We start from the raw sequence: 72089 nt of genomic DNA on the forward strand, positions 1-72089 counted from the left end.
GGTGGGGGTGGTTGGTGGGAGGCAGTCACAAAGAAGAGAGGCTGGGGTACTATCCAGATGCTGACACCGTGCTTTTATTCCAAAGCTTGGCCATGTAAAGAGTAGCATTCTTAAAGAATCCAAGAACAAAAAAAGACAAAGGAGCCTGAAAGGGAGGAAGAGGACCGGCTTCTTGCGGGCAGAGAAGCAACAGCCACAGCCTGGGCCACAGGGGCGGCATCTCGGCAGGAGCAGGTCCTCTATGTCAAGTGCAAGAATACAAAGCTCAGGTCTTTTGGATCTTGAAAAAGAAACTGTGCTTCCTGCCTCAAGCTTCTGTTCCCTGTTTAAGAGGGAGCGTAAAGGAGGGTGAGGTTGGCAACTCAGAGGAAAGTCAGTTCAGTGACCTCTCTTTGGCTCCTCTGGGCTCATTAGAAGCCAGCTGCTCACTAGCTGCTCATTTTGAGCGTAGAAGTGAGGGTGAAGGCACTGTTAGTCTCCGGCTCCTGCGGGCCTGATGCTTACATACTTCACTGGATTCCTTTCCGGAGACCCCAGGGTTTAAGTTTGTTGCTTTTGGGGTGCTGCAGTGAAGTGAGGGTCACAGTCTGGAGGGGAGCTTGGTGATGTGGTAAACTGAGCAAATATTCTAGGGAAAGGACAGTGTCTTCATCAGATGGGGCGATGGTAACAAAATACCATGAACAGGGAGCTTATGAATGACAGAAATGTATGTCTCCCAGTTCTGGAGACTGGAAGTCTGAGATCTGGCCACCAGCACGGTTGGCGTCTGCTGAGGGCCCCTCTTCGGACAGCAGACTTCATACTTGTAGCCTAGCGAGGCCGAGAGCGGAGAGGGGAAGCGAGCTCTCCCCTGACTCTGAAGGACACTAACCCCATCACCAGGGCCCCACCCTTGCGACACCATCTAATCCTACTTAGATCCCAAAGGGCCACCTCCTGACACCATCGCATGGGGGAGGGGGTTAAGGTCACAACCGATGAATTGTGGTAGAAAACGTTCAGTCCATAATAGACAGCAAGGGAATTATATGTTCAAAGCCTCTGCTGATTCAACCAAACGAAAACGCTCCTGCTTCTCATTGGGTAGAACTTAGAGCTACAGGTTTTTGGGGGGTTTTTTGGAAAAAATTTTAAAATTTTATTTATTTATTTGAGAGAGTGAATGCATGTATGAGCGCATGAGAGAGAGAGAAAACGCACAAGTGGGGTGAGGGGCAGAGGGAGAAGCAGACTCCCCCTGGGCAGGATGGCCCACGCGGGGATTTGATCCCAGGACTCTGGGAACATGACCTGAGCCAAACGCAGATGCTTAACCAACGGAGCCACCCAGGCGCCCTGGGCTACAGGTTTTGAGTAGGAAAGGAGCTCTTGTGGGAAGATGGAGCCAGGCATTGGCCCAGAGGGGGCTCAAGAGGCCCTGCTGCACCCTCAGGACTGTGCCCCCTGCCCAAACCTGGATGTGTCCCCTGACTGCACCACCTGCCGTGGCCTGCCCTCCTTCGGGACCCCAGGAGGAGTTCAGGGTTCTTCCCCCCAGGGGCCCCTCCCAGGAGGAAGCACAGGATATGCTAAGTGACAAGAGCACCGCAAGGCCCTGCCCACTGTACTTGTCTCCATCAGGCCTTATCAGCAGCCACTGGTGGAAAATTATGACTGAGGCTTTCTTATCTCTTTCCATCAGATCATAACTAACTGTAAGAGCCTCTAGTGTAGATAATTAATGCAGAGCTCACCCTCCTTGCTCGGACTGTTCATCCGTGTCTCCACATCTGCTGAGCCTCCCACCCGGCACAGCACACAGTGCTGAGGTCCCCGCGCTCCGGTCCTCCGAGATGTTGTGTTTGCTCCGTGTGGGCACCTGCTGTGTGCTTTGCCCGCACCACCTCATGTATTCATCACAACGTCTCGATGGTTTTCATTTTTTATAGGAGAGAAAAACGGATGTTCTCAGTGGCTAAGTGACCTGCTCAAGTCACACAGCTTGAAGTTTCAGAATCTGGATTTGAACCCAGATCTTGGACTCAAAAGCTTGGTCCCTACCCATTCAAGGGGAGGCCAGACATGTCAACAGATCACCTGGGGGGTGCTGCTCAAGAGGCAGACGTGAGCAGGGGCGGTGGCTGGCTTGCCCGGAGAGACTGGAGACACTGGAAACACTGGCCGATGTTTCATTCTTCAGGTGTGGGAGACGTATTCCCTGCCCCAAAGGCCCATTCAGGGTCTGGACTAGCTCCTCTCTGCTTCGTCCTCACCTCTGCGAACTAATCCCCTTTAGTTGGCCTGTTAATTGTAATCAGCAATAACTACATAATCCCTGGCCTATGTCTGGCTTGCCAGATAAAACACAGGATGCCCAGTGAAATTTGAATTTCAGATAAATGAATCATTTTCTTGTTTAAGTACACCCCCCCCAATGTTGCATGAGATAACAATTATGCTGAAGAATTATTCAGTGCTTATCTGAAATTCAGATTTCACCGGGTGGCCTGTATTTTTATTTGCTAAATCTGGTGACTCTAAAAGCCAGCCAGAGGCCTCTTGTCTCGTCCTGTCAGCAGCCTCGGTAACCCTTGGCTTTTCCGTGTAGCCTCCTGATAGCAGGCTGGCGGGGCTCCTGGTCCCCACCCAAGCACTCCTCATTGCTGCTGTCCGGGGCCTGGCTTGTCACCGGGGGCCACTGCTGTGGCCGAGAGAGACGTTCTCAGTGTATTTTCTGACTTTGCTTCTTCTGAGAGCACCCCGCTGGCTGCACAGGCTGAGCCTGAAGGTAGAAACCGGCAGAAGTTCATCTCAAAGGAAATGGCCCAAGAAGGCAAAATGTTCAAACCACAGAAATTTGTAGCCTAGACTCAGAGCATGGATTGTTACAAACATCCTTCACTTTGCACACTGGGAAGAAGCAGATGTTTTTGGTTACTTGATTCTCTCCTCGGTTAGAGTTCTTGGTCTCTCTCCTCTCCTCTGTTCAGATCCTTACTAAGGACCTACCATGGGCACCACATTATCAGGCAGAGACAAGTAAAACTTTGCCCTCAGGGATCTCATGGCCCTGCAAGAAGCCACCCATCTAAATACCTGTAACAAACGTGATAGAAAATGATACGGTCTGAGGGAAGTGCAGAGAGAATGCTGTGGGACTTCAGAAGAAGGAGAGGGCGTTTTGGGGGAGGTGAGGGGTTCAGTCCGGGCAACCTCATGGAGGAGGTGTCATCTGAGAAAAGGATATTTATCAAAGCAAATACTGTTTAAACATCTTTCAATTTGCTAAACATCAAATTGTTGAACACTGATTAATAGCAGTTCATCAATCTGTCAAATCATCAGCTCACTAAAACCTTGCTTCTTTTAACTATTTGTAGAATCTATAGCAATTTGGTTTTTTTCACCAAGCCTTCCAAATAATGAGTTTATTCTTTTTTTTTTTTTTTTTTAAATTTCTGGTGATGTTCGTGTCTCAAATGTCAGAAATATTGTAAGGTTGATTTTTCTTTTCCATCCAATTTTATTTTATTTATTTATTTTTAAAGATTTTATTTATTTATTCGACAGAGATAGAGACAGCCAGCGAGAGAGGGAACACAAGCAGGGGGAGTGGGAGAGGAAGAAGCAGGCTCATAGTGGAGGAGCCTGATGTGGGGCTCGATCCCATAAGGCCGGGATCACGCCCTGAGCCGAAGGCAGGCACCTAACCGCTGTGCCACCCAGGCGCCCACAGCTTTAACAAATCTTAACATTTTGCCATATTTGCTCCAGATAATTTTTTCCTGGAAACAAAAAGCTACAGATACAGTTGAAGCTCCTATAGGCTCTTGCCTGTGATTTGATTCCTTTCCCCTCCTTTCCCCTCCAGATTCTGAGAGTTCTCATTCCCATGTTTGTTTTTATACTTTCTACATATGCATGATTCCATAAAGAATGTTTATAGTTTTGCATATTTACAAGCTATACATGTATACTACGGCTTATGTCCTTTTATAGCATTATGCCCTGTGACTTATCCAAACGTGAATGTAGAACTGTTAATTCATTGTAAATTACTTTATAGTATTCCATTTTAAAAACATACTCCAATATATTTACTCTTCTGTTGATGACCATTTAGGTTATTTCCCACTTTTTATTATTACAAACAAAACAGGGATGTATTCTGTACAAATGCTATCATCTCTCTAGAATATATTACTAGAAATGGCACTCTTGGGTTATAGGTTATGTTCACCTTTGCTTCACCTTTGCTAGACATGGCCTAATTGCTTATCAAATGTTTGGACCAATCACTCTAATGAGCAATATTTCTGTTTATTAAGCCAGGCTCAAGAGAAAAACCCACAGATAATACCTGGCATGTTTCAACCTGCAGGTGGAAGGGGATGTACGTGGTACCCCAGGTTCTGACCACTTCATGGGCAGGTGCACCCAGGCCAGGCACAGCAGAACACACCCTGCACCGTGTGCAGGAGAAGGACTACAGACTTCCCGTTGCCACACATGTTTATAAAGGAGTATGGAGGAATCAGGATCGCCTGACCAAGCTGGCTTTGTGATTAAGGGGTCAGCCTTCCTGGCATGAGAAATGTGTTAGAAACAGCCCAATAATTCAGAGAATTTATAGACCAGAGACTTTGCAGCTGTCCCTGAAGAGTCAATTTATTGCTAGGCTGTCTGAGAGAGGCTCACCACGGTTATTCGGGTGAAAAGCTGGTTTATCTCTCTGCATTATACCTTGGCCCTGGGAGCGTATTAAATATAGGCTTTCTAACCCAGGGCGTGTATCAGTTGATAACATTGCGATGAGTTTGCATCATGGGCTGTGAAAGGTATTTTTATAAAAAGTATTTTGAAGCTTTTTGTGTTCTTTCTGTAGTACAAAGTGAGAGTGTTTAAACAATTTTAATGTATGTCTTTAATCTACCTAGAAATTATTTTTATTATGCAGAAAGTAGAAGTTTTGTTATTTAAAACAATGTGATTGATATGTAATGCTGCTTATTGAATGGTTTATGCTTTCCTCCATTGACTTGCAATGCCCTCTCTGTGCTTACCAATTTTCCATATATGCGTGGGTCCCTGTTCTATTTCTTTGGCCTATTTATCTACACATAGCCTAAACCATCCACTCTTAGTTATTCTTACTTTTTAATCAGTATTATGATCATTTTTAAAAGAGCAACTCCCTCAAACTTGTAATTTTTAAAAATTATTTTGATTATTCTTGGCCCTTTTGCTCACCCATATAAATGTTAGACCTAGCTTGCCAAGTTACCGAAAGTTGTGTTGTGATTTGTATTAAAAGTAGAAAATATAGAGATGTCTGGGTGGCTTAGTCGTTTAAGCGTCGGACTCTTGATCTCAGCTCAGGTCTTGATCTCAGGGTCAGTTCAAGCCCTGCACTGAGCTCCATGCTGAGCATGGAACCTACTTTAAATAAATAAATGAATATAGAAAATATAAATCAATATACATATTGAATTAATAGCTTTGGGAAGAACTGTTATCTTTATGATAAAGTTATTCTCATCCATGATCATGGTACATCTCACCATCTTTTATATCTTTCAATATTATCTTTGGGGGGGGCGCCTGGGTGGCGCAGTTGTTAAGCCACTGCCTTTGGCTCAGGGAGTGATCCTGGCGTTATGGGATCAAGCCCCACGTCAGGCTCCTCTGCAATGAGCCTGCTTCTTCCTCTCCCACTCCCACTGCTGTGTTCCCTCTCTCGCTGGCTGTCTATCTCTGTCAAATAAATAAATAAAATCTTTAAAAAAAAAGTTAAAAAAATTTTAATATTATCTTTGGGGATACAATAATTAGATTGGTTCCCACTTAGGTTTGGAAGAAATTGAGGGGGAAAAAAAGTACCTGGGAGGCCAGAATGTTACCTTTACTGCTGATAGAGACCAGGTTGGAGGATGTGGCTTTAGGTTAGGTAACCAAGTGCTTGGTAGATCAAGCCAACAAATATTAGTAGGCACTTAAAAGATATACGCAAATAATCTAATAGATAGAGCTATGTATAGGACACTGTCAGCAGTTTGCTCCCCAAGAAGAAAAACAGAACTGAGCCTGGCATGCCCAGATTATTCTTCCTAAATGTACTATTTAATGTCACTCTGTCCTCCAAGGAGCAGAATGAGTAAAGGGGCAGAGAGACAGAGTGCCCCACCAGTAGAGTTCCTTCCAAATGGACAAAAATCTTACAACTAGGAAGGAAGTATTCTTCCTTAGAGACACCTAAGGTGTCTGGTTTCTTTAAACTAAGAATGGAATTTGTTTCCCATTACATTTTTTCATTGGTTATTAACGGCATATAGGAATTCTACTGGTTTATATATGATAACCTCATTTTCAGCAACATTAGAACAATCTTATGGGATATGCACTGTTATTATTCCTCTTCTAGATGGGGAAACTGAGGCAATGAAGAATTTAAGTAGCTTGCTCAAGGTCACAAACCTAGAAAGTAGTAGAGACTAGCTCTGGTCTAGGCAGTCTGATTCCAGAATCGTCACACTAAATCCCCATACAAACTTCTTTCACACTAATGCATGGTATCCATTGTATGGATGACCCCTCCCTTATTCACCCAGTCCCTATTGATGGTCATTTCTCTTATTCCCTGTTTTTCCTTATTACAGATACATTGTAATAAATAACCTTGTACATGTGTCATTTTAAACACTCGTGGGATGAATTTTTGGCATAATAAGATGTCCTAGGTTCATCTCGCACCTTGCCTGCTCCAGACCTGGAGTCAATTGTTTTAGCAAGGAGCCCTGGTTTCTTTTAGTAGGGAATGGTATTTAGAAAATAAAATCTGGGCATTTGACAAATATCTTTTTGTGACACTCTCTTAATGCTTTAAATGTCTAGAAAATGTCTTCATTTTGTCCTCATTCTTTTTTTTTTTTAAGATTTTATTTATTTATTTGAGAGACAGCAAGTGAGAAAGAGAGAGCACAAGCAGGGGGAGGGGCAGAGGGAGAGAGTGAAGCAGATTCCCCACTGATCAGGGAGCCCAACATGGGGCTCGATCCCAGGACCCCAGGACCCCAGGACCCCGGGATCATGAACTAAGCTGAAGGCAGACATTCAACTGACTGAGCCACCCAGGTGCCCTACCCTCACTCTTGAATAAGTTTGACTAGTGAAACAAATTCTAAGTTAACAGTTCCTTTTCCTTAGCACTTGGAAAATATTACCGTATTATTTTCTGGCATGAATAGTTGGTAATAAGAAGTCTGCTGTCAGTCTTATCACTTCTCTGTAGTTAATCTTTTTTTCTCTGATAGCTATTAAAATATTTTCTTTATCCTTATTATTCTACAGTTTCACCTCAGTGTGCCCAGATGCAGATTTGTTTTTATTTATCTTCTTGGAAGTCAGCATGTGCTTTTAAATTTTTTTTTTCAATTTTTTTTAGCATGTGCTTTTAAAAAAAAAATTGAGTATCGTTGACACATCATATTCCATTAGTTTAGGTGTACAACATAGTGATCTGACGGGTTTGTACATTATGCTGGTCCTTCACAAGTGTAGCTACCATCTGTCCCCATATAACGCTCTTACAATATCATTGACTATAATCCTTATGCTGTGCCTTTTATTCCCATGACTTATTTATGCCACAACTGGAAGCCTGTATCTCCCACTCCCTGTCACCCATTTTGCCCAACCTCCCTCACAACTTCCTTCCGGCAACCAGCAGTTTGTTCTGTGTATTTATAGGTCTGATTGCTCAGAATGTACTTTTTAAATGAGGGCTTATGTTTTTCTTCAATTCTAGTAAATTTTCAACTATTTTTATAGTTTTGAGATATAATTCATATACCATAATATTCACCATTGTAAAACATACAATTCAGTGATTTTTAGTATAGTCACAAATCTGTGTAACCATCACCACTATCTAATTCCAGAACATTTCAACACAGCAAAAAGAAAGCCCATAGCTATTAGCAATCACTCTCCATTCCTTCCTTCCCCCATTACCTGGCAACCACTAACTCAATTTCTATCTCACTAGATTTGCCTATTCTGGACATTTCATATAAATGAAATCATATAATATGTGACCTTTGTGCCTGGTTTCTTTCAGTTAACATAATTGTTTTGAGGTTCATCCATGTTGTAGTACATGCCAATACTTCATTCCTTTTTTTTTATTTTTTTATTTTTTTAAAGACTTTATTTATTTATTCAACAGAGATAGAGACAGCCAGTGAGAGAGGGAACACAAGCAGGGGGAATGGGAGAGGAAGAAGCAGGCTCATAGCAGAAGAGCCTGATGTGGGGCTCGATCCCATAACGCCGGGATCACGCCCTGAGCCGAAGGCAGGCGCTTAACTGCTGTGCCACCCAGGTGACCCAATACTTCATTCCTTTTTGCATTGTATAATATTCCATTGAATGTACATACCACGTTTTGTTTATCCATTCATTTGTTGATGGACATTTGGGTTTCCACTTTTTGGCTATGATGAATAATACCGTTAAGAACATTTGTGTACAAAAAAAAAGAACATTTGTTTACATGTTTTTATGTGAAAATATGCACAAACCTATGCTTTCAGTTCCCTTGGGTGGAATTCTCTGGAGTAGAATTGCTGGGTCTTTTAGTAACTCTAAGTTTACAGACTCTTTTTTTTTTTTTTTTTAAAGTAGTCTCCATACCCAGCATGGAGCCCAACATGGGGCTTGAAATCAAGACCCGAGGTGAGATCAAGAGTCAGACTCTTACCTGGCTGAACCACACAGGCACTCCTGATAACTCTATGTTTAATATTTGAGGAATGGACAGACTATTTTCCATAGTGGCTGCACCATTTTACATTCCTACCAGCAGTGTATCATGGGCATTCAAATTTCTCACATCCTTGTAAATACTTGCTTTTTTTTTTTTTTTTTAATTTTAGCTATCCTAGTGGGTGTGAATGGTATCTCATGGTTTTAAATGATGTTGAACATCTTTTTATGTACTAATTGGCATTTGTACATGTGCTTTTGAGAAATGTTTATTCAAATCCTTTGTCCATTTTTAAATTGGAAAATTTGCTTTTTTATTGTTGAATTGTAGGAGTTCATTGCACACCCTAGAATTATGGTGTCCTTTTGAAGTTCAAAAATTTTTAATTTGATGAAGTCTAACTTATCTATTTCTTCTTTTATCAGTTGGACATTTGGTGTCATATCTAAGAAACAATTGCCTAATCCAAGATCACAAAGATTTACTCCTTTGTTTTCTTTTAAGGGTTTTATAATTTTAGCTATTATATTTAGGTCTATGATCATTTGGAGTTAATTTTTGTTTATGGTGTGAGGTAGGGGTCCAACTTCATTCTCCTGCATTCAGATATACATGTGAACTATAATTTTAAAAAACTCTTCTTCACCATTCCTTCCATTCTTTTCTTCTGAGACTTCTAAAGGAGATTAGAAACTTAATCTATTCTTCATGTTACTTTGCTGTTATCTGTTTTTTACTTTAAAAAAATTCATTACTACTCCTCTGTTACGTTTTAATTAATATATTTTCTCTTTGTGTTTCTGTCTGCTGAATTTTTAAAATCATTGAACAGTTATTATATTCCCAAGATCTCTAATCCAAATTTTTTCTGATTAAGAAATAAAACATTTAATTAATTTATTATTTTTGAATATGCAATATAGGCTTATTGTACAAAATTCAAAATATACAAAATATAATGAAGAGGTTATTGGGTTTTTAAAATATGTACCTGTTCTTGTTTCATTGTTGTCAGTTTTTGTTTCATAATTTTGTATCTGTATAATGCATGCTATTCATTGGGCTGTAAGTATGGGGGACAGGGAGGAGAGAAACATTGACACTGAAATGACAGGGGGAAGGAAAGAAGGAGAGTTTGAGAATCGGGAAGATTTCTGTTTGATAGAAGCACAGCCTGTGGAGGGACAACTGGGTGTCTCAGTTGGTTAAGCAGATGCTTAACCTTTGGCTCAGGTCATGAACCCAGGGTCCTGGGATCAAGCCCCTCATTGGGCTCCATGCTCAGTGGGGAGGCTGCTTCTCCCTCTCCCTCTACCTGCCGTTCCCCCTGCTTGTGCTCTCTGGCTCTCTCTGACAAATAAATAAATAAAATCTTTAAAAAAAAAAAAAAAGCACAGCCTGTGGAAGGAAGCCCAGTGGGATACTAAAAAGGTAGATCCATGTCAGTCTGTGGACTTTGGAATAAGAGGTGAGAAAAGCTTAGCTGAAGATTTTCAACATTATTCTCTTAGCTACGCATGTAGTCTCTGAAGACTTCTTCCCCACACAATAAGGACTGTGCTTTAGGAAGGTTAATATGTTCCAGATAGGCCAGAGGGAGAAGATGGGTAGTTTAGGCCTCATTAAAATCCTTCTATCTCAGGGGGGATCTCTCCTTGTTCTGCCTTGAACTCTTTCAACAGACCTATATGCTTATTATAAGCCAGGCATTTCAGATATTTTCCACATCAGTGTGTTTCTGTATTTTAAATAATGTGTTTTATTGCCTACTCCTTGGAGTATTTTAAATGCCCTGATGTGGAAAGGGGCCACCCTCCGAAGGCATCCCTCTTCCCCGTCCAGCAGGGTTCTCCCAGCAGGGGGCAGCGGTGGCACACTTCAGGTGCTAGGGGGAGGGGGAGGTGTTGTGAGGGGCCTTGCGGGGAGGAGCTTGTAGGAGGAAACCCATAGAGTGGAAAAAGTTAACTAGTTCCTCAGTTCCACTTCAGAGCCAAACACACACCCTGTGGTGGGTTAAGCCACAAACACCGTGTTTTCTGTAAAGCTGACAGTTTTTTTCTTCTGGAGGGAGGAGGATGCTCTCAATAGTTTTGAGGGCCTGACTTTTTGTTCTTCGCTTTTCCTAATTCTTTATCTTCTGCTTTTGCCCATGAAGGTTCTAGTTCCTCCAGCTTTCTTTCTCCTCTCCTGTTCTCTCATTTCCTCCATTTTCCCACTGTCGTGTTCATTAACCAATCTACGTAATCACCTTATTGACACCCAGTGACTCTGGGAGTAGAGATGCAGTGAGAGGGAGGGCAAAGCCCGCTGTTCTTCTAGCTCTTTGCCTCCCCCCAGAAGGATTACATTTCTCTTCAAGACTTTAATCACTTCTAATCAAAGGCCTCTGACTATCTCTCACACATCTTCACTCACTTGCTGGATCCTCTGCTGAGACAGGATGAGAATGTGGGCACCCACTTGCAGTCTGGCCTGTAGCTTGGTCTGCTCCTACATGCCGTCTGGGGAAGGCATCCTGGCGAACAGAACATGTGGAGTTGGGGACCAAAGCACATTGGTGAGGGATAGTTTTGCAGGGATTCCAAAAGAATGTGACCCTAGTACCTTCTCACTGCTTTCCCCCCAAATCCACTGTGCCAATGGCTTCTATGGTATCTCTAGCCGGCATGTTACAGTAGAGATTGTATGGGGAATAGAAAGCACATGGGAGTTTCTCACCTCGGGCCTGGTGGGACTTGGCCACAAACCACATGCTGATTTTCCTGCTCTGTGGTTTTGGCCAATCACTTACCTTCAAGCCTTAGTTCTCATCTGCACATGGAAGTTAACAGTGCCCTTCATAACCACCTCACAGAATTGAGATAGTCAGGTAAGATAATGATATAAGGTTTTATAATCAATAGAAATCTTTCAAAACATCATTTATCATGACTAGTTCTTTCTCAAGAGTTCTTTGGCTCCTGTTTCATGGACACAGAATGAGGTATTGGGACAAACTGGATTCTTGAAGGTTCCAGGGCTACTGAGAGGCAAGACAGGAAGAACAGAGTGGGACTATTTCTAGAGATTTGGCTTCTAACCTTCTGTGAGAGGAGGGGTTTCTTTTTCCCCTCCGTGGTCAAGAGAGACTAATAGGGAGATCTACCCCTAGAACACTGGTCAGGACAAGACCACCAGAAAGTCATTAGTCTCAGACCATTGCCCTGCCCCTCACCTAAGCCTGCATCTAAACTACACCAGATGGTTAAAAAAGAATGTGGTAGATAGTGTTTCTTAGGTGTTTTCAGGGAAATTCCATATCCTCCCCTGGTAACTCAGAACTAAGTATGTTTTACGGTGAGTCTGTATATTTTATTTTCGCCCTTTGGCTGCCGTTGAAGGTTTTGAATACTCTGAGGGAAGGAAAGTCACTATTCATCTTCATATCCCATCTAAGCCCAGTGCAAAATGGCTGTGGGGCCCACTTTGTTGATCTGATCTGTATCATTCTGTCCTCACCAGATGCAGAAAATATGCTGGTCCCCATTCTTTTTTTTTTAATTTTTTAAAAATTTTTTTATTTGAGAGAGAGTATATGTGAGAGAGAGAGCGGGTGCGCACAAGTGGGCGGGGAGGGCAGAGGGAGAGGGACAAGCAGACTTTCCGCTGAGCAGGGAACCCAACATGGGGCTCATCCCAGGACCCTGGGATCATGACCTGAGCCGAAGGCAGACATTTAACCGACTGAGCCACCCAGGTGGTCCCCATTTTTGAAATACAGTATTTGCAAAGTTCAAAACAAACCTTGCAATCATTTGGCTTGCAACTTCTTTTCTAACTCTCCCTCCTTTGGGGACTGAGTGGGATAGGAGTAGGAACTGCAGAGACTGAACTCCTGTTTCTGCTCAAGGACAGGCCCCATGATGGCTTAGTTTGGACCCTCCTCCCTTTCCTTATCAAATGAAATCAACCACTGAAGGAAATTGGCTTCTCCAGATTGTGAGAGACAGGAAGCAGCACTACGAGGCAGGGTCCAGGAGGGAAACCAGAGAAACAGCTCAAGGGCCAGCTCAGGCAGTGCCTGGCCTCTCCCCCACCCCTCTTTCCTACAGCTCGGTCTTGTTCTGACCACCTCCGGCCTCACACCCTTCTTCCCTGGGTCCTGGCATGTGAGGCTGAAAGGGACTGTAGAAGTCAAGGCCAGCGCTCTCAAGCCTTCCAGCCTGTGCTTGATACTTCCAGAGGTGGGAGTTTGGCTGCTTCCCCAAGAAATCAGCTTTTTATCCAGCAGAAATCTGCTTCTTGCAGTCCTTCCTGCCCTCTCTCCATGGGACAGCCTTTCAGAAGCCTTAGTCTCCAGGCTGACCACCCCCACCCCGGGAAGATCCTGGTAAGAGCATGAGTTTCTCAGAAACTCTCAAACCCAGAGGGAGTCAGGACAGGAACCTAAGGGGGAAGGAAAAGCTGAGAACAATGCCTTTAGTGAGCTCTTTCCTTGTCAAGGAGCCTGGGGTTTACCCTGAGGTTTACTACAACCTTGACATATTGCCTTTTCCTCCTCCAGTGTGCCTAGTGTCTGCTGGGGAGATTTTTCCCCCGTTCATCTCCCTTTATTAATTTTTGTTAACATATTTAAAAGCATATTTAAAGACATCATGGCATTTTTCTCCTGAACACTTCAGTATATATCTTTAAAACATAAGGATATTTTCCAGGAGCGCCTGGGTGGCTCCGTCATTTAAGCGTCTGCCTTTGGCTCAGGTCATGATCCCAGGGTCCTGGGATTGAGATCGGGCTCCCTGCTCAGTGGGGAGTCTGCTTCTCCCTCTCCCTCTCTCTCTGCCCCACCCCTGCATGCGCTTGTTCTCTTGCTCTGTCTCTCTCAAATAAATAAAATCTTCAGAAAAAAATAATATTTTCCAGCAGAGATGAAATAAAAATATAATATCTAGCAAGATTAATTACAATTATCTAATACTTAATCTATATTTAAAATCAGACCAATGCTTGGGCCTCTTCATCCTTGCCCTGCTTTTGGGAAGCTACACAGCCTCCTTGGCCAGTCATTGCCTTTTTCCTTAGCATATTATCCTTTCATTACCCAGACTGATGTCCCTGAGACTTTGGGCCCCTCAGCGGGGTGCTCCCAGTCACGTGGCCCAGGGGCCAAAGCCTCTGCCAAGCTGGGCACCATGCTATGTAGTTGTGGGTTACTGCAGAGGGGAAGAGTGGAGGCTAAACCCCCTGTTTTACTGGGGGGGCTGTGACTGGCTGGAGGGGCATTTCTTCCAACTCACACAAAGACATTGTGTAGCAGAAGCCCTGGACTGGAGCTGCTGGTGGTACTGCCAACATAGTGGTTAATCCTTCCCCTGATATTTCGTCGTGCAGTTTAGCTGTCAGAGAATCATGGTCTCATGGTTCAGGGTTTCTGAAGCTCTGAATACTTAGTCTAGTCCCAACATCAATAACACGTCCAAATCCCTTCTGAATAAAGCGTTGTATTTTGAGTTCCCCAACCTCACCCTCCTTTCATGCATTTAGATTCTTTTTTAAAACTTTTTTAAAATTCAATTTAGTTAACATATATACTGCATAATTAATTTCAGGGGTAGAATTTAGTGATTCACCAATTGCATATAACACCCAGTGCCCCTTATATCAAGTGCCTTCCTTAATGCCCATCACCCCATCCATCCCCCCTACCCTCCTCTCCTCCCGCAACTCTCTGTTCCCTAGAGTTAGGAGTCTCTTATGGTTTGCCTCCCTCTCTGTTTTTATCTTATTTTTCCTTTCCTTCCCCTACGTTCATCTGTTTTGTTTCTTAAATTCCACATATGAGTGAAATCATATGGTATTTGTCTTTCTCTGAGTTATTTCACTTAGCATAATACCCTCTAGTTCCATCCACATCGTTGCAAAAGGCAAGATTTCATTCTTTTTGATGGCTGAGTAATATTCCATTGTCTATATATACCACATCTTCTTTACCCATTCATTTGTCAATGGACATCTGGTCTCTTTCTATAGTTTGGCTATTGTGGACATTGCTGCTATAAACATTGGGGTGCGTGTGCCCCTTCGAATCACTATGTTTGTATCTTTTGGATAAATACTTGGTAGTGCAATTGCTGGGTCATAGGGTAGCTCTATTTTTAGCTTCTTGAGGAACCTCCATACCATTTTCCAGAGTGGCTGCACCAGCTTGCATTCCCACCAGCAGTGTAGGAGGGCTCCCTTTTCTCTGCGTCCTCGCCAACATCTTTCATTTCCTGAGCTGTTCATTTTAGCCATTCTGACTGGTGTGAGGTGGTATCTCATTGTCGTTTTGTGTTTCCCTGATGCTGAGTGATATTGAGCATTTTTTCATGTGTCTGTTGGCCATTTGTATGTCTTCTTTGGAGAAATGTTCATGTCTTCTCCCCATTTCTTGACTGGATTTTTTGTTTTTTGAGTGTTGAGTTTGAGAAGTTCTTTATAGATTTTGGATACTAGCCCTTTATCCAATACGTCATTTGTGAATATCTTCTCCTATTCTGTAGGTTGCCTTTTAGTTTTGCTGATTATTTTCTTTGCGGCGGGCATTTCGACTCTTACATTATGCCTGCAGCAATCCTCTCCACCCATTTCTTTGTCTCCTTCTCTCTGACTCACCACTTGCAATACTCTCATGAATTCACCAAAAAATATAAACTACCTTTAATCTTTTATCCGCATAAGGACTATCACTGACAGACACAATCAATAGAAAATAAAACTAACAATTGCTTATAATGAAACATAAAATTATTTTAACTAAACATTGAAAATAAAAATTTTAACAAAATTAAGGCCTGCAAAATTTGAGGTAGGAAATTTGGACTTTGTGGGGGCACCTGGCTGGCTCAGTCAGAAGAGCATACAGTTCTTGATCTTGGAGTTGTGAGTTTGAGCCCCATGGTGGGTGTAGAGGTTATTAAAAATTAACAAATAAACTTTAAAAAAAGAAAACGTATATCCATAATGGCCATTTAAACAACTCATAAGAGTTGTTAAGGCAGGGACGCCTGGGTGGCACAGCAGTTAGGCGTCTGCCTTCGGCCCAGGGCATGATCCCGGCATTGTGAGATCGAGCCCCACATCAGGCTCCTCCGCCATGAGCCTGCTTCTTCCTCTCCCACTCCCCCTGCTTGTGTTCCCTCTCTCGCTGGCTGTCTCTGTCTCTGTCGAATAAATAAATAAAATCTTTAAAAAAAAAAAAAAGAGTTGTTAAGGCAGCTTCAGTTGCAAGGAACAGAAAACTCAACTAAACTTAGCTAAAAAACGGGGAGTGGAGAGGGGATTTAATGGCTCCTATAACTGTAAAGCCCATAAATAGCTCCTCCGGATGTAGTTTGTCAGTTTAGTTCCCATGCAGGCCTTGCTGTCCTGGCCTCCTCTGTGTGCTGGCTTAGGCCTTAGCTGAGGTTTCCTCATGGCAACAAAATGGCTGCAATGCTTCTAAGCTTCACATATTCATACCACATTCGGCAAGGAAGAGAAGGGAACTGCTTCCTTAGAAGTCCGCACAAAATGCTTTTTCAAACATCCCTGGCCTGAATTAAGTCATGTCCTACCTCCTGCCAGAATGACATCCCACTGCTTCAGCCAGGGGTGGGGTTAGCTTCCTTCAAAGTTCCCAGATTGCCTGGTGGAGATATGGTTCCTGGACAAAAGTGGGGGTAGTCACCAGGAATAAGGAAATAGATGTGGTGGAGGGGGGCAAGGATGCAATCACCGTGTCACCTAAAATGATAGAAACTTCAGTAAAATTTGATGCAGATGTGACACAGATAAAGAAACCAAGCAATGAGACAAAATTTTAAAAAGTTTAAATGAAGAAGAATTGATCCTGGCGAAAAAATGTTTCAGTTGATTAAACATAAAAACAGATAAAATGGTCATAGAAAGATGATCAAAGCATTAAAGTGACTTAGTGTTTGTTCCAGAAAACACATTCCCGATGAAAATTAATCAATGTTGGCATAATTCATTTGAAGTGTTTGCATTGCAAACCTCCTCGGGGACAAGATGGCAAGGATCAGAACGCTGTGTAGTCCCCTACACTGACTCCTAATGACCCCTGACCCTTTGAGGTGCCCACGAACCATCTCATTAATAATCCATTTGGTTCTGGGAATCAGAACAAACACAATGGCTTGTGATGTGAGGAACTGAATTCTCTCACTGTTTTAACATTCTAACAAGTGCCTGCCTCCACAGGTCTGTCCCTTAGACAATGCTTCCAGGGTAACTCATTCGCAAATCTCCCCACACTCTGGAAGGTAATTTGTTCCAGTCAGATTCCTGGAATTCGTATAGAGACACTGGGGTTGTCTCTTGCCTCTTTTTCTCCCATCTTGAGCTGACTTTTCCTCTGGGTGTTTCTGTTCTAAGAACATTCCCGCTGACAGAAAAAACAGAAGCAAAACACAAATTGAGGAGTTCTGCTTTCTCTTTGTCACCCACCAACATGACAGCATTGACCACAAACAGTGTATCCCTTTTTTGCTTTGAATATGACTTTACGGAGCCCTTAATGGGCCTCTCTTCATGTGAGGCTTTCACTTTCTCAAAAGTATGTTGGGCATCTGTTCCACGTCTTGTGTTCACCGTTATGCACCTCTCTGTTCGTCCTAGGCTTCCTTTCTCGTACAGTCACACATATATATAACTATATGGCTTCTTTCAGCTCCTTTCCCCTTTTCACTGACTTGGCATCTTACGGGTAAAGTGAATGTTCTTAAGAAGTTACTAAATTCTTTTTTTTTAAAAAGATTTTATTTATTTATTCGACAGAGATAGAGACAGCAAGCGAGAGAGGGAACACAAGCAGGGGGAGTGGGAGAGGAAGAAGCAGGCTCATAGCAGAAGAGCCTGACGTGGGGCTCGATCCCATAAAGACGGGATCACGCCCTGAGCCGAAGGCTGACGCCTAACCGCTGTGCCACCCAGGCGCCCCAGAAGTTACTAAATTCTTGGGCGTCTTTCTAAAGTCTCAAGCTCTGTATTTTCTTTCAATTATTAGAATCAAGGGAACACATCTCCCTGCGTGCTGTCATTTTTCTCACCATCACAAACTTCAAGAAGACACAGTTGCTTTCTTGCAAGGTTCCTGTCGCTTCCACTCTGCCAACCAATTCCTCCTTTTGGCCAAATTTAGGCTCAGAGTGGCAGTTCCCCTTACTACTTCCTCCGCTCTCTGGAAGATGAAATTGTCAGCAAGCAATAATAATAGCGAAGGTCTCTCGAGCATTTGCTGTGTGAGAGGCACCCTTCCTATGGGGAAGCCGAGGCCCAAAGAAGGCAGGTGTCTGCTCGAGTTCATCCTCCCGACAGGTGCTGAAGCATGAGCATTAGAGCCAGAGTCTGACTCTGGACCCCAAGTTCTGTCTCTGGTTTAAAAAGCATGTCACACAGTCTGGTTTCAGCTGGACAGACATCTAGCTGACCTGAGAATGTCAAGATCCCCCCCAACCCCGCCCCAGCCGTATCTCCACACTTTGGGGCGGTTTTTGTGATGGGGAGAAGCTGGTGGTCTGATTTCTGGGTCTCTCCTCTCCTTCCACATTCAGCCTTCGATCCTTGTGACCTACAATCTGACACCCTTTCCACTCCTAACTTCCCAGGATGCCTTCAACCCTTCCTGGGACAAGTCACGCAGAGAGGCTTTTCTTAAACGCCTTTGCTTCCTCCTGCCAGTGGACCACCTTGCACTCCTCCTAGACGCAGCTGGCAGAAAGAAAACGGGCACACTTCTGGGGGCCACTTGAGGTTAGCATTGGATTCCATGTAGAATGGTTATTCCTCGTGGCTCCTCCTCTAAACAGTTCTTCTCTTTTTGTTTGTTTGTTTTTCCTTTTCTTCTACAGTTACGTGAATTTGGAGAATGCTACACCTTTTGGGTTTCTTAAGTAACCCTGTTTCAAGTGAGCTGCCACCCAAGCCTGCTTCCTTTTCCAGTCGTCGGGAGTACATCTGACTTTACCCCAAGTAATAAGACACTCAATCATCACGATCTGTACGATTGAAGGGATCCTAAGGTTGAAAGAAGGATCATTTCATTAAAATGAGCTTAAATTCAGTATTGCCAAATTTAACCTATAAACCACTATAAACTTAGAAAGTACCATTTTCTTGTCAGTAATTCCAATTATAACAAAGGTGATTATAATTATATAGAATTATAATTTCAGAAGAGCTTAAATAGTAATTATAACCCAAACTGCAAATATTTCTACCACATAATCATTAGCCAATTCTCTCAAGTCTTAAGTTTGAGCTGAGATGATCTCACCTGTAAAAATTTATTGTTTGTTAATGTCTCGACTAAAACTTTTGGCACGTTTTAAATATTTCAGTTTTCCTGTATTATTATCAAGTTTTGGCTAACATTTCACTCTTATTCTTTAATGTGTTTCCAGGCCTAATTTATCCTAAAGTATACCCACCAAAAACACGACAGAATATCAGACACAACTGACTCTGAAAAGAATTCTATCACTCACATAACTCATTTCCTACTATGGTGGTGGACTCTAATTTTTGACTTGTGCCAGTAGAATTGCAGTCTTGGTTTCCTTGGGAGTCCAACAGCTTTGCTCATAGCTGAATGTAATGTACTCTTATTCCTTTTTTTTTTTTTTTTTTTTGAGAGAGAGAGATGGAGACAGGAGGGGCAGAGGGAGAGGGAGAGTCTTTTTTTTTTTTTTAAAGATTTTATTTATTTATTCGACAGAGATAGAGACAGCCAGCTAGAGAGGGAACACAAGCAGGGGGAGTGGGAGAGGAAGAAGCAGGCTCATAGCGGAGGAGCCTGATGTGGGGCTCAACCCCATAACGCCGGGATCACGCCCTGAGCCGAAGGCAGATGCTTAACCGCTGTGCCACCCAGGCGCCCCGAGAGGGAGAGTCTTAAGCAGACTCCATGCTGAGCATAGAGCCTGACATGGGGCTTGATCTCATGACCCTGAGATCATGACCTGAGCCATTATGACTTGAGCTGTAATCAAGAGTCAGAAGCCCAACTGACTAAGCCATCCAGAAGCCCTTAATGTGGTCTTGTTCTAACAAGAGTAGCTGCTGTCATGACTTTCTGCTAATTACAAGAAAAAACTTCTTTTTAACCTTTCCAAATCAAAATATCTCCTCCGTTCCCCTGCTTCTCCTCTTTCCCCCATCAACTTTTCCAACTTTAAGAGGTTTTTTTTTTTTTTTTTTAAATTTCATTTGGAGGGGTTCTTGACTGCAAGGATTCTTGACTACACCCAACAGAAACGGATTCTGGCTCCTTTGAGCAGGAAAGGGGTTCTTGGAAGGGTAGTAGGTCGGTGCCAATGTGAAGGCCGAAGATTCTGATGAGCAAATGAGCAGCACCAAGAGGAAGTGGGCAGCTGTAACCACAGCCTTGGTCGTGCCATGGGATGGCCTGGTTGGAAAGCTGTGTCACGTGGCTGCTGAGCGCTGTCCCTGGCATTGCTGCCACCATTGTCTCATTCATCAGAGGCTGCTGCTATTGCCTCTGGAGCCGTCAGCTTCTTTGTCTCGCTTACTCCAGACCCATGGTTCTCAGATTCAGATGGTTGAGCCTGGATCATGCAATCAAACCCTAATGTCCAAGGGATGGGGCTCTCTTTCCTACCAAGACCAGGCAAACAAAGACTCCCCTACATAGTAAGGGGGTTTGGATGCTGACCACCCCTCAGAAACAACCCAGAAAATACTAGTCTAGATCCAAGCCTTGGGTACATAGTCTTCTTTTCCCCAAACAGAAGACGGGAGTCATTTCTGCTCTCAGAGGGATGACTGCCCCTTTCTCTTTAACAAGGAATACCAGCTGCCTGGAGTTTTCTGGTGTATAATGATATATGATTAATTTTTACATCAAATTGTATAAATTTATAAATATTTATATATATATTATCTTTATATTATACTTGAAATAATTGGATAGTGTATATATATTTTTAAAGATTTTATTTATTTATTTGACAGAGATAGAGACAGCCAGTGAGAGAGGGAACACAAGCAAGGGGGAGTGGGAGAGGAAGAAGCAGGCTCCCAGCGGAGGAGCCCGATGTGGGGCTCGATCCTAGAACTCCAGGATCACGCCCTGAGCCAAAGGCAGAAACTTAACGACTGAGCCACCCAGGCGCCCTGTGGATAGTATATTAATACAGTTTAATTAATATACATTAATGATCTCCTTAGCAACCATCTCCAACACAAGATTAAGGATAATTGTATTTTATTTATTTTTTAAAGCTTTTCCTAGACAAGGCCAAGGGGATCTTTATTTCACACATAGAGAGGAAGAAATGTTTCTTTTTATATGTTTTTTAAAGATTTTATTTACTTATTTGACAGAGAGTACAAGCAGGGGAAGCAGCAGGCAGAGGGAAAGGGAGAAGCAGACTCCCTGCTGAGCAGGCAGCCCAATGTGGGGCTCGATCCCAGGACCTTGAAATCATGATCTGCGCCAAAGGCAGACGCCCAATCGACCGAGCCACCGTGGCACCCCAGGATAGTTGTATTTTAAAGATTTTATTTATTTATTTTAGTGAGAAATAAAGAGCATGACCAGGGGGAGAGGCAGAAGGAGAGGGAAAGGCAGAGAATCTCAGACTCCGTGCTGAGCATGGAGCCCCACGCAAGACTCGTCTTAAGACCCTGAGACCATGACCTGAATCAAAATCAAGAATCGGAGGCTCAACCAACTGAGCCACCCAGGCTCCCCAAGGATAATTGTATTTTAAATAAGAAATCCATAGCACTCCCTGCAGTAGCACATGTACTAAAATTGGAATGATAAATTTAAAAAATCTATAACTTCAAAATCTCCAAAACATAACCTTTAAAAACATTTAAATAGTTGTTAAAGGGAGAGGTCAATAGCAGGAAATATTTTTACTTCGGAAAGCTAAATATATATACTCAAAATACTCCACAGCTACAAAGAGAAACTGCACTTTCAAGGTAGTATGGTCAACTACTAAGTCACTCTGTCACTTAGTATAATGTTTTCAAGCATTAAGATGTTGACAGCTGGAAGAATTAGGTGGCATTTTACATAAATAGAGATAATAAAGTGAATAGGATGGGATTAATTGGGGCAGGTTTTTGCGGAGGTGAGTCTTTAGTGAAATCACTGAGCGGGTAGTGACAATAACCTGGTAGAGAAGAGGAAATTCCTGAAGGAGGAATTTGCAAGATGTATCTGGGAAATGCATCGTGGCTGCAACGGATCTTGGTAATTATGGTGAGAAGCAATGAAGAGGAAGAATGTCCTTCAGAGTGGCGTAAGGCCTAAATTCAGCCTTTGCCCTCAGGGCTAGGCTAATAATAATTGGTTCTGATAGGTCAACCATCCTCTGGTGTGCTGATGTGAGAAAAAAAAGATCACTCCTCCCTGTTTCCGGCTCACCAGCTTCCCCTCCTCTGCAGACCCCACCCTGCCCCCAGCCTGTGGCTAAACTGCCCAACTGCCAATGACAACCCACACTTCCCAGCATGCCTTGCACACCCCAGAAGCCCCAGTCCCCGCCATTCATTCTGTTCCCCAGCTGAAAGCAGCCCTAGCGAATCACCCTCCAGATTCAGGGCACCCACCACAGGGCCTCTCGATCTCTGGGCGCCTCTCTCCACTACCTCCCTCGGCTGTGGCTGAACCTGCTACCACTTGACAGCAAACCACACTTGACACAGGAACGGGGAGGAGAATGGGGCCCACGGTCTTCTCCTCTGTGAAATCAACACGGTTGTGCTCCTTCTCCTCCCACAACAGGCTGCTTCTGAGCCTTCTGCCCTTCTTTCCTCTCTCCTAGGCTCTCAGGAGGTCTGGCAGGGGTTCTTGGGGTAGTAGTCTTTTTGACCTGTAGAGCTTGTGTGTGTGTGTGTGTGTGTATGTGTGTGTGTGTGTGTGATGTGAATTTGGGAGCTTTTGACCAGTGCTCTGTGGCAGTTTGCACTTTGCCCCGCTGCCAATGCCCCGCTGCCAAGGCCCCGTTGGTCTCCATAACCAGCACTTCCTTCGAGGGAACCCCCCTTTTGTCCTACACCCGGCCTTCAGGCCTGCAGCCCTCCCTGTGTGAGGAATCCTACCACCACATTTTTGAATTCTTTTGCATCCCTGAGCAGCCAGAACCGTTTCATGTTTATGCCTTTCCTTCTGCGGCCATTCTAGAATGCCATAGCTGTTGGGAAAGCCCATCAGTGTGGGACAAGCCAGGCCTTGAATCCCGACAGAAGTCCACCATTCTGAAATCCAAAAAACTCTGAAAACCAACGGGTTTTTTTTTTTGGTGAGTTTGGCACAAAGTTATTTGGTTGCAAAATCTGACCTGAACTGACAAAAGGCTATTTTGTTCACTTTCTCATTTGCCCACTGAATGTGAATATGTATTTTTGTTGCCAAAATATTAACGTTGGTGATTTAGGGCTGTGGTTGAGACCCTGCTGAAAGAATTAGCTGGCATATGCATGGTGTTACCCTGGTAAATCACAAAAAAATTATGATTTTTGAAACACATTTGGTCCCAGGATTTTAGGACAAGGTTATTTTGGACCTGTACGATAACACCACATGAAAGAGGACCAGATAATTAATTACAGACATCCATGTGACAGAATACTACGGAGCTAATCAAAATCATATCCATGAAAACTTAAGGACATAGGGAAATAAATTATAAATTATGTAAGTTTTAAAAAGAGCACGTGGAATCTGATCTTTTTTTTTTTTAAAGATTTTTTATTTATTAATTTGACAGAGATAGAGACAGCCAGCGAGAGAGGGAACACAAGCAGGGGGAGTGGGAGAGGAAGAAGCAGGCTCATAGCGGAGGAGCCTGATGTGGGGCTCGATCCCATAACGCCGGGATCACGCCCTGAGCCGAAGGCAGATGCTTAACCGCTGTGCCACCCAGGCGCCCCATGATCTTAACTTTATATTAAAAAATATTACTTATGCATAGAAAAAGCTTGGAATGCAGCACACCATAGTGTTAATAGGAAGTTGTCTCTGCATTGTGCCTCCGTGGTTGATTTTCTTCTCTTTAGCCTTTCCAGTATCTATATAATGCTTTTATAATCAGAATTTTTTTTTAAAAACCACTCACTGTTACTAAAAACAACTTGGTACTGACACTTTTTACTGTGAGGCCTCGGGCAAAACACGTGATCAACCGAGCCTGATATTCTCTTTTGTAAATTAAGTCAGTGACTGCCTACTTCACAGAGTTGTTGAGAGACAATATACCTGAGCAGAGGATGGCTTGGTAGGTGGCAGTTTTAATAATAGCAAAGGCTTGTCTCTGGCGGCAACAAGATGAAGAGATCCCCGGACCCACCCTCCAATCTTAAAAGTTTATAAAGAGGACCTAACCGGGTTCAGTCACACATACCCCGCAGGTGTTTTCAACATCATGTCACCATCTCAAGGCCACGTCCTTGGAGCAGGCTCTGGGAGCAGGAAAGGCAAGTGGAACCCACATTCCCAGGACGGGGGAGGGAGTGAAGAGCCTGCAAGGACCCAGGTCCAGCTCAGGGATCAATCAGGGGTCATGTCTTTTTTGATCACATTCCACAAGAGGACCGGATCATGCAAGGCCTTGAACCCAGGGTGAGGACACAGATTTATATTCCTCAGTTATGAAAAAGAATTTCTCAATGACCAACAAATGATTTTTCTTGAAACTTCAACCTCTCCAACTGCTCCGGAGCAAAGGACACTTTAACCCTCATTCATTTAAGAAATTTTTGTTGCTAGGGGCGCCTGGGTGGCACAGCGGTTGGGCATCTGCCTTCGGCTCGGGGCGTGATCCCGGCGTTGTGGGATCGAGCCCCACATCAGGCTCCTCCGCTATGAGCCTGCTTCTTCCTCTCCCACTCCCCCTGCTTGTGTTCCCTCTCTCGCTGGGCTGTCTCTCTCTCTGTCAAATAAATAACTAAAATCTTAAAAAAAAAAAAAAAGAAATTTTTGTTGCTAAAAAACAAAACAGAACAGACTCATACAGAAAACAGTCTGGTGGTGCCCAGGGAAGGGGGTGAGGGGATGCGTAAGAGAGGAGAAGGGGACTGAAAGGCACAAACTTCCAGGTATAAAATAAATAAAGCAAGGAGATGTAGTATATGTCACAGGGAAGATATTAATAATATTTAACAACCCTGTATGGTGACAGACAGTAGCTAGGCTTATCACAGTGATATGTATATAGATGTTGAATGACTGTCGTACCCCTGAAACGAATACAATATCATATGTATCGTATGCCAACTATACTTCAAGAAAAAAAAGAAAAAAGAAAAAATTTGCTGGGCACGCACAAGGTGCTAGAACAGGTATTCCTGGGGATACCTACCAAGGTGACCAAACCATAGTCCCTGCCTGCCAGGACCTCCTGCCCCAGGAAAGGCAGACTGGAACAAGAACTGGCCATGGGCAGCATGGGACAGAACCGTGATCAGAGTCCCGTAGAGACACAAAGAGATACCATCATCTCTCCTCCAGTCTCTGCTGGACACGGCTTTATCTCACGCACCATCTTCCTTATCTCTTCTTCGGTCTTCAACCCGAGGCCCAGTCCCATCTTGGAAGGACGCAGTTCAGAGGCTGCCTCTTCCACAAGCTTCCTCCGGAGTCACCCACTAGTCGTGCGCGCTTCTCCCATGACTCTTCCAGCACCTCACTCCTGTCCTTCTATGATTCCCCCCAATTCTGCCCTGAACCAAGCATGCCTACCATGTGCGTGCCTCCCCCTCAGCGTCCCAGGGCCAGCCGTGCCCTGGCACTGACAGGATCCTTCTGCCAGAATCTTGTCATCTTGGCACCACACGAAATCTTTGATCATATGTGGATACTATCAATGTTTCCGGAAAAGGAAGAGGCAGTGTCCACACAGAGGTCAGTCACTGGAATTAGTGGCTGAGGGAGGCCACGGGCTCATTGTCCTGGGAGAGTTTTGGGAACTGTGTAAGTCCCCACCTGGTGGGCAACAAGGAGCAAGAGGAGATGACCTGATGATTTGAGACCCACCCCTCCCTGAGATGGTTAGAGCAGAGGAATATACAAGCCAAGAAGGACCTTCAGCCAGGACACCCTCACTTGCCCTCAGTCTTTGCATTGACCCCGAAGCTTTTCCAGGACTGGCATCATGAGGGGTTGAGTGGTTCCAATGTGGGTGGAGGCCTCTCCTCTTTCCGTTTTTGACTTTTGGTTCTTAAAAACTACATTCCAAACGAGGGAAATGAAACTACTGAAGGCTCTCCCCCAGCAGCCAGCTGACGTGGGGCAAGAGAACAATTCCTAGTTAAGGCCCCAAAGGAAATCCCCTCCCTGTCATGTGCTGAGGCCAGGAGAAGCGGGGGAGGCACTGGCTCACTGCTTGGCCAGGCCCAGCCATCAAGGTAAAGGGCCAGATGGCAGGGCTGCCGGTCTGTGGCCGGGGCGGAGAACCCAAGGCGGAGTGGAAAGCACCACAGATGGAGATCTCGCTGGGGAGACTTCCCAGAAGAGGGGAGCCCAAGCAATGCCTTGGGGATGGGGAGGTTGGCGTAGGCAGAGGAGAGACCACTGCAAGTAAGGGAACCCTCTGACAGGGAGGACAGGGTGGGGAACATTTGTTCTGTGTTTAGGGAAACTGTGATCTGATCGGACTGCATGAAACCCACTCTCCCCTCCAGCCATCCGAGATGCCGAAAGGAAAGAAGGCTAAAGGAAGAAGGGGGCCCCAGCCCTGTTATTGTGAACAAGCAGGAGGCCAAGAAGGTGGTCAGTTCCCTGTTGGAGAAAAGGCCCAAGAATTTTGGCATCAGACAGGACATCCAGCCCAAAAGGGACCTCTCCGGCTTTGTCAAATGGCCCTACTACATCCGGCTGCAGCAGCAAAGGGCTATTCTCTAAAAACGTCTAAGAGTGCCTCTCATGATTAACCAGTTCGCCCGGGCCTTAGACCACCAAACAGCTACTCAACTGCCTCAGCCGGCCCACAGATACAGACCAGAGACAAAGCAAGAGAAGGAGCTGAGATAGTTGGCCTGGGCTGGGAAGAAAGTTGCTGGCAAAGGGATAGTCCCCACTCAGAGGCTGCCTGTCCTTCAAGCTGGGGTTAATACTGTCACCACCTTGGCAGAAAACTAGAAGGTTCAGCTGGTAGTGATTGCACATGATGTCGATCCCAGGTGTCTTCCTGCCTGCCCTGTGTCACAAGATGGGGGTCCCCTACAGCACTATCAAGGGGAAGGCCAGGCTGGGGCATCTGGTTCACAGGAAGGCCTGTACCACTGTCGCCTTCACACACGTTAACTCGGAAGACAGAGGAGCTCTGGCTAAGCCGGTGGAAGCCATCAGGACCAATTACAATGACAGATAGGATGAGTTCCACCATCACAGGGGAGGCAACGTCCTGGGTCCAACGTCAGTGGCTCTCATTGCCAAGATGGAAAAGACAAAGGCTAAAGAATTGGCCACCAAACTGGGCTGAGTGTACACTGTTGAATTTTCTGTACATAAAATTAATAAAATTCTCTTAATAAAAAAAGACTGGATGAAACCCACTTGTAGACACATGTTGAAATATGGAAGTTAACAACGAAGAGAAGCTGTAGGCAAGATGAGGCCATGTGAGGCATCTGGACTTTCTCCTCCAGTTGAGAAGTGCCCAGCTCCTTGCTTCCACTTCAGCTCTCCTCGGTAATGCTGGTGTCCTGCTTGACATTAAACTTGGCTTTGGTACAGCTGAGCAGGAAGGAGATGGATACAGACTCCACAACACGTGCAGCAGCCTCAAAGAAAACGGCACTTAGTCCCCCAAACTCTCTCCATCCCAAGGAGGGATGCGCTTGCCTAGGGGAGGGTTGGCTGCACCGTCGGTCATGTTCCAGCGGAAGTGCCCTGATCCCCTCTGCCTGGAGCAGCCTGCATGGGGAGAGGTCCAATCCTGAGCTGTGCAGTCAGGGTTACCGTCTTGCTGGCATGAAAAAGTGGTGTTTCCAGCTGCAAAGCCACATTGATTTCAGCTGGAAGTCATAGGTCCTTTCAGCTTGCTCCAGATGAGAGGGAGAGCTCTTGGTGCTATTTGCCAACAAACTGGCTCGTCTCCACATATCCATCAGGACCATGGGTTTTCTAAGGATTTTTTTTGAGGGATAGCAGCTGCCTTCCTCAAAATAAATTCTGTGAAGAACCTTAATGTATAAAACATTTACAAGTAATGTATAAAACATTGCAACATTGCTTGGGATAAGGAGGGGGTGGAGTGCCTGGAGTCCTGTCAGGCAGTCCTTAGGGACCTCTGAGGATCCGCTAAACCTTTGAACCTGGTTTTAAGGTAAGAAAGGCAACGGCAAGCCATGAAAGGGCTTAAGCAGGGAGTGAGACAATCCAATATACATTTTAGAAGGACGCCCATGGCTGCTGGGTGGAAATCTGCATTGGAGACAGCCCTGTTTAAGGTGGCTACTGAAATGGTTCAGACGTGAGTTGATGAATCTAGATCCAGGGCAGTGGCAGGAAGGATGAAGAGTAGGTTTGGGTTCAAGGAACATTTCTGAGTTCGGTGCTTGGGTGGCTCAGTTTGTTAAGCATCCGACTCTTGGTTTCGGCTCCGGGTGTGATCCCGGGGTCATGAGATTGAGCCCCATGTCAGGCTCCACACTTAGTAGGAAGTCTGCTAGAGATCTTTCTCCCTCTCCCTCTCCCTCTGCCCCCTGCCCCCCCACCACACTCATGTGCACACACACTCTCTCTCTAAAATAAATAAATAAAAATCCTTTTAAAAAAAGTAAAGAAACATTTCTGAGTTAGAATCAGCAGGAATGGGTGACCGGTTGGATGTGAGTGGTGGAGTCTCCAGGGGCTGGACTGCCCAGATGCCGGCATGCCGTTAATAGTGATAACCAAAGAGGGAGAGAAACCAGCTAACACAAAAATAAGAATTCAGTTTGGGAAATATTGTGTTGCAGCCACTCTGGGAGGAGTTGTTTGACCAGCGGACAGTTAAAAATATGTCTGGATCCTCTAGGGAAGATCTTGGGATAGAATGTTGGAACTAGAGATTATAATCCAGGAGTTACCAACATATAGGTAGACACAAAGGTGAGTACACACAGGTGAGTAGAAAATGCATACCACAAGAAGAAAAAGGTCTGGAAGAGATCCTTTGTTCTCTTTCATTGGGCTTTTATTTAGTTCTTTCATTAACGTCATCATCATTACCACTACGAATGAATATTTTAGGGAGCAAAGACAATTTGCTGGGTGTTTGGAGCAGGAAGGACTTGCTCTAGTTTTTGTTTGTTTGTTTGTTTGTTTTAAAGATTTTATTTATTTATTTTTTGAGAAAGAGACAGTGAGTGCACGAGTCGGGTGAGGGGCAGAAGGAGAAGCAGGCTCTCTCCGCTGAGCAGGGAGCCCAATGCGGGACTCGATCCCAGAACCCTGGGATCATGACCTGAGCCAAAGGCAGAGACTTAACCAACTGAGCCACCCAGATGTCCCTCTTGCTTTCTTAGGATGGATATTCCAAGGATAATAATGCCACGTGGAATCATAAATCAACAGGCTATAAGAGATGCGGGCCAACCCTCCAGGACACTTCGACCCCTAGCTCTGATGGGAAAGAACAGAACTAAAGATCCCTTCTCTGACTCTCCTGGTGTGGTTGCCTGCATTTCTCACTAGAGATGCAACAGACACCGTAAATATTCTGCCTTCTGCACTAGGTTCAAGCTCCCTGAGAGCAGGAGCAATGAGATAATGCACATGGCGCTCTTAGCATAGTGCCTGGCACCCCTGTGATGGTGGCTACTATTCCATATTTCATATGACCTCTCGGCAAGAGCTAGCAGAAAATGTTGTACATAGCAGGTACAAAAAAATTCATCCATGAACCTATGATCAAGAAGTTCATGGAACTCTGAAAGTCTGCCGCAAAGCAATTTCTGCATCTTTTTTTTTTTAACATACGGGACGCAGAAAAGGAGATTATTAATAAAGATCATCTGAGTGGATGACTCTCCCGAAGGTGGACTCCCTCCTGATTGGAAAAATGCATGTCCTACCCATTCCCTAAGTCTGCTTTAGCTTGGCGAAGAGTTTATGGGTCCGCAGAGCTCATAGGCAATGGTTCTCCACCCCCCAAAATCTCTAAGACAAGAAAATTCAAAATGGATTAAAGACCTAAATGTGAGACCTGAAACCATAAAAATCCTAGAAGGGAGCACAGGCATTAACTTCTCTGACATTGGCCTTAGCAACATTTTTCTAGATAGGTCCCATGATGCAAGGGAAACAAAAGTAAACTAAACTATTGGGACAGCATCAAAACAAAAGGCTTCCGCACAGCAAAGGAAACAATGAACAAAACTAAAAGACAACCTACTGAATTGGAGAAATATTTGCAAATGACGTTTCTGATAAAAGTTTAGTATCCAAAATATATAAAGAACTTATACAACTCAACACCAGAAAAACAAATAATCCAATTAAAAATGGGCAGAAGATGTAAACATATATTTCTTCAAAGAAGACATACAGATTGGGGGCACCTGGGTGGCTCTGTAGGTTAAGCGTCTGACACTTGGTTTCGGCTCAGGTCATGATCTCAGGGTCATGAGATAGAGCCCCATGTCAGGCTCCATGCTCTGCACGTTGTCTGCTAGAGATTTTCCCTCTCCCTCTGCCCTTCCCCTGCTTGTGCTCTCCAAATAAATAAGTACATAAATAAATAAATACAATATTTAAAAAAAGACATACGACATATGTGTCAACAGACAAATGAAAAGATGTTCATCATTACTTATCATCAAGGGAATGCAAATCAAAACTACAATGAGTTATCAGTTCACACCTGTCAGAATGGCTAAAATAAAAAACATACGAAACAAGTGCTGACAAAGATGTGGAGAAAAAGGAACCCTCCTGCACTGATGGTGGGAATGCAAACTGCTGTAGCCAACTGTGGAAAACAGTATGGAGGTATTTCAAAAAGGTAAAAAAAATAGAACTACCCTATAATCCAGCAATCACACTACACTACAAAGAATACAAAACCACTAATTCAAAGGGATACATGCAACCCTGTGTTTATAGCGGCATTAGCCAAGATATGGAAGCAGCCCAAGTGTCCATGGATTGTTGAATGGATAAAGACAATGTGAATATATACATACATATGTGTGTGTGTGCGTGTGTGTGTATGCAATGGAATATTACTCAGCCATAAAAACGAATGAAATCTTGATATTTACAACCACATGGATTGGGCTAGAGAGTATAATGCTAAGCAAGTCAGTCGGAGAAAGACAAACACCATATGATTTCATTCATTTGTGAAATTTAAGAAACAGAGCAAATGAGCAAAGGGAAAAAGAGAGAGAGAGAGAGAGGCAAACCAGGAAACAGACTCTTAACTGCGGAGAGCAAACGATGGCTCCCAGAAGGGAGGCCAGGGTGGGAATGGGTCAAATAGGCGATGGGGATTAAGCAGTGCACTTGTGACGAACACAGGGTGATTAAACTAAAACTTAAAAAAAAAAAAAAAAGTCTCTAAGGCAAGAAAGCCTGGGAGCCTTGGTTAGGACTGCTGGGAGACCCTAAAAATCCGGGCCTCCTGGCTCACCTGCAGGTAGCCCCCGGCACTGCGGCCGCCGGCCGCCCCCTCCCATCCCCCTGCCACCGCCCGCGCGCAGCAGTTCCCTCTAAAATGCCTGCTCGCTGCGAGTGCTGAGTCGCTGAGCCGCTCGCTCTCCATGTGACTTCAGTTTCCGTCCGTTCCTTCCGCAAGTGCTAAAATAATCTGATGCCCCAGGGAGAGGAGGCAGCCCAGCCCCGCGCTCGGCTGCTCTCGAGGAGGCCGGAGCCCCGGGAGAGGATGTGCCCGGCGGAGCCGCCTGGGCCTGCGGGAGCCGTGAGTATCTCCTGCGGGGCGGCCCTGCTGGGGTGGGCGAGCTCGGGCGCCGCCGGGTGATCGGAGGTCAGTGGCCGTGGCCCACAGTCCGGGACGGACGGGGAAGTTGCGGCTTGCTGCCTCCAAACGCCACCGCTCTTGTGCTCAGTTTGGGGCCCACAGCTCCGGGTAGGTGGAAAAGCCTCCCTCTGGGAGCGCTCAGAGCTGAAAGAGGCGGTGCGGTGGGGTGAAAGCCGTGGAGGCTTCAGATTCCTCTTTTGAGGGTTTGAGTCCTGGCTCTCTGGGGAGATTGCCTGAGCCTCAGTTTCTTCATCTGTGAAATGGGAACAATAATGCTCCCTCCCTGGGCTGAGTGACTGGCGGTAATGAGACTATTCTGTGGACATTCCGTATGCTGAGTGCTTGGGTCTCCCTTCCTTCCCCACAACGTGGTTTGAGAATCACCATTTCATAGATGAAGGCACTGAGACCCTTTCGCAGCCACACATATTTAGGGCTGTCTTCACGGGTGTGGGTGTGTTGGAGGCGTTGGGGATAGAACTTGAACAAGACAGGCAAAGCCCCTTCCCCACAGTGTTTGTCCTTGGGAAATTCTGCAGGGTTCTGTTACTTTGACTCTCAGCTAGTAAAGATGAGAGAGAAACTAACCCTCAGGTGTCTGACCCCTTGTCCAGTGCTCTTCCCAGCCTTGGTGGCCTCTCTGTGTGGGCCAGATTATAGAGGGTTCAGCAGTGTCCCCATGCACTCGGTAACTGACCTAAGTAAGGAACCACTGACCAGCTCCTCCGTATCGCCCTCAGAATGGGCTGCTGGCTCTCTCTGCCCCGGAGAGAAGGTGGCCACGTGTCCAGCCGCGCCTGGGACTAGACGAAGCTGAGCAGGATCCTAAGAACAGAGCCCCTGGATAGGACTGTTCCTGAGTGGAGCACTTCCAGGGGAACGGAGGGGACTGCACTGGAGGGTTCTTCGCTGATGAGTGCAGCCTCTGGGAGTCCGGAGGGTAGACACATTCACTACATAGAGCCAGCCTTGCGAGATCGCGTGTGCCCCTTCACCGGCTGGCTGTGCCGGCAGATGGCCCCTGTGGATGCTGGCCGTTTGCAGGGTTTCATAGCCCTGAGACTTATTTTCCTCACACACCCATAGGTCTGTGCAGGTATGTCTGAAAGTTCCTGGGGGTGATTTAGGGAATCATGGGCCAAGAAAAACAAAACAACCCAAAATAGAACAAAACAAAACCTTGATTCTTGCCTTTAGGTTAACAAAACAAAACAAAACAAAAAAGTCAGTTTCACAAAGAAGGTGCTTTCATCTAGTGGGTCCCCTCATAGGAACTTCATGAAAACCCGTTTAAACCTGATCCCACATACTACTCACACCTGTCACCCAAGAGCAGGAACCTCCCAAACAGGGAGGGGAGCTTCGGCTTGGGGCCTGGGTGAGGAATGCGTTGACCTCTGTCTGTCCCTGGCTTCTGTCTTCATCACAGAAGAGTGATGCCAGTCCCAAATATCATCTTCGCTCTGGCTGCCGTGTGCACCCATGCCACGAAGTGTAAACGACTCCTGGACGGACAGCTAGATGTGCCTCGCACTATCTTCACACCCGCATTATAACCACATAAGTGAGAGCACAGTAGGCTTTCAACCATGACTGAAAAACAGGATCTTTCTGAGGACATGCTGTATGGTCAATGATGCTAAGTGACACGTTTTCATATTAGTGACAGATATTTTTGCCTTTGATAGAACTTTGTTACTATACTCATTTCCCACCCCTCAAACTATTCTTCTCAACATCATTGAACAAATGTTATGGGCTCAGTGTGTGGGGGCTTCTGGGCTAGGCTAGGTGATGTTCTCTGAACACTCACAAAGGTAAGGAGAGGGGTAAAGGACACTGGTACTTGGATCTTATCAAGCTTCACAAGCAACTGTAAACATGAGTTCAGGGGTCTTTTAGTTGCAAATGACAAAAACCCAACTCAGCCTGGCTTCAGAAAGAAAAAAAAAGATTTATTGTTTTAAATAACCAAAAAGTCTATGTGGAATAGCTTCAGACATGGCTGGGTCCAGGTGCTCAAACGTCGCCGGCTTTGCTTTTTTCTGTTAGTAGGCAGGTCCTAAAGCTGGTGGCAAAGATTGTCCCATTCCTCCATGAATTCAAAGAACTGCAGCTCCAAGCTTAGTTCCCATCAGGTTGGCATCTGGAGCCGGAACAGAAAGCCTCTTTCCCAATAGTTCTAATAACAATCCTTTTGTTGGCTCTAATGGGCATGTCGTCTGTGATGTATGCATTATAAACCAATCACTGTGGTTGGGGAAATAGAGGGCTCTGATGGACCCAGCCTGGTGCTTAGGCCCCTTCTTGGAACCAGGGATTGAGGTCAAACCCACACAAACATGGACTTCTTAAGAAAGGAAGGGGGTTGGTGGCATGACAATGTATATGCACTTAACACTACTGAGCTTTACGCTTACAAGTGGTTAAGATGGTAAATTTTATGATATGTGTATTTTACAATTAAAAATAATAATAAGGGCACCTGAGTGGTGCAGTCAGTTAAATGTCCAACTCTTAGTTTTGGCTTGGGTCATGATCTCAGGGTGGTGAGATGGAGCCCCGCGTCAGGCTCTGCACCCTTCACAGAGTCTGCTTGGGACTGTCTTTCCCTCCCCCTCTGCCCCCCTCCCTTGCTCGCTTGCACAGTCTCTCTCTCAAATAAATAAATAAATCTTTTTTAAAAAATCAAAAAAAGAGGGGCGCCTGGGTGGCACAGCGGTTAAGCATCTGCCTTCGGCTCAGGGCGTGATCCCGGCGTATGGGATCGAGCCCCACATCAGGCTCCTCCGCTATGAGCCTGCTTCTTCCTCTCCCACTCCCCCTGCTTGTGTTCCCTCTCTCGCTGGCTGTCTCTATCTCTGTCGAATAAATAAATAAAATCTTTAAAAAAATAAAAAAATAAATCAAAAATCAAAAAAAGAAAGAAAGAAAAAGGAAGGGGTGGTTTCCTCAAAGGGGAATTGAGGAGTTGTTACCAGAAGGAGAAATGATTGTGGGTAGGAAAAACCAACTGATTTCCAGAGCAAATGCAGTCAGGTGCTGAGACCAAACCACATGTGTCTTCTCACTTCAATGCATGAGTGATTCCAGACCGAACAAAGGGAATAAAGGAGGAAGTAGAACCCTGTCGTTCTCAGCACCAAGGTGGGCATGAGGAGCAGGCCTAGTACCTGTGATGGCCACGAAGCCCTGGGAGGACACAGGGACACCCCACGTCCAGCCCCAGCCCAAACATCGTTGGGCAGGTGCTAGCTGTGTGTCCCAAGAAACTCTCTGCTGTGCCTCCAGGAAAGAAAAGAATTGGGAGCGGATTTCTCCACAGAAGTTAGCACTTGAGCTCTCTTCACCTTGACTCTTGTCAAGCAGGACCTACATGTCTGAGGCAGCCCAGCACCCACCGTGCCAGCAGGGACTCCTCTTGGGGTACACATCATGTTCTCCAGTAACCTCATGTCACTCTTTTTTAGATGTCGGGCTGGCTACTGGCTCCTCCTGGTCCTCCCTGTTGTTACTCTTCGTCTGGTCCAGCCGTAGTCCCTTGGGTCTCTCCTGCCTTTCCGATGTTTTCTTGGGGGTCCCACCAGACGCCAAGGCTGGGTTCTCCCCCTCAGGTCATTCCATGCTTGGCCCTGGGTCACCTCCTTCAGCTTCAGACACATTAATGGTCTCCCTATCGCTGCCCAGACAGACACCCTGAGACCTCCTCATGGGATTCTTCTGATGGCCTTTCACTTGTTCTGGGTTCTCGAGCCCTTCCTCTAATCCCTAAACTGAAGTTTCCATTATATTTAGTAATACTGGCTTCTTATTTCCTTCTAAATGCCAGATTTTTTCTAGGCTTTCTAGCTCCTTTTGCAGAACTGTAAAGCCCTCATCTTTGTCACAGGTACACTCCCTGGCATTCACAGGTTATCTCTTTCCCATAAAAGCCCCAGGGCCCCATGAACACTCAGGGGTGCTATTCAGAACATCAAATACTGCATGGTACAGGCACTGTCCTGTTGGAATGGACATTGTCTTTAGAGACAGGGTCCTGGGGCCCCTGCTGGGTCAGGTGTTACCTCCTTGGTTGCGGGATCATGGTGAGGGCCTGGCAGTTCCAAGAGAGGAGCCTGGCTCATGGGATACCTATTTCCCGACATATACAAACCTGTGCCCCAGCCAAACATTCACTCAACATGTACCCTTCCTGGGCAGGTGCATATCCAGCACCACCTACCCGGGCCTGAACGCAGCTCTGGTTTTGGTTTTGCCCTTTCTGAGCCTTGAATTTCCTATCTGTAAAATGGAGATAATAGATTTGAATCTAGATGTTTGCACACCAATGTTCGCAGGAGCATTATTCACAATGGCCAAAAGGTGGAAAACAACCAAAGTGTCCACTGATGGGTGAATGGACAAATACAATGTGATCCAAACGTACAAGGGAACATTATTCAGCCATAAACAGGAATGAAGTTCCGATACCTGCTACCACATGGGGGGAGCTTGGAAACATTATGCTGAATGAAATAAGCCAGGCACAGAAGGACCGATATATGACACGATTCCACTTACAGGAGGTACCTAGAAGAGGGAATGTATAGAGAAAGAAAGAACAGTGGCTACCAGGAACTGAGGGCAGGGGGGACGGAGAGATACTTTTTAGTGGGCAGAGTTTCGGTTTGGGATGCTGCAAAAGTTCTGGAGAATGATAATGGAGAGATGGCATGGCAATGTGGATGTGTTTAATGCTACTGAGTTGTACACTCAAAAAGGGTTAAAATGGTAGATTCTATGTGTTTTTTATCCCAGTAAAAACTGGAGGTAATAATGCCTAGTCTGTAGAAATGTTGCAGAGTGCTAAGTGAGATCAAAGGTCTGTACGAAACCTTTGCAATCTCAAGTGCTATTATTGCCATTATTATCCAATAGCAGTAAGTTATAATCCACTTGTTTTGGCTTTATCCAAGAATTCCCTAAAAACCATTGTTATTTGGGGGGGGGAGTGTTTTTGTTTTTGTTTTTAATCACATTACTCCCATTCCTCTGGAATTCAAATAGGTTTTGAGAAACACACACACACACACACACACACACACACACACACACAAAATAGCCTTAGAACACATAGCCACCTGGCCAGTACAATTTGAGGGATTTTGAAAAAGACAAAATGATCTCCCCTGCCATCCTGAAACTACACCGTGAAAACTTTATTACTTTTCACCATTACCTATCTAAATACCCATTGCAGAGCAGTGCATTAAAGAGGGTATCAGTCGTTCACACTGCAGTGTCAGCTGCATTCTTCCCAATTCTGGTTGAGGACACTGAGGCAGTGATTATCAAATCTTATTTTTTTTTTAACAAGACAAACTTTCCCCAAATACCCTTTGCAATCTCAATTAAATTGAGATTAAATTAATTAAACTGATCCAGAAGATTGAACAAGGAGTGACTTACTTTATAGTTACATCACTTGATATGCATTCTAAAGTGTTTAGGGGGAAGTATGCTGATGACTGCAATCTGTTTCTAAATGCATCGAAAACTAAGATGGGTTGAAGGATGGATAGCAGGATAGATAGATGGATAGCTGTGTGAAAAAAGCAAGTGCAAATGTTAAGAGTAGAATCTAGGTGGTGGGTATACCAGCAATCCATGTCAAATTCTTTGGACTTTGCTGTATGTTTAAAATGTTCATAATAAAATATTGGGGGAAAGTTAAATTACTAACAACACCTGGTAACTGCTCATATTCCTTTTCATGAACATAAAAATCAAATAATAAAAAAATCAAAAGCTTCCATAAGAGCTACAACTTTCTATACTATGTTAATATATTATATGAATCATTGCTCAACTGAACTATTAGGATGTGATGAGAAGATGGCACATGCACTGGGTCTTGTAGGATGAATAGGAGTTTGGCAGCTGGAGAAGACCAGAAAAAGGGCCTTTCCCACAGAGGAACCAGTGTGTGAAAATACATGATTTAGTCATGGATAGCAAATATCTGGGGGTGGCTGGGGCTTGTGGTATTGAGGTTGAGTTTTGCTGGATTCAGACTAGGTTTCAATTGCAGCTCTGACATTCTCTGGCTCCATAGCCTAAACCTTTGTGAGCCTCAATTTACCATGTATGAAATGGAGATAACATTTCCCTGCTAGGATTTTGTGAGTTGGGACATGTGAGGCACCTGGTACAGCACTTATCCCAAGGTGAGCCCTCAGTAGACATCAGCTGTTGCAAATTGCACCTGAGAGTCTGGGAAGCAAATATATTTCCACTTTGGGCAATAAGCCTCGGTTCTCACCTATAACCCCTTTCCTGCCTATGGTCTCCCACAGACTCTGGGTGGTCTCTCCTCCTCTGAACATCCCCGGGTCTACACTCCGCAGCTCAGATGGATGGGAGAAGGTACTGCTGCTCCTCTGTCTTATTTATTTCAACACCAGCTCCCTGTTTGCACGGAGGAACTGTGCCTTCCCTTGAATTCTGACACTTCCTTGTCTTACTAATGAAGTCCACACATTTCCTTTATTGACAACGTTTTTCACACACGTTCTCTCATTCAGTCTTGACACAACCCTGTGAGATCAGCAAAGTACCGACAGCCTCATTGTCACCCACGGCCACACTGGAGTGTGAGAGAGAACAAACCTGTGATATTGAAAGGAAATGACAGGTTTGAAATTAATGCATCGCTAATCAGGTGCCTGTCCACAGAGATTATGTGGGTCTTTCATAAACAAAGGTGACGACACGTTCCCACCACCAGCCCTGTAAGAGCAAGGTGTTGTCGCCCCACTGGGAGCACATTTGCATTTTTAAAAATCTGTGGCCATGGAACAGGACAGCATGAACTGACCTCCGTTCGTTCTAAAGGGCTGAGCCTGACCACGTAGGGAAGCCAGCTGACTCCTTTGTAGCCCTGAGGAGACATAGTCCGGCAGGATAGTGTTTAAGCAGCACTCCACACACTGGCTGCCCGGAGCTGTCGTAGGAAGAGCCCAAGAGAAGAAAATCGTGTGGCCTCGAGTCTCCCTCCAGGTGCGGGCAGAACCTCAGCCACTCCCAGATGAAGACTCTTCGTCTCCCAGGCTCAGGTGGCGTCTGGCTGCTCAGGTGGGGTCTGGGTGGGAACCAGACATCTGTATTGTAAACCAGTGCTTGGAGACCGTGGCACCGCGTTCCCTGTGGTATCTTGTCCCCTGTGGCATCTTGTCCATATCATCTCATCTCTCTGACCTGAGTGTTCTCACCTCCAAAATACTGGTGGGCGGTCCCTTCAGAAGTGCTACAGTTCTCCTGAAAGAAATGGTCAGTTACTAGATTTGAATGAACGTGCATGTGCCAGAAGAGTCACATGCCACAGATGTGTCCTTTCTCAGATAAATTCTTATAGCCACATGTCCAAGGAGCACGCCAACAAATTCAAATGGTACAACTGCTCGCTTACTCGTGCAGGCTGAGAGTGGGATCCAAGTCCTAGAAGCAAATAGGAAAGTATTCACACACCCAGCTGCTCACAAAACAGTGAGCTCCCACCTTGGGTGCGGTTGAGCACAGGCAAGTCGATAACCTGCCAAGCATCATGCTGTAAATATGACAAAGACTGTTTCTTGAACTTTCTTTGAAAACTTGCCTTACAACACAGGCATTATGATTCCGTTTTCCTGGGGAGGCAATCGAGGCCCAGAAGCTGGATGATGTACTCAAGGTCAAGCCAGGCTTTGAACCTGTTCCATCTGTCCCCCTAGCCTGGGCTGATCCTTTACCCCTACAGCCACCTTTCCAGAAGCTGGACTGAGAACATGCAGCCCCAAAATCTAAATCCTCTGGACCCTGAAAAACAAAAATAATGGCTATAAAACAACTTACTTTAGGGATTAGTCAATGATATTTTTTCTTCCATTAACTCCAAATATGATTTTTTTTAAAGATTTTATTTATTTATTCGACAGAGATAGAGACAGCCAGCGAGAGAGGGAACACAAGCAGGGGAGGGAGAGGAAGAAGCAGGCTCATAGTGGAGGAGCCTGATGTGGGGCTTGATCCCATAATGCCGGGATCACGCCCTGAGCCAAAGGCAGACACTTAACCGCTGTGCCACCCAGGCTCCCCCCAAATATGATCATTTTAAGCACACTCACAATAATTTCCAGTTCTAAGTACCTATAAGAAATTCTCTCTTTTAGTGATATTTGACTCTGATTATAACATATATTTTAATTAATAATAGATTAATTCCATTCTTTTAAACTTGTCTTTATTTTTTAATTTATTTTTTAAAGATTTTATTTATTTATTTGACAGAGAGAGGGACAGCCAGCGAGAGAGGAAACACAAGCAGGGGGAGTGGGAGAGGAAGAAGCAGGCTCCCAGCGGAAGAGCCCGATGTGGGGCTTGATCCCAGAACTCCGGGATCACTCCCTGAGCCAAAGGCAGTCGCTTAATGACTGAGCCACCCAGGTGCCCCAAAACTTGTCTTTTTCAAAAAAAATTTTATTTGAGAAAGAGAGAAGCAGCAGACTCCCCTCTGAGCAGGGAGGCAGACATGGGGCTCCATCCCAGGACCCTGGGATCATGACCTCAGCCAAAGGCAGACATGTAACCGACTGAGCCACCCAGGTGCCCCAAAACTGGTCTTAATATAGTAATTGAAATTGATTGTTGGAAAATTAGAAAACACAAAGAAGCAAAAATACAGATATGGAAAAAGCAGATATCAGGTGCAATTCTCCCCACTGCTGAGATTCAAATGTGTACCTTTTCAACTATTTTCCATACACATGCAGATGAACGCATATTCCTTTAGCAAACTTGGGATTATACTCTACATTCTATTTTGCATCTTCCTTTCTTTATTAATATTTTATCATGAACATCTTTCCATGTCACTAAATATATTGCCACTGAAGTATTTTTAACTGCAGCACAGTATTTCCATCATATGGTTGTATCATAACATATTTAGCCAATTCTTTCATTGTTGGACTTGTAGATGGTTTCCACTTTTAAAAAATAGTATTACTAATATCGCACTGATTATCTCTGTAAAAATATTTTTACATACATTATAATTCCTTCCGATAAACACCTGGGAGTGGGATTATTGAATCAAAAGTAATCCACATTTTCAACGTCTTTGATAAATTTTGTAAAATTGTCCTTCAGAAAAAGTGCCAACTTTCTCTCCCATCTTCAGGGTATAGGACAGTTCTGGGGGCAAAGGGTCCTCAAAAGCCATTGTGTTGCCTATGTTTTAACAAGCTCATTATTGGGGCGCCTGGGTGGCACAGCGGTTAGGCATCTGCCTTCAGCTCAGGGCGTGATCCCGGCGTTATGGGGTTGAGCCCCACATCAGGCTCTTCCTCTGGGAGCCTGCTTCTTCCTCTCCCACTCCCCCTGCTTGTGTTCCCTCTCTCGCTGGCTGTCTCTATCTCTGTCGAATAAATAAATAAAATCTTAAAAAAAAAAAACAAAAAAACCCAAAAAACCCCCAAACAAGCTCATTATTAAAAGAGAAAGCTGGAGAAGCAAATTATGAGGTCTGAATTCACACATCAAAATTCTAAATGCCATGTTACCCCAATCCTCAGTATGCAAGTTCTTTTTATTTAAAAATTTTTAAAATTTATTTGTTTGAGAGAGAGAGAGAGAGAGAGCCAAGTAGGGAGGAGCGGCAGAGGGAGCGGGAGAAGCAGACTCCCCACTGAGGAGGGAGCCCAATGCGGGGCTCGATCCCAGGACCCTGAGATCATGACCTGAGCTGAAGGGAAATGCTTAACCGACTGAGCCACCGAGGCGCCCCTACAACTGGTTCTTTACTTTTGTAACTATTCTTTATTTTCCTTCACATAAAATACCAAAATAAAATTTAAAAAATCTTTGGAATTAATAGTACGCATTTTGGACATTTATCTAAAGAAGATGTAGAAATAAGTCAGTAAACACATGTAAATGCTCAACATTGTTAGCCATTGGGGAAATGCAAATCAAAATCACAAAGATAGCACTTCACACCTGCTAGGATGGTTGGAATAAAAACGAAAGGAAATAACCAGTGTTGATGAGGATGAGGAGAAATTGGAACCCTCCTACACTGCCGGTGAGAATGTAAAATGGTACAGAAACTGGAAAACAGTCTGGCAGTTCTTCAGAATCAAACAGAATGATGGTACATCCCAGCAATTTCATTCCCAGGGTGTCTACTCAAGAGAATTGAAAATACGGCCACACAAAAACTTGAACATGAATGTTCATAGATGCATTATTCATAATAGCTGAAAGGTGGTAACAATCCAAATGACTAATGAATTCGTAAATAAATGTGGTAAATTTGGCTATACAATGGAATATTATGCAGCCATAAAAAAGGAAGGAAATACTGACTGATTCATGCTACCACATGGATGAACTTTGAAAGCATTATGCTAAGTGAAAGGAGCCAGACACAAAAAGCCACGTATTGTATGATTCAATATACAGAAAATGTCCAGAATAAGAAAATCCATAGAAATGGAAAGGAGGTTCGTGGTTGCTGAGGGATGGGGGAAGTGACTACTAATGGGTATAGGGCCTCATTTTGGGGTGATGCAGATGTTCTGGAATTAGTCAGTGGTGATGGCTGCACAACTTTGTGAGTATACTAAAAACCACTGAATTGTACACTTTAAAAGGGTGAATTATATGGTATGTGAATTATGTCTTGATTTTTAAAGTGTACCTTGTAGCTTATTTGTAGGAAAAGAGAGCACAAAGTCTCTAAATCTTTTTAGAAATCTGTCTTAGATTTCATAGCTAGTTAGACTTCATAGCTGGGTGTGTGAATACCCTTAGATTTCATAGCTAGTTATAAACTCACTATTCAAAAGTTGAATAGTTTTATCTTGACTCTTTATCTGTCTATTTATCTATCTATCATTATCTATCTTTTGGTCCTCGATCAGAAGGACTTGGGCCCCCCTCATCTTCAATTTAAAGTTTGAGCCAAAATGTTATTCTTGCTTTTCTTTTTTCCCCTTTCCTCTCTCCCTCCCTTTCTTCTTTCCTTTTCCAGACTACATTTTAAGCAATAAATATATCTTGCTAAACCATTTGCTTGGTGTCAGTACAATTTCTCCAAGCAAAAATCTTGCAAATCAAGTTAGTTTTATGTGCAGATTCTCATAAAACAGAGATGATGTCTACAATTATCTAACATGATGATTTGTCAATACCCAAAATAAGTCAATTTTCCTGTTACAAGAATCTAATTAGTTTTACAGTACATTTTTTATTTTTTTATTTTAATTTTATTTTTTTTAGGGAGGGAGCAGCAGGGGTGGAGTAGTGGGCAGGGCAGAGAGAATCTTAAGCAGGCTCCACACCCAACACAGAGCCCCATGCATGGCTCGATCTCAAGAGTTGAACACTTAACTGACTGAGCCACCCAGACACCCCTAAAACTGTGCTTTTATGTGTTAATTTTTTGTAACTTTTAATATTGAAACCATTTTGAACTTACAGAAAAATTGCAAAAATAACTAAAAGAATTCCCATAAATTCTTCACCTCCATTCACCAGTTGTTAACATTTTGTCATGTTTGTTTTCTCTCTTTCTCTTTTTATTTATTTAAAAAATATATATGGGGGTGCCTGGCTGACTCAGTCAGTAGGGCACATGACCCTTAATCGCAGGCTCATGAGTTCAAGCCCCACATTGGGCGTGGAGCCTACTTAAAATACATACACACACACACACACACACACACACGTGTATTTTTTTTGTGAATGATTTGAGAATAATGTTGCAGATATGCCCCTTTACCTCGAAATAATTCAGTGTATATTTTCTAAGAACAAGTTTAGCCTCTTACATAAATGTAGTACAATGATCAAAATCTGGACATTTAACATTAATATAATACTGTTTTTTGTTGTTGTCATTTTTAAGTAGGCTCCACACCAGATTTGGAGCCCAATGTGGACCTCGAACTCATGACCCCTGAGATCAAGACCTGAGTTGAGATCAAGAGTCAGACACTTAACTGACTAAGCCACCCAGGCACCTCTATATAATACTGTTATTTCATCCATGGTTTATATTCAGATTTTGCCGAGTACCCCAGTAAGGCCCTGCAGTAACGACCATTTGGTTAAGGAGGTGTCTGCCAGGTTCTCCACCATAAAACTGCTATTTTCACCTTTGCAAAATTAATAAGTAATCTGTAGGGAGATACTTTAAGACTAGATTAATATCTTGTTTCCCAAAAATTTTTTGCTCTTTAGTTTTCCCATCCCTATAGGATGCACTTCGAAAAATACATTGCTAGATTCAGATTTCAGTCACTTTCTCTAATTTTCAGGTGGCATCATAAAACTTGCATACACTTTGTTGCCCAATTTTGTCCTTTGTGTTTAAGCTTATTAAAGAGCAAATCTTATTTTAGTTAGCTCCTTTTCTTTGGCAAGATGCAACAGCTGGGCCAGCGCTTGGGGGTTGGGGGGTGGGGATGCTATCATGAGCAAACATGGAGCTTGGAAATGGACCTGACCCTGCAGCGAACCATCAGGAACCCCAAAGGCAGCCTCAGAGGACATTTGCCACCCAGCCTGCAGGGCCCACCCTCTTGTCATTCTTCCTATTCCACCTTCTCTGATCTCTGCCCTCTGTTGACTGTTGACCAGATGTCTATGACATCTAACTCATAGCTTCTGCTTTCTCACAGCAAGATCCCTCAAACATTCAATTGTACCTTCTCTCTATGCCTCTTAGCTCCAATTTCCACTGCTCATTACCTAATTCGGGGCACTTGAGTGGCTCAGTCAGTTAAGCGCCCAACTCTTGATCTCAGCTCAGGTCTTGATCTCAGGGTCATGATTTCAAGCCCTGCAGTGGGCTCCACACTGGGCGTGGAGCCTACTTAAAAAAAATTAACCTAATTCTCTCCCTTGTCTCTGCATCAGGATCACTCAGTGGGTGCTCGCTGCATGTAAGGATTGACCTCCTCTGGTCAGGTGCTCCCCCAAGATTCTATGAGCTTGCTGGAGGCAGAGGTAGAGGTGGAAGTGATGGGGAGGTCATGTGTTTTTCTGAGGGCTGCCCTCAGAGGGACTGCAGGTGTAGCAGACAGAGCTATCGACTGACCTGGACAGTGGAAGTTATATTAGTACGTCAAGTCAGAGCACATAATCTAACACTCTGGTGCTCCTTCCAGATAGGAGAGAAGCTGTCTGAAAACTCTAGTTTAAATGTCAAATGCTAGAATCTTCAGGATATCTTTAATTAAGGTTTATGTGTATATGCATTTTTAACAAATGTTTACTGAGCACCCTTCTGAGGAGAATATTTGAAAAATATTATGTTCTAAGAAATACTGGGACAACAGATTACCATGATTACCCCTCTTCTTTTAGGAACTCCAACATTTATCTCATGTTCCCTGTTTATTTTTATTTTGAAAACTTTCTAGTTTACAGAAAAGTTAAAAGAAAGTATCATGCCAAATGTATCTTTTGGCAATATTTTGCTTTAATTCTCTCTCTCTCTCAGGCCATGTGAAAGTAGGTTACATAAATTGTAGACATTGTGAAACTTAACCCCGAAGTACTTCAGCATGCATTTCCCAAGAACAAAGGCACTTTCCTACATAGTCAAAAAATCATTTTCATACCTAAGAAAATTAGCAATAATCTGATAATATCATTTGTACATAATACTATCTGAAAATACATGATTCGGTATACATGTAAATGTACCCCAGTTGTCTCAAATTTTTCTCTTAAAGATTTTTAAAAATCCCAAATCCACTTGAGGTGCATGCATTACACTTGGTTATTACACTCCTTCTTCACTTGTCATTAGACCTCCCTCTTTTCCCCTCCACTGCCTTTCTTTGTGTTTCAAGACTTTGACTTATTTGAAGAGCCCAAGCCAGTTGTCTCGTAGGACAATGTACAGCCTGGATCCGTCTGATTGTTTCCTCACGACTGCGTCCAGGGCAAACATTCTTGGCAAGGGTACTGCAGAGATGGGGCTCTGTGTTTCCCAAGGCACCCCACCTGGGAGCTCAGAGTGTCAGGTGGTCTCACTATGGGAGATGCTAAGTTTGAACATTTGGTGAGGGCTGAAGTCACTCTAATTTTTTGCTACGGATCAAAGAGACCAAAGCTGTTCCCGAGGCTTTCAAATACTTCTTGGTAGTAGGAATTATTTGAAGTGGTCACAGACTGGGGTTTCTCTTCTTTATTATCTGTTCTCCGTGGTGTGTGACCAGCTGCCCTTCCCTTTCTCCCAGGATCCCAGGTGGGATTTGCTCTTTTATTTTTAAACAAAGGAACCATGAGAGACTATGGCTTCGGGGAAGCAAACTGAGGGTGTCAGAGGGGAGGANCTTTCTCCCAGGATCCCAGGTGGGATTTGCTCTTTTATTTTTAAACAAAGGAACCATGAGAGACTATGGCTTTGGGGAAGCAAACTGAGGGTGTCAGAGGGGAGGGAGGTAGAGGGATGGGCTAGCCTGGTGCTGGGTATTAAGGAGGGCACATATTGCATGGAGCACTGGGTGTTATATGCAAACAATGAATCATGCAACGCTACATCAAAAACTAATGATGTACTGTATGGTGACTAACATAACATAATAAAATTTTTTTTTTAAAAAACAGAAAGGCAGATCCCTTTCTGTGGGGACCTCTAGCTAGCACCTGTGCCTTTCATGTTCACAGGTGTCAGCCTCACACATTCACACCCTGCACTTGTGCATTCTCTGCTTCTAGAGATTTCTTCCCCTCAGACCAGTGTGTACATATTTGTTTGTTTTTATATATATATTTATTTATTTATCAGAGAGAGGGGGAGAGAGAGAGAGCACAAGAAGGGGGAGCAGCAGGCAGAGGGAGAAGCAGGCTCCCCGCTGAGAAGGGAGACCAATGCTCCAATGCTGGGACTCGATCCCAGGACCCTGGTATCATGACCTGAGCCGAAGGCAGATGTTTGACCAACTGAGCCACCCAGGTGTCCCTATGAATATTTGTTTCTGACACAAGTACCTCTGAGTTACCATCTTTCTCCAAAGACCCCTTTGTTTAAAGCTTTTTCAGCTTCTCTTGATTATTTTGAGGAGAAAGTTCTCCATTACATGCTAATGTATGTATAACACTCTCAACACTTACTGAGGCGCCTTTAGCAAAGACGGTGAGGCCCCTGCTCTGTAGTAGCGGTGAAGGGGGCAGGGAGGTGCGAGTGTGGGAGTGAAGTGATATTCAGGGTGCCCCTGGATATTGGAAATCCAGCATCCTTTCCTGAAAATGAATCAAAACCTTCCCACACAGCAAAACCAAAACTCAAGTCAGAGTTATTCCTTAATATTCCCAAACTTTTAGTAGGAGGAGATCTTTTTATGGACAAAAATACCTGTAAATTGGCCTTTTTTATGTGTGGTTGTGTTTTACTACCCGCTGATTAAGACATTATCATGACAGAAAACTATTTGGAATTAATCGCCCTTAAAAAAGAAAAGTTTTATTTTATCGATACAGGAAAATGTACGTGCATTTGGGGAAAATAAGTGGTGTGCATGTATGTTTAAGCATTAGACGATCTAACAAAACTAGGGATGCTGCTGCACGCCTGAACAATTTTGATTTTTGTGACGACAGGGACGTGGAAATGTCAGGACTTCCAGAAGCAGAGACCAGTCAAAAGATTTCACTAACCCTCTCTTCCCTGTCCGTTGCAAAAGCAAGCAACACCCACATGTCCCCTCACTGAAGCCAGTCCTTGGCCTGCATGTTGCCTTCTTCTTCCATTCAAGCGGTCCTGAGCCCAGAACTGAGGTGGGCACGGGGATGGATATGGAAAGTGCCCCCCCCCCCCAGCGTACAGCGAAGCTGCTGCTGGCAGATCAGGACACCCTGTCCAACAGGAGTAAATGCTCCCGTCCCGTTCAGCCCACAGGACCATCCACTTGGTCTTCTTTCACCTTACTCGGCTCAATGAAGCAGGAGCTTCTCCGTACTATTTTGTGGAAATAGAAAAGGCAAACAAGCATACCTTCTAAAAAAAGGGAATTTTTACAGCTGATATGCATTCTTCTTCCTCACGGTTAGTGTTCTCTTGTTCTAGAATACAATCTTGATTTGTGTTGTTTTTTGAAATGAATCTGTTTTCACCACTTATTTATTATAACTAGGTATGAACAGAGAAAAACTAGACAAAAAGCTATATTGTATTTCTGCCTAAAAAGTAACACTGTATAGGGGCGCCTGGCTGGCTCTGTCGGTAGAACACGCGACTCTTGATCTTGGGGTCAAAAGTTCGAGCCCCACATTGGGTATAGAGATTACTTAAAATAAATACATAAGTTTTTTAAAAAGGTACACTGTTATAGACCTGGGATTGATATGGGTTGAATCACAGGTTTCCATGATAGCCAATTAGAAAGCTTCGTCCCAAGACTAATGATTGCACAGGGGATGCTGTTAAGCATTGGAGGTCCTAATATTTCAAGGACTTCTTAGAGAAGAACCAGCAAGGACATTTTGTGATGACTGAACACAAACAGAATAGTTAGAAGGTAAAAAAGAAATATAAATGCAATGCTAAGAGGACTTCACTCTAACAGAAGGTAGGATTTAGAGTCTTCGTATTTCCAGGTGAGCTTTGGTACAGACCTGGTACAGTTCTTATGTCCTGTTAGCACCTGGGTCATTAGAGCCTTGTCTTTCAAAGCTTTGCATTAATCAGAAGCTCACAGTCTCTGGTGTTAGCCATGATCATGAAAACCATGACTGGATAAAATAGAGAGAGACCTTATAGAAACTGTTAACTGAATAAAAGAATATAGAACTGTAGACTCTGTGTAAAAGAGAAGAGGACTTACCATTTTTTGCCTCCACACTTACAAGGAACTCTTCAATTTTGTTATCTGGTTTAAGAAGAACAGACAAGTGGAGTCTCTTAATGCCATCTGCTTCTCGTGTCAGGACCTCGGCTTTTATATAGGGGACTTTCCCAGTGGTCACCCAGACCAGGAGGAGACGTGATACTTATTCAAAGCCTACTTGGGTTGATTCGCAGTTCCTTGTGGCTACAGTTCCTCTGTGGTTCCCGCAAGTGCTTCACAGTCCATGAAATGGGAACCATGGATCCAGGCCCTTTTAATTATAGTGAGGGGAGGTTCTAGGTTACCTCATTTAAATTATTAATGTCATACTGCCATGTGTGCCGTCCATTACAATGACTTTCCTTTTGCTTTTCTTTCTGTACCAAAAATGTAGTTAAGATGATTTGGCTTTATAAATGGATGTATTGGGGCGCCTGGGTGGCAGAGCGGTTAAGCGTCTGCCTTCGGCTCAGGGCGTGATCCCAGTGTTATGGGATCGAGCCCCACATCAGGCTCCTCCGCTATGAGCCTGCTTCTTCCTCTTCCACTCCCCCTGCTTGTGTTCCCTCTCTCACTGGCTGTCTCTATCTCTGTCAAATAAATAAATAAAATCTTTAAAAAAAAAATAAATGGATGTATTTTCCAGAAGATGTCAGAGACATTGAAGTGAAGTGGGACAGTTATTATTTGCCACAAGCTTAGCTGCCCTCTTACAGCCAGAGACTCTGTGGAGTGGTCCTCACCCAGCTGAGGTTGATTATGGGTGGAGGGGAAGCAGCTGTATGAACAGTAGAGGGTTCATGGGATTTCCGGTGAGATTTGGCATCCAAACTCATCTTGTACTCTTTGCAATGCCATGGCTCTGAGGAATCCTTCTAGACACTCCCGGAATAGTGTTCCTCAACCTGAATGGTTATTATTTTGAAAGCCTTTTATTCTTCTCGGGGTCATTATGTATCTTTTTGTTTAGGGCTGATCCAAAGCCATTCTCACTTACATCATTGTACCTGTCAGGGTCCAACCAGGAAACAGAAACACTGAGATTATTTTTTTAAAGAGGAAATTTAATGAAGGAAATTGGCTACACGTGATGGAAGAGGCTAAGAAGGTAACCGGCAAGGAGACCGTCAATCCACAAGTTAGCAATTTCAGGAGACTGTGATCTTCCCTAGGTAGGGGAAGGATAGAGGCAGGAGGATGTTACTAGGGTCTCGGAGTCGCCAGTAAAAGTTCAAGGACTTCTCTGTCCAAGGCAGAGAGAGAGGGAAAGGAATACCCTGGATTCACTCCTCCTTCTGCTAACCTCTCCTAGTGCCTCCCATTGACCGAACCAGCTGGAGGCCCGCTGACACCCAAAGCTTGGGAAACAGCCTTCAGAAGTCAGCTACCTGTGGTACAGAGCAGGGTAAGACATCTGTTTGAGGACAACCAGCTCTCAACCAGCATAGTCATCCGTTAATGGGATTAATCCTTGTTCTGGAATTTATTAACATAGAATTTTTAATGCAACCTTCCTGTATACTTTCACACATTCAGTTGGTATGATGATATATTTATTCTTCCATCCAAATTTTTCATTCTTTTCCCTTCTTTGTGTAACTGCTGAATTACCTTGGAGATTATACATAACAACCACTCAACCAGCTCAATGATGTTTGAGACTCATAAATAATAATTATGTTATTAAGTACCCTCAAAGTTAATGAAGCACTTTCACATATACTGCTTGATCTCATAAAAACTCTGAATAGTTATTATTATCCCCATTTTATAGAAGGATTATCTGAGTCTTAGAGACTTTATATGAATGGCTCAAGGACAAAGAACAGATACTGGAGCCAGAATTCAAACCCTGGTCTGTCTGGTTCTAAATCCCATAATTTTCCCATGCTGCCTCATGAGAGGAGTCACCCAGAAGGAACAGCAATAATCTTTCTTTCCTGGTTGGCTGAGTTTAGGAGGAAGGAGAAAATATATTTTAAATTTGCAAAAGTTTTCTCCTTGACCCAGAAATTAAAATAATACTCTGGGGATGACATCAGGCCTTTCTAGCATTTCAGTCTAAAGAGTTACATTCTTCCTGAAAAAATTTGTAATCTTGCCCTGTACACATCTAGATTTGGCATTTTGGTATATATTGAAATGGCTGTTCTGGAAGGGTCATTGTCACAGGAGCATGTACCTCCCACACCTGACAGAGGGGGTGAGGGAGGAAGAGAGGGGGCAAGTCCATGGTTCCCATTTCCCCCATGGTTCCCATTTCCCTGTCTGTCTTCAATACAATATAGGATGTCCAGTGAAACTTGAATATCAGATCAACAATGAATTCTTTAGTATAAGTATGATGCAAATATTGCATGGGACATAGCTGCACTGAAAAGTTATTTGTTGTTTATCTTATATTCAAATGGCATCCTGTAATTTGCTAAGTCTGGCAACCTCATCTCAAGGTGGGCAGTGACCCAAGGTTGTTTCCTGTCTGTGTGCGCGTGTGTGTGTGCGTGTGTGCGGACGCGCTGAGCATCCAGAGCCCATATGACTCTGCTTTTGCCATCTGTGCCCCTGTACATGCCGTGAGGTCATAGTTCCTGCACAGGCGCAGAAGCGGAAGGAGGGCTAGGAGGGGGATTCCCAGTGTCCAGCAAAGACTGATGAATTCTGAGTTAGAGGTTCCCTCTGTGGTGAGGAGAGCTGACCTGACCTGAAGTGAAGGCTAAAGTTGATGTACCTGGTTTCACTTTGCTTTTCTGCTAGTCTGTTTTCACTGGTGAGTATTCAGATCTGACTGGGAAGTTAAAGTTAACCTCAGAGATGTGTGAACTCATTCAAAGAAAGAGAAGAGGAAGGGGCCCAAGATGGCCTGGATGTGTGAGGCAGAAAGGTCCTTGGTCCCCTGGAATAGGTGAGGAGGTTCATATCAGTGCTGGCACTGCTAGCTTAGGAGAAGACTAGGGAACAGACCCCGTGGTCCCTCTCGGGGCAGGGGGATGTCAGGGAGAGGATGGAGCAGGTGAAATGCTGGGACCAGGCACTTGCCTCTGATTGTGAGGAACACAGAGCCGAGAGGCGAATGCCACTGGGCCACCCGCCCTCCCAACAGGAGGCCAGTCAATTCAACAGCACCTTCAGGAAGAGAAATTATGCTGATTACTCATCCTGGAGCTTAGGGAGGGGAGCTTGGGGTTGCTCTCAGCCCTGCTCCTAAGTTGATCTGGAGTCTTGCATAAGCCCTTATTATCTCTGGACCTTTGAATGTTCTCCTGTAAAACTGTGATGGCAGAGAATATACCAGATTTCCATTATGGTTTCTCTTAGTTCTAAAATTCTGTTGGTATATGTATAGTTTTAAGCCTTCTGATAGTTCCTGTTCTGTGTTCACTGGCCAGGTAAGAGGGCTGGCGACCACCCTTCATCAATAATCCTTATTATATCTGGAGATGACTTTTCATTTGCCCCTCAGTTTGTTCTCTTATCCAGGCAAAATATCAAAGTCCTTTTTTTTCAAAGGGCTATATTCAAAAGAGTTAACCAATGAGATCTACCCTCCTAAAAGCCTCATGTCAACACAATAATTAGTAACTCTATGGGACCAGAAGCTACAATTAATATTTCAATCCCAGTTCACCATTCTTTCATTCATTCATTTGTTCAGAAAATATTTATGGAGCTCAGGCAATGCATCAGGCAGGTTTGAGCTTTGGGAGGAAAACTTCGACAGACCTACAAAACATGGCAAACTCCAGGTGACCTGAGACCTGGTTCCTCAAGTTCCTTGCCTCTCTCTTCTGTTGATGGGCTTTTACAAGTTTCAGTGTTCAGCCACCTGTCCATCAAACGGGAGAGGCAAAACAAAAATAAGATCTTGTCTACAGTTGCAGTGAAAGGTTAAAAGTGTTGGCTACCTGAGGTATTTGAAGAATCTGTGGGTTTCCACCTCCTTACAGCTGTAGGCCTCCAAGACCAGACATAGCTGGGAACCGGCTCCTTCTACCAAGAGTACAAAGCAGCCCTCGGGGAAGTCCTTCTCTTATCCGCTTTTTCCTTGCCCTCTGTCCACAGTGCTGCACTTGAGATGGAGTTACTGCCCCTCTGGCTTTGCCTGGGTTTTCACTTCTTGACACTGGAATGGAGAAATCGAAGTGGAATGGCTACAGCAGCTTCCCAAGGGGGCTGCGAGTTGGTGAGTTTTCCCGGGAACTCTGGGCTGTTGGTCGCCTCTGTCCTGACAAGGATCAGTCCATTTGCAAAACTGGTGGATTGTCCAGCCAAGAGGGCAGGGAATGAGGGAGTCGGAATCACTGTGCAGCTGCCCGCACGCTGCTGTGTGCAAGCTGCTGCTTAACCAAAGGTTAGGATGGCACCTGGGGAAGGCCAGGCAGTCCCTACCCCATCTTTTTCATACCTGTTGAAGACAGGAGGCCCCAGAGAGCGAGGTCAGTCACCCGGAACAAGAACACCTGCTTACGAATCTGGATGATCGAGCTCCACTCACGGTATCAGAATCCCTGAGCAGGGCGGCGTAAAGCTGGAGAAGCCCTGACTCAGAGCTTGTGTATGAGCCAGCAGCAAATGCTCGAACAGCTGTGCAGCATGGCAGCGTCCTTGGTCACGTTCAGGCTCAAGAAGATCCAGGGAGTGGATAGCTGAGTTTTTACAGTTTACCCTCTCCAGGGCTTTCGGCCTATATGTGATACCAGACTTGGCTCATAACAACTGAGCACATTTCTGGAAAGTTTCTCCCTTGCCTGTAAGTCTGTGGTAGCAAAAGTCTGCTTGGGAAACATACATTTAATACACATTCCTTGAGTCCTAATATATACCAGGCACTGGGAAGAAAAATTGAATGTTGGGGTAATACCTACATTCAATGCTGATAAATCTCAAAAACCCAGCTGGTCATGGTTCTCAACCACTCCTAGTAACCTCTAACCACTATGCTGTAATATACTGCAGTATGGAGTGGGGGGGTATGAGCCAGAACAGGTTTAAACCCCAGCTTACTGGCTGGTGACATTGGTGGGGGGGGGCACTTTGTGTCTCAGTTTCCTCCTATGTAAGATACGGAATAGTGGTACCAGCCAGAAATACCATAACACTGCATTTTGTGATGATTAAATGCGTTAGTGTATATAAAGCTCTCAGAACAGTGCCTTGTATGTAGTAAGAGCTACGTGTTTTATCTAGTTTTACTGTTGTTATTCTCTGCTACAACTTCAGACTTCCACTAGTCCCTTACAGAAGCAATCGAAGATTAACTTCACAATTGCTAATTCAGGAGGGAATCAGGCATAGAACAAAGAGGGAATAAAGTGTGAGTCCTTTGGTAGCCTTTCAGGGTTCAGGCTAGACCCCCTGCGTGACCCTCTCCAGCCTGGTGGGCAGGGGCAGGGGTGGGCTGCCATGGGGCTTAAAGAGTGGATTCCCTGTGACTCTTTAAAGAGGGAGAGTTTGCGAGTCCCGCTATCTCCAGTGCCCCTCCTTGCCTAAGCCATGTGTTATCATAAAGTGGACTTGGTGAGGTTTTCTTGGGCTCTGACAGCCACGTGGTCCTTTTGCAGCCCTTCAGTGGGGCTGCGGGGAATTGCAGAGGTGGGACCCCAGAGCTGCAGCAGTGGTGCTGAAACAGGTCCCACCACTTGAAGAAAGCCCCTAACCACAACACTCTCCACAGAGTCTCTGTGAGGGGGAGACCAACATTTACTCAAATAAAGAAATACATTATTTCTGCATGGGGAGATTGAGTTCTGTGAAGATGTCAGTTATCCTCTCCCAATTAACCCATAATTGGAATGCAATCCCAATAAAAATTCCAGAGACTTTTGAGGGGAGGGGAAGTGTGAAAGGAACTTGACAAATTCATTCTGATGTTTCTCTGGAAATTAGAAACAACTCCAAGGCTCAACAATAGATTAATTAATCAGATCATGCTAATCATCATAGCTAACATTTATCAAGCACTTACGTGCTAGGTTCTGTATTATTTTACATGAACAGTTACATTGAATCCTCAAGGAAAAAAAAAAGCCCCTATGAGAAAATTGTAAGTATAATTTCCATTTTATTGGTGGAATAATGAAGGTCCCAACTGGTTAGGTAACAGCCCAAAGTCACCCATTTGTTGAAAAGCAGAACCCAAATGGACTGACGCTAGACCTCTTGCTCTTTAACACTGTGCTATTCACGCAATGAACTAGTATAGAGTTGTTTAACAGAATGTGGTCAAATTTATTTTTCCTGCCACAGCAATATGTCTGCACATATTATTGAGGTGGTTAAAGTAGATCACTGGACAGTTTGCAGAGTGTGGTCTCGTTAAAAAAAAATGTTTTTTTTTCCCCTGCAATCCCTGGCCTTGTCCTACNCTGCACATATTATTGAGGTGGTTAAAGTAGATCACTGGACAGTTTGCAGAGTGTGGTCTCGTTAAAAAAAAAATGTTTTTTTTTTCCCTGCAATCCCTGGCCTTGTCCTATTGACCAATCCTTGAAAACAAAGGCCATTATTCTTCTATCTTATCCCTTAAAACTCTTTTTCCTGGACACCTGACCTCTGCTGACGGACTGTTTTTTCCAATCTCGTAAGACACTGGGCCGCACTAAAGCATCCTGAGGCTTGTGTGATTTCTGCATAGGACAGGGTCAGCCCATCCGTCCTGCCTCCTTATGCTGCACAGTCGTGGTGGAAGGGCCCTGAATTGGGCATTAGGAGCTCTGGGCTCCTGTGCCTGCAATGCTGTTGGCTCTTCTCTTCTCTCCAGACCCCACTTCTCTGTACCATTCAGGGTGGTGATGAGCTCTAAAGTCCTTTTAAGCTGTAATATTGATCAGTCCTTGTAGAGGATGTAGAGGGGCATCCCAGGCAAAATTCCGTGGGGTGAGACGAAGAAGCCACAGCATCTCGAGTTTCTGGCGTTGACTCTATTAGACGCACCCGTGTTACGGTAACAGCGATAAGGATACGACAGTGGCCGTTTGTGTGAATGGTGTTCACTGCATCAGGCTCTGTGCGGCCTCCCGTCTAATCCCACTGCAGGCCTCTGAGGTAGGCACTCTTTCTCCATCTCCAAGTTTCAGAGGAAAGAACAGACTTAGGCTAAGTAATTTGCCCATGGTCACATAGGAAATAAATGGCAGAGGTAGGATTTAAACCCGGGTACAGCCTTGGTCCTTAATCCCTCGCACAGTTGAAACCACACTGTGAGCACGGCTGTCACTGCTCAGAAGCCAAAGGACAGGAGCTCAGATCTTCTCTGACATTCGGTGTGTTGTAACTGGGGCCTGGGACTCAGCTCCTAGCAGACTCTTTCACCCTGAAGGTAAAGAATAAAGAAAAGTTCCCGTTTGTTCTACATTTTCCTACGCTTTTTTTTTTTTNTTTTTTTTTTTTTTTTTTTTTTTTTTGAAGTGTGATCTCTAGAGCCACTCGCAGCAGTTGCAGGAATAGCCCAGTGAACGGGCCAGGTTTCTGTGCATAAACTTCTGCCCCGGAAGCCTCCACCCCGCTGACCGGTGTGTTTTTGGACCTAGGTTGATGGAGTAGCCGACTGCCGGGGGCAGAACCTGGAGTCAGTGCCCGGCGACCTCCCGCCCCACTCCCGGACGCTCCTCCTGGACGCCAACCCGCTGAGCACCCTGTGGAACCACTCCCTCCAGCACTACCCTCTCCTGGAGAGCCTCAGCCTGCGCGGCTGCCGGCTGCAGCGCGTCGGCCGCGGCGCCTTCCGAGGCCAGGCCGGGCTGCGCAGCCTGGCGCTGCCCGACAACGCCCTGGTCCGAGCGCTACAGGGAGACGGCGGCCGCCTTCCGCGGCCTGCGGGCCCTGCGGCGGCTGGACCTGGCGGGCAACTCCCTGACCGAAGACATGGCGGCCCTCCTGCTCTGGAACCTGTCTTCGCTGGAGTCTTTGTCGCTGGCGAGGAATACCATCATGAGGCTCGACGACTCGGTCTTCGAGGGCCTGGGGCGCCTGCGGGAGCTGGATCTGCAGAGGAACTACATCTTTGAGATTGAGGGTGGCGCTTTCGATGGCTTGACGGAGCTGAGACACCTCAACCTGGCCTATAATAACCTCCCTTGCATCGTGGACTTCAGCCTCACCCAGCTGCGCTTCCTCAACGTCAGCTACAACGCGCTGGAGTGGTTCCTGGCGGCCGGGGGAGAGGCGGCCTTCGAGCTGGAGACGCTGGACCTGTCCCACAATCAGCTGCTGTTTTTCCCGCTCCTGCCCCAGTGCGGCAAGCTGCGCACGCTCCTGCTGCGGGACAACAACATGGGCTTCTACCGGGACCTGTACAACGCCTCCTCGCTGCGGGAGATGGAGGTGCAGTTCCTCCTTGTGGACGGCAACGTGACCAACGTCACCACCGTCAGCCTCTGGGAGGAATTTGCCTCCAGCGACCTGGCGGACCTGCGCTTCCTGGATATGAGCCAGAACCAGTTCCAGTACCTGCCCGAAGGCTTCCTGAAGAAAATGCCCTCCCTCTCCCACCTGAACCTCAACCGGAATTGCCTGGTGACGCTTCACCTCCGAGAGCACGAGCCCCCGGGGGCGCTCACGGAGCTGGACCTGAGCCAGAACCAGCTGTCCGAGCTGCGCGTGGCCCCGGGCCTCCCGGGCTGCCTCCGGAGCCTCCGCTCGTTCAACCTGAGCTCCAACCAGCTCCTGGGCGTCCCCGCCGGCCTCTTCGCTGATGCCAGGAACATCACTACAGTTGACATGAGCCACAATCCCATCTCCCTCTGCCCCCAGCTGGCTGGCTTGGACCGCCTGGGCCCCCCGAGCTGTGTGGATTTCCGGAACGTGGCCTCGCTGAGGAGCCTGTCCCTGGAGGGCTGCGGCCTGGGGGCCTTACACGACTGCTCGTTCCAGGGGACCGCCCTTACCCACTTAGACCTGTCCGGCAACTGGGGGGTTCTGAACGGGACCGTCGCCCCTCTCCGGGGTACGGCCCGCACCTTACAGGTGCTGTCTCTCAGGAACGTGGGCCTCAGTTCCGGCTTCGCGGAGCTGGACTTCTCTGGGTTTGGGAGTCTGCGAGTGCTCGATCTGTCAGGGAACTCTCTGACGAGTTTCCCACGGGTCGGCGGCAGCCCGGCCCTGCGGACCCTGGATCTCCGCAGAAACTCCCTCACAGCCCTGCCCCAGAGGGCTGTGTCCGAGCGGCTCGCCAGAAGTCTGCGGACCATCTACCTCAGTCAGAACCCTTATGACTGCTGTGGGGTGGAGGGCTGGGGGTCCCTGCAGCGCCTGCACACCATCGCGGACTTGGCCATGGTCACCTGCAACCTCTCCTCCAAGGTCATTCGCCTGACGGAGCTGCCCGGGGGCGTGCCTCAGGACTGCAAGTGGGAGCGGGTGGACATGGGCCTGCTGTACCTCGTGCTCATTCTTCCCAGCTGCCTCACCCTGCTGGTGGCCTGCACCGTCATCTTCCTCACTTTCAGGAAGCCTCTGCTTCAGGTCATCAAGAGCCGCTGCCACTGGTCTTCCATATACTGACGGGGCATGGGAGAGCGCTTTCCCTGCCAGACCTCCAGATCGGCTGCGGAGGACCCAGCTGGTGACTGGAGGTTTAAGTTAAAGTTTAAAATGTTTCCCTCCCCAGTTGTCCCCAAGCTCTTCCTCCATCATTGTGATCCATCCTCATCATCCCAGTAAAATATTTATTACGTGATGTTCTGTGACAATAAACACGTCTCTTAAATATTTTTTAAATCAAACTCGGCTTGTGTTTTCTCTTTCTTTAATGCTTGTCAGTAATTTCACTCAGATTACTCTTCAGCGTCCTCCCCCGGGTGACATCCACGGAGCTGACTAGAGAGGGTGGCAGTTCAGAGCTCCCTGTTGGCAAAAACAGCTCCAAGAGCTTGTCCTGTGGATGGGAGAGCCTGTGCCCTGGGGGTTCACCAAGGACAGGAATTCCTGAGCTGGGGGTCTGAGATAAGGGTTCTCACCTCCTGTCGGGGGGCTGGGCTGGGCCGGAGTGCCCTGGGTTCACGTGTGCGGTCTCTGCAGCTCTGCCACCAAACACGGCCCTTCCATGGAAAAGTTAAGAACGATAACCGGGCCCTGAGTTTATCCATGTGACAAACCGAGCACCAGGCACAGTCCTTGCTCTGACAGAAAGGAAAGAGGAATGTAGAAAGGAGTGGCTTCTGCTGACTTGTAGGCTACCCCTACTCTTCGCAAAAACCACAAACGACTCAGCAGAGGCTGAGCATCTGCGCTCAGGACATTCCTGGTTTCCTTCTCCTCCTTCCCTCAGTGAAGAGAGAACAATTTCTGTGCTCCCCTGGGAGGAAAAGATGAAGACACAGGCCTTGTCCTTTTGGTAGTTCAGAATTGTCACTGTCCTTGCACTTCTTATCCCTGTCTACCAAATCATAAAGGCGCTAAATGCAGGAGTGGGGCTGGGGGTGAGGGGGTGGGGAGAGGACAGAAAGCCCACAAGCTGATTCCTTTTACCATGGAGACCAAATGTCAGCAGAAGTGTTTAGGCAAATCAGAGAGAGAAAAACAGTGGTCTTAATTTGACAAAGCAGAAACTTCCCTCGGCCCGCTCTACAGGGGCATAAAAGGCCATTTGGGTAAGGCTCCACACTCCAGCAGCAGGTCAGCCTGTGCTAGCTAGCTGTTGCCCGTACCACCCCTCCCCTTCTCCTGCCAGTGTGGCGCTCTCCAGCCTGCATGCCCCAGCCCAGAGCCTTGCACATCCCTCAGGTTGCCTTGGAGCCTCTGTCCAGTGTTGTGTTGTTGTTGTTGTTTTAAAAAGATTTTATTTATTTATTTGAGAGAAAGGGAAAGAGAGAGAGAGAGAGAGAGACCACGAGCAGGGGGGAGGAGTAGAGGGAGAAGCAGGTTCCCCGCTGAGCATGGAGCCCTGACGTGGGGCTTGATCCCAGGACCCTGAGATCATGACCTGAGCCAAAGGTAGATGCTTAACTGATTGAGCCACCCAGGCACCCCTCTGTCCAGTGTTGTTCTGGGCCAGCCCCAGCAGCCCGTGGCCCATGACCCTAAGACCAGACTCCCCTGATTTCCTCCCCCCATCCACACAAACTCTTTTTCCTGGGATCCTGCTGTTTCCTAAGGTGACAACTAGCTAACGAGATGAATGAATCTATCTGTGGCTTGTTCATTTATGCTTCTCTTGAGTTAATGTGCACCCCTCACATCAGTTAACGTTCTTAGTTTCTTGCAACCGAGGATGACTCTCTGATTTAAGCAGCATGCGGGTTTAGTAAAAGGATATTGGGAAGCCCAGACTCTCTGGGAAGGCTGAGGAACAGCATTGGGAAATGGGCAGGAACCGGGAGCCTACCTGGCCGTTGGGACCACAGCCTGAATCATGCCATAAACAATCTCTGTGAGGACACGACTGCACCCACCCCCCTTAGTGCTGGACAACACAGTTTGCCCTGCTGTCCTTGACAGCTCCAGATAGGGCTGCCACCACAGGAATCACCACCACTGCTGCCACCCACTGTCCAAATACATGGCCTCCCAAATTCTGCCATCTTGGGTCACTGGCTCCTGAGGCACAGTCTGGAGCAAGTGGAGCTGGTCGGTTGACCTTAGGTCATGTGCCCCTGCCCAGGCAGCAGAAAATGGGTTCTGCTTCCTATAAATACTTACAAGGGGTAGAGTTCTCAAAACAGGAAGGGAAGTTCAATGTTGAGAAGACAGAAAGACAGACAAATGTGCACCACACCCTTTCAGGCAGCATGTACGTTTAGCAGAGGACTTCTTGAAGCAAATTCTTAGCATGGAGGAATGACTCGAGGGGTCGGGCGAGCCTTTCAAAGCCGCTTGAGTCGCACCATATAGCTCAAAACCCACTCTACCTGCTCTTGGGGCCTAGCCTTGCAGAATGGCAAATTGCAAAGACGTTAGGACAGAGCCCTTCTCTTGCCTGTGGTAGTGACTTCAGAAGGCTCTGGCCTTTTCTAAGTTGGTTAGTTCATCACTAGGGTCCAAAGGTGATTTCCTAGGTTTGTTTCAATATGGTGAGAAGAATGGGAAGAGCAGGTGGATTTCTGTTTCCAGTCCTGAGCTATGGTTCACCAGCAAATTCTGTACCTTTGTCCTCCTTGCCCCCCTACCCCCGCGCCCTGCCCCCTGCAGGAGAAGAGCACACTCTACAATCCCCTCGGAGCAGGTTAGAGGCACAAGGACCCACAGAGCCTGTTTCGAGTCCCCTGGCAGGACCAGATGGTATCTGCCTAGGGCCTCCTAGCCAGATTGAGCACGAAGTTGTTCTTCCTCCGTGGGTGGGAAGTGGGGGCCACCTCCAGCTGCCACATGCCAGAATATTCAGAATCAAAGATAAATAACGTCAGAGATTGAACTGTTAACCTGAGAGGTAATAATTCAGATTTTTAAAATCTAGTCATAAAACAAGAGCTTAAGATTTTCCTGGAGGCACAAAATAGGTTACTAGGGGTCAACTCATTTTTTTAAGGCCCTTAACTTCAAAAAATTGGATAAACTCTAGTTCTTGTTTCGTATCACTTATCATCTTTGGTCATCACGGATCCATACAGGGCCCGCTTTTGTTTCATATGCCAGATAGCTTCCGTGTGTCCTTCCAGATCCACTCTCCACCCTTCCCTGTCCTGCCCCAGGAGGTTGACCTCAATGGGCTCCCTTGCTTTCTGATGTCCAATGGGAATTGGCTAAGAAGGAGCCTTAGCAGATCAGAGTGGAAAAGGTTAGTGGGTGCTTATTCTCCCCACTGCTCCCTATGGATTTGTCTCAAACTGGCTGCACTTACAAACAAAGTTCACATTCCTCTTAAGGTGGCCCTTTCTATGCAAACCTCTGCGACGTGGTTCTAGGAGCCACTGGAGATGGGTAACAGCACTGTTATTACCAGCCCCATGTCCTTGCATTAGGCCTTGTGGTTTGCCTTTCCCTGCCCATCCCTTTGTAAACAGTCTCCTTCTAAATCCTCCTCGAATTATCCTTGTTTGAATATGATTCCTACATTTACCCATCTGGTTCCTGTTGGGACCCTGAGCAATGCAGTTGGCTATTTATTTAGTAATACTGACCAGTATTTGGAGTCTTGGTACTGGTGTCAGAAAGCCACAGAAGGCCAAGGATCCAGCCAGAGGTATAGAGGCAAATCCCTTGGAGATGGTTGTCCCTCTCCAAACTGGAGAGGGAGAAGTTTCCAGGTTTTGAGATCTTCTTTTAGAAAGTGTGGGTATTGTGGGGCACCAGGGTGGCTCAATCGGCTAAGTGTCCGACTCTTGATTTTGGCTCAGGTCGTGATCTCAGGGTCGTGAGATTGAGCCCCATGTCTGACTCTACGCTGAGTGGGGAGTCTGCTTGAAATTCTCTCTCCCTTTCCCTCTGCCCCCCCCCACTATCCCCACTTGTGCTCTCTCGCTCTAAAATAAATAAATAAAATATTTTAAAAGTATAGGTATTGTGATGGCATGGCACCAAAGAAAACAGGCAGTGGGGCTAGAAAAAAAGTGTTATAAACCAAAGAAAAAGGAAAACACTCCTCACTAACTGGGTTGTCTTCTCCATCCTTACCATCAATTACTAAGTGCTTATTTTGGGCTAAGCTTTTATATGGAGGATTTCACTTAACTTGGGGAAATCTCAGGCTGAGAGCAGTTCAGTTTTGCCCAAGGTCATACTGAGCTGGAGGAAAGACGTCAGCATTAAGCTGAAGAAGAGAAAAGAACTTTGGCTGCTTGACGGTCTTTATCAAGTCCACCCAACTGTCCTCGGGCAGGACCCCCCCAGTCTGCTGGCAGCGCTGACCAGCGCACGTGGGCTGCCTGAAGGGGCTGTGGGGAGGTTCGAGTGGGGCACAGGTGAGCAAGTCCACAGTATTGAGGACCTCCGAGAGCTCAGGCAGCTCTTGGTCTCAGTGTCACCACGCATGGTAGACAAGGGCCCCTAAACCCCAGAAAAGACGAACAGAGGAGAACTGCCATACACAGGCCTCCACATTCCATGTGGAGTCTCTCTCACATTGTACTTCTCAGGGTTCCTAAAACACTCTTCAGTGACTGTTCCCAAGAGCTGCTTGTGTCTTTCACACTTTGGTTTTCACTGTCCCGCCTCCATGTCCACGCAATGGCCGCCCTCAGCCATTCAGATCCCTTAGTATGGAAAATATGGAAAACTAGATTCCAAACTTCTGTCATATTTAAAACTCTTATCCCTGGGGACGATAGTCCCTCCCTTTGCTTATTTCAAGAGTGTTTAGCTTATAAAGGGCCATTTTATGCATAAGACCAGGCCCAGTGGTACTGATACCAACTGAGTCTGTGTCACAGTGATCAACCCCTACCTACTTGAGGCAACCCCTCATGCTGCTGAGACTGAGAGAAGTTTCTTGCATCATCTCAAAGTCTTAGGGGAGGTGGCATTAGCAGATCCCAGTTTGAAAACAGCCTTTCCCACAGATCTCCAAGACACATTATCTAAGAGGAGGGCTTGGGGAAGGTATATGGCCAAACCCAATTTAAATGGGGATAAAATTGGGCTTGAACACTGGACTGGCCTGAAAAGTGCAACCCCAAAGGGGCCTCTGGGCCTCCAAGGGAAATGTAGGGCCCACATGGGGAGGGCACAGACAGTGAACAGGAGGGTCATGCTTTCTGGAGAGTGGGTGTGTTTCTTTCTTTTCCGGCTACTGTTATCGATGCAGTAAGCACATCCCTTCAGCTGAATGCCCTGGAGAGGAAGCCCCGAGCTTCCTGTTGTCTTACCAGTGCTGCAAAATGCAAGTTAGAAATAAAGAAAAACGGGGAAAAAAGGAAGAAATGGGAAGCTCCTCTGGCTATGTCAGGGATACCAGCCTCCAGGAGGAAACGCAGCTCACCTTTTCCTGGAGAGGTAGAGGAAAACGCACATGCCAGATGTCAGCTGCTACTCACATCAGTCAGGATCCAGAAAATCCTCTCTCTATAAAATGGACCTTTTTGAAAAACAACAGAACAGACAACAAAGTTGAAGATCTTAAAAGGAAGAATAAAGAAATATGTATAGGGAGATACTGCCAAAGAAATGCACGCAACCCTGCCTCAGGGCCCTTAAAATCCTCCTGTTTGTGAGACTTCGCCCCCAACATTTTACAATGTTGGAAAGAATCAGATTCAGTCTTGTTTTGTGGCTGCGAGCATCTTAGCCATCTAGGAGATACTTCATGAGATTTAGCTGAAATAACATCCTGGCCCCCGGGGTGGAGTAAACAGGTAGTGCCAACAGGTTGCATGCATGCATATTTATTTATTTATATCATCAGAAAACTTATCACTTGGCAGAATAGCTTATCCTCATCTTGCATTCCACTGGCCAGCTTTTTTCTTCAGTTCTTCAAAAAGCCAGTTTTATCCCCATTAAAATCTGCTTTGGTCATGTACCTTCCCCAAGCCCTGCTCTTAGGTCATGTTTTTTGGAGATCTGTGGGAAAGGCTGTTTTCAAACTGTGGTCTGCTAATGTCACCTCCCCTAAGACTTTGAGATGATGTGAGAAAATTCTTCTCTTAAACTTTTCAAGCCAACCCTGACTTTCCTGAACTCGATTTCTTTAACAATATTATCTTCCTCTACTGCCTGTGTTTCACATCACAGAACATCCTTCCTCTGAAAGAGATAAAAACAACAAAAATCCCACTGTGATCATAACGGTCGATTAGAAAAGGAAACTCCCTCCAACTTTCTAACTTTTCAAAAATGTCATACTTTCCCCTTGAAATATGACTAAGTTTGGCATCCCCTAAGTGCATGTCCTATGGTTTTCCTAACTGGCCAAGTACTGCCTGCCTGGGACATGGTGACAGAGGCAAAGACACAGACTTCCTGGGTGCTAGCATCACCTTGCTTTCTTTTTTTGTTGCATCCAGCTTTGTTTCTAAAGATAATGTTTTCCTACCTCACTCTACTCTTCTTTACCAGAAGCTCCAACAGTATTTAAATTATCTTCTAAATTAAATTATCTTCTAAACTAATGGTTCTAAAAGATTACCAGATATTCTGCAGTATACATCATATACCAGAGAAAAGATCCGACGTTCATGTCAAGGGACAACCTGAAGTGCAGAAGGCCTGCAGAGGAAGATGCCCGGCCCTCTCAGCTGTCTCTCCTTGGGAGCGGGGAGCACTGTGACAAAGACCGAGTTAAGTTTTCTTTTCCTTTTCACTGTTGAAACAGAAAACTGTCATCAATTGCAAAAATGACTACAAATTCTACTAAAGCATTAACAAACAAATACAATGTGAGTGGCTCATTAAGAAAGGAAAAACTGGGGGCATTTGAGGGGCTCAGTTGGTTAAGCGTTCAACTCTCGATCTCAGCTCAGGTCTTGATCTCAGGGTTATGAGTTCAAGCCCCATGTTGGGCTCCATGCTGGGTGTGGAGCCTACAAGAAAGAAAGAAAGAAAGAAAGAAAGAAAGAAAGAAAGAAAGAAAGAAAGAAAGAAAGAAAGAAAGAAAAAAGAGGGAAGGAAGGAAGAAAGACAAGACTTGTACAGATACAGTCTAGGGATGGAAAGCTTAAATGATCGTGATGTAAAAAAAGAAAGGTTTAACACTATGTGGATTGGGTAGAAATGAAAACACAGTGCAGCTCATGAGTGTGACAGATTGTTGAGCAAGATCAATGTATTCAATGGATCTAGAGAAAGTAGTTGCCTAAGATAAGCCAAAGACAGAGGACTTGACCTAAGTTCCAGTTTCATATGGATTTTAGTGCCATTTGGATATTGTATGAGGATAGACGGATGAAGAAATTATACGGGAAGAAAAAGAGATGGTTCAAAAATGGGAAAAGAATGTAATATCACCATTTTATAAATACTAACGGATAAAAACTTAGTGGAACAGCAGAAACTGCGTGAAAATATGAAATAGTTCAGTGGAGATATTATCAATAGGACAAATTAATAACAAAAAAAAGACTTAAAAGGGGAAGAAAGTAAAGCTATTTGATTTCATAAAGACAGTTGCATTCAGAAACAAAAGGACTGTTTGCATAAAGAGTGTATCACAAACAAGAAGCTGGTATTTGGGGAGTCACTCCCGGAATAGAATCTTGTGCATGAAAGGAACAAAGGCACAGATTCTTTAAAATATACTTTGTCTACTTTTGGTTGCTGGTACTTGTGTTCAGATTCTCAAGGGAAGAGAGGTTCCAGCAACTATTCAGCTTTCTCTGGATTTTGGGGGTCCACACCCCACTCTCCTCCCCTAGGAGGTAGGACAACTTTGTACTTTTTAAGTCAGTTCAGACAAATGGTGAAACCTTTCAACGACTGGATTTTATTTTCTTCTGATAGCTGTTAACTTGAGTACTCTCCCCTTTCTGGCATTCAAGACCTCGTAAATAGGTACAATTTATTTCTCAGATCTCAAAGGAAGAATATTGCTGATACTTTAATTACTTAAGAAGGCCAGCCTCTGGCGGCTGGCACCAAAATGCGATGGGTCATCACTGAATTGATCATCCTTTCCCTTCCTGACTTATTTAGTCTTTCCCCACCAGTTTGCACCCACTCAGCCCCCAGCCCTTTCCTTTCATTTTTAGGTGCTCTTCTTGGGTGTATTTTTTTGAGTTCATGACCACATTTTTACTTCTTTGGGAGGTCCAATGTTGATTTATTTGCCCCATAAACGTAACTTTCTGCACTCTTGCAAATTGTTGGACTTACTGTTTATTTTTTTATTTTGTTTGTAGTTTTAATCACTGAGTCATTTAGGGAGATGTAGTTCTGTTGCATGGTAACCAAGATGGTCACTGTCATGGCTCGTTTGTTAAGACTTAACTGACACCTGAACTTTCATGTCCGTAAGGTTTGTTCATTTTTAGAGGACAATTTAAGTTTGAGTTAGTAGCCGAAACTCCTAGGTTCTCATATTACTGGGTTTCAATATTAAATACTAGATCCTGCTTAATTTCTGGCAGGGTATGACAATGCTTGCTCGTCACCTGCTGTGAGATGACTGAGTATAGTCTCTCCTGGGGGCTTGTATCAAACGAGGGAGGGTTGCTGTTTGAATGGTCCTGCTCCTTTGAGTCCTCAATGACTAACAAATTTTACCTTTCATGGGACGGTCTTCTTCCCAAGCCCAAGCTATTCATTTCTACATAAATGATTTTTTTTAACTAAAAATTTAATGATAAGTTTTTCCACTGTCAGTTCCTGAGCACTGATAGTAGGAAGGAAGGCCAGTCTCAGGGCTGGTTGTTGGATCTACTCTGAGGTTACTCACTCACCGTAGAGGAGCACACAGGGGTAACAGAAGGGTTTTAGACTGGGAGTTATAGCTGAGGGTGTAGCCCCAGCGTGGCTTCTAACTCGACTCGTGTCCCCTTAAACCCACATAGTTCTCTCCCTGACTTCACCTTCCCCACCTACAAGATAAGGGGGTTGAACTAGATTATCTCTATAGTGCTTTGCAAATCTAACAATCCGTGGTTCTAAGGAGTTTTCTGTTGGACTACGTGAATGAAGCCGGCAACTATTATAAATATTTATAAATTATTAATTTGAAAAATAAAATGAGATAGAGTGGGGGTCAGCTTAGGTAAGAAATGGAGTGATATAAAGTGTCTGGTTTGCTGATAGCCCCAAGACGATAATGAAGCAGTCTTAGGTCCTGCTACATGCTTTATCTTATTGTGTATAACTGTGAGCTTCCAGAATTTTGAGAACACTTATACGGATTTTTGTTTGTTTATCATCTGCAAGGCTTTTAGCCAATTTTGGTCCAGTAACCCTCTGAGACTGGAGTGTCTGAGCTCTACCTTTCTCTTCAGGGTCCCAGGAACCACCAAAAGGATACTGACCAGAGACCTCCCTCTTCATGCCCCTAAAATGGGCTGGAATTCCCCTCTACCACAGACCAACTGACAGCAACTGAGGAGAACAGGGCAAGAGGAAGGTTAGAAGTTACCAAGCATAACAAGGGGTGCTCTGCTGGAGAACTGCCCACAGGTTTCTTGGTATCAGTCAACTGGAGCTTTAAAAAAAAGAGACGGCTTCATCACCCCACTGCCACACCCTCAAATTTGATGTCCTTATCAGGGAATTACAGCACAGCGTCTTCCCTACGATTGCAACATCATAGACCTCTTAGTCTTGTTTAACTTTTTTTTTTTTAAAGATTTTTATTTATTTATTTGACAGAGATAGAGACAGCCAGCGAGAGAGGGAACAACAAGCAGGGGGAATGGGAGAGGAAGAAGCAGGCTCATAGCGGAGGAGCCTAATGTGGGACTCGATCCCATAACGCTGGGATCACGCCCTGAGCCGAAGGCGACGCTTAACCGCTGTGCCACCCAGGCGCCCCAACTTTTAAGAAGAGTCATTCATTTGCTTGGGGCCTATATCAAATCCAAACGCCCAGAAATACCTTACTCCTCGTTCCATGTCCTTCGGCACGCTACAATGAGGAAATGGGCACAGATCTCTAAGACATTTATTTATTCAGCAAATATTTAGTGAGCTCTGCTATGTGTCAGGCGCTACTTAGCTCTGGGGATACATACAAAGCTATTTTTCTTCTCACTGGTTGTCACTTATAGTCACTTTTCTTCACTTCCCTGTCCTGCCCTTCTTCCACTGCTTTTTTTTTTTAAGAGTTTATTTGACAGAGAGAGAGACAGCCAGCGAGAGAGGGAGCACAAGCAGGGGGAGTGGGAGAGGGAGAAGCAGGCTCCACGCTGAGCAGGGAGCCCGATGTGGGGCTCGATTGCAGGAGCCTGGGATCATGACCTGAGCCGAAGGCAGACGCTTAACCAACTGAGCCACCCAGGCGCCCCTCTTCCACTGCTCTTGACTCTCCTCACCCTCCTTCAGACCTGAGTCCTGAGCGACTCCTCTGGCGAGTACAGGGCTGAGGTACTCCTTGCTATATTTGGGCAGTTACAGAAAGAGCGTGTCACATGTATAACATATGCTCTTTTCTGTGTCTTCGGTTTTCTTAATTTAATGTGCTCCTGAAAGACGAAAGAGTTTCTGTTCCTGTGTCAACCATGCATTTGCCACATAATACAAATCTGCACCATGGCCCCTTTCTATTCTTGATTCTAAAGCTGGGTGACACAGACATCAATCTGTCATAGAGCCAGTCATCCAAAAGATACCTTAGTCCCACTCTGAGCCTCAGCGTCTCAAAAAACCTAGGAAACAAGTAATATTGGCTCGAGCCCTGGTGCCAGTCAACGGCCTGTTTATACTACTTTCAAATCCATTCTTTTCCTTTACCTGCTTTGCTCTGGACCCATTCACACTAATATAAAGAAATTATTAAATAACTAACTAAAGAGAGAGAGAAAGAAGAAAGAAAGAAGAAAGAAAGAAAGAAAGAAAGAAAGAAAGAAAGAAAGAAAGAAAGAAAGATATTCCCTACAGAAGAATTCCAAATAATGCGTGTAGATATCCCCCACTCTAAAAGGCAAAACTCAGCCTCCTCCCATCCTCCTTGCTTTTGAGCGTGGGCTGGAGTTAGTGACTGGCTTCCAAAGAATATGGAGCAGGAAAAAGAGCAACTTTACAGTGGAGGTATGTGGCAGGTATCACTTTAGCCACGTGATCAAGATTAACATCAACAGGCATGCCATGTGGATATCATGCACTCTCTGACATGATGTGGTGAGATGGGCATTTCATCTCTCTGGTATTCTTTCAAAAAACACATAACCTTAGTCTAATCATGAGAAAAACAGAAAACAAGCCCAATCTGAGGGACATTCTATAAATAACTGACCAATACTCAAAACTTCCAGGTCATGAAAAACAAGGAAAGACTAAGAAACTAATACCTAAACACAATATATTACCCTGAGTTGGATCCTGGAATAGACAAAGGTCATTAATGAGAGAATCTGGTGAACTATGAGTCTAGAATTTAGCTAATAGTAATGTACCAATGTTGGTTTCTTAGTTTTAACAAGGGGAAACAAATTGGGAGGGCATGAGAACTTTCTGTGCTGTCTTTGCAACTTTTCTGTAAATCTAAAAATATTCCAAAACAAAGTTTATATAAAAAGTTTTCTAGGGGCACCTGGGTGGCACAGCGGTTAAGCGTCTGCCTTCGGCTCAGGGCGTGATCCCGGCGTTATGGGATCGAGCCCCACATCAGGCTCCTCTGCTAGGAGCCTGCTTTGTCCTCTCCCACTCCCCCTTCTTGTGTTCCCTCTCTCACTGGCTGTCTCTATCTCTGTCAAATAAATAAATAAAATCTTTAAAAAAAAAAGTTTTCTAGCAAGACTAAGAGGAAAAAACACTAATTATAAATATCAGGAATGTAAGTAAGAATATTGCTACAGATCCTACAACATTCAAAAGATTATAAGATGACATAACCATCTTTGTGCAATAAATTTAATGATATAGGTAAAATTAGCAAAGTCCTTGAAAAATACAAGTAAACTGATAGAGAAGAAAGAAAAAATCTGAATAGTCCTAGAAAGTAAATCTGCAATTAAAATCATCCCACAAAGAAAATTCCACGTCTAGATGGCTTCACTAGTAAGTTACTCAAAATAGTTAGGAAAGATACAATTTAAATATTGTTCAAATACTTTCAAAGAGTAAAAGAAAAGGAATTCTTTCCAATCTGTTTTATGATGCTAAGATAATCCTGACATCAAAAAAGAAAAATTACATTACATTACACAAAATTTGCTTTTAAAGATTTATTTATTTGAGAGAGAAAGAGAGTGTGTGCGTGTGTATGTGAATGGAGGGAGGGGCAGAGGGAGAGAATCTTCAAGTAGACTCCCTGCTGAGTGCAGAGCCTAATGGGAGGACGGGGGGCTCAATCTCATGACCCATGAGATCATGACCTGAGCTGAAAACAAGAGATAAACACTCAACCGACTGAGCCACCCAGACATCCTCACAAAAGAAAATTATTAACCAGTAAATATCTTTCACGAATCTAGGTATAAATATCCAAACCAAAATATTAGCAAATCAAATCCAGCAATATACAAAAAATTGTATCACATCTTGATCAGTAATGCCATGTTTATTTCAGGAACGCAAGATCAGTTTAACAGTTGAAATCAGTCAGTGTAAATTTTACATTAAAGATTAAAGAAGAGGTGTGCCTGGGTGGCTCAGTCGGTTGAGCATCTGCCTTCAGCTCAGGTCATGATTCCGGAGTCCTGGGATCTCAAGCACTCTCTCTCAAATAAATACATGGAATCTTTAAAATAAATAAACAAATATAAATAAATAAATAAGAGAACAACCATATAATCATCTCAATATGTAAAAAAGCATTTGATAGAATTCGATACCTGTTAATGACAAAATACTCAGCAAACTATTAATGGAAAGAAACCCTTCTAATCTAATTATCTATCTACACAAAGCCTGTAGGTGTCATCACACTTAATGTTTAAATATTGAACACTTTCCCTCTGACATCAGAAACATGACTGATTGCTGGTGCTGTCACCACCAATATTCAATATTGTACCAGAGGTTGTAGCAATTTTTTTAAGAGTAATAAAAATTAAGAGTAATAAAAATTACTCTTTTTTAAGAGTAATAAAATAAATTTTATTTATTTATTTCTTAGAGAGAGAGAGAGCACATGAGCAGGGGGAGGGGCAGAGGAAGAAGCAGACTCCCCGCTGAGCAGGGAGCCCCACGTGGGGCTCAAACCCAGGACCCCGAGATCATGACCTGAGCCAAAGGCAGCTGCCTAACTGACTGAGCCACCTAGGCACCCCGTAGCAATTATTACAGAGCAAAGGAACAGAGGCATAAAAATGAGAAATAAAGAAATAAAACTGTCATTATTCACAGATGATATGACAATATAAACAGAAAATCTAAAAGAATCTGCAAATAAACTATTAGAATTCATTAGAATTAAGTAAAATTGCTAGATGGAAAATCAATATGCAAAAACCAACTGTATTTTTATATGCTCTACAATCAATTAGAAAATGAAGATCTTAAAAATGGAACTTATAATAACATAAAAACACCAAATACTTAGAAATAAATATAATGAAGGATGTGCAAGAGCCCTATACTAAAACCTAGAAAACATTGCTAAGAGAAATTAAAGACAATATATCAATGGAGAAATATATTATGTTTATGGATTGGAAGACTCATATTGCTAAAACGCTACATCTCACCAAATTGATCTATAGATTCAGTGCAATCCCAATCAAAATCCCAGCAATATTTTTTTTGTAGAAATTGATGGGAAGATTCCAAAATATATACAGAAATGCAAGGGACTTAGAAGAGTCGAGATATATTCAAGAAGAGCAAAGCTGGAAGAATTACACCACCAGATTTCAAGACTTAGTATAAAGCTACAATTAATCCACATTGCATTGTATGGGGGTAAGACAAGCAAATACATTCATAGAAGAGAATAGAGAATTTAGAAATAAATTTAACGCATATACTGTCACTTAATGTATAACAAGGTCACCACTGAAATTCAGTGGGAAAGATGGTCTCATCAGTAAGTGGGACTAGAGCAACTGGATATTCTCACAGAAAAAAAAAAATCCTCTA

General features: G+C 44.8%; 1 protein-coding gene and 1 pseudogene across 1 annotated transcript; both read left to right on the forward strand.

Moving 5' to 3' along the window:
• Window positions 1-24733: 24733 nt before the first annotated feature.
• LOC117802193 lies at window positions 24734-28417 on the forward strand (annotated as a pseudogene).
• A 3236-nt stretch (window positions 28418-31653) lies between these two features.
• NRROS (negative regulator of reactive oxygen species) lies at window positions 31654-58285 on the forward strand. The gene is given in 4 exon segments (XM_034660142.1): window positions 31654-31815; window positions 52626-52746; window positions 56093-56335; window positions 56337-58285. Coding segments are annotated over 3 exon segments (2079 nt in total). The 5' UTR covers window positions 31654-31815; window positions 52626-52638; the 3' UTR covers window positions 58065-58285.
• Window positions 58286-72089: the final 13804 nt, after the last annotated feature.

Source organism: Ailuropoda melanoleuca, chromosome 1 (genome assembly GCF_002007445.2).
Source record: "Ailuropoda melanoleuca isolate Jingjing chromosome 1, ASM200744v2, whole genome shotgun sequence".
In the NCBI taxonomy this organism is placed as follows: domain Eukaryota; kingdom Metazoa; phylum Chordata; class Mammalia; order Carnivora; family Ursidae; genus Ailuropoda; species Ailuropoda melanoleuca.